Below are 72,089 nucleotides of genomic sequence, written 5' to 3' on the forward strand. Positions count from 1 at the left end.
ATCAGCTCCCTCCTTGCCGTCTTTCCGGCGACAAGTAAAGACTGTTTTATTTCAACGGGCATTTGGGATAGAGAACGACCAGGATTAAGCGTCATAGGTCTGGTGACTACATTATATGATTTTATTATTTTAAATTGTCCGCTGTTTTTAACCTATATTTTATGGTTTTAATTTTTCTCATAGTTTAATTCTTTTTTAATAGTATACTTCTGTATGTTTTAATTGGTGTTGTTTTTAGTTGTAAGCCGCTCTGAGTCCTATTGGAAAAAGGGCGGGGTAGAAATAAATTTTATTATTATTATTATTACATTAATCCAGCCTGGAGGTTATCAGTGTATGGACAGGTACCCAGCTGTCAGGCTACAACAGTCCAGCCAACGCTGGTAAAAGGCACTCCTAGCCACTGCAGTCACCTGGGCCTCTAGCAACAAAGATGGATCCAGGAGCACCCTCAGATTACGAACCTGCTCTTTCAGAGGAAGTACGACCCCATCCAATCCAGGCACTTGACAAATTAGCTGATCTCAGGAACCACAAATGCACAGCACCTCCGTCTTGCTAGGGTTCAAACTCAGGGCTCATCTACATTGGAGCATTTCTTTGTAGGAAATACACTTCTTTTAACTTCACTTTTCATTTGTATCATTTGCAGTTCCTGCTGAAATGTTAGCTGCCAATCGTTTTTCCCCATTCACACAAGCAGGCATTCCACTGGGGAGGATTAGTCTTGCTTTTTCCTTGTGGCCTCACTCTCTGATTATACGTTTCCACTTCCTCTGCTAATGTGACCAAGCATGCTCAGTCTGTTCTATCAGCTACAGTAGGTTCCTTTAAAAAAAAAACAGAAGTGCAAAAATCTGTGTTTTCCTTGGTAGTATACAGCTGAAATACAAATCTTTGTTTGAGCAGTGTTATATTTTTGCACACAAGTTAGGGGGAAAAGAAAATAAAGGCACTGTTTGCAGCAAGTTAAAAAAAAGGCCAGCAGAATGGAGGAGAGCAACCAGAAGTTGCTTGTCAGCCTACAGGAAATAAAATGAACGAAGGGTGAGGAGGGTGTGAACAGGAGAACCATTAACACACCCACCTAAAAGCATTGGAGCAAAGTGCCTGCAAGCACTAAAGAAAGGGTGTGAAGACATTTTTTTCTTCCCTTTTCATATTATCAGTGGATTGGATTAGTACAGATTTACAGGGGGGGGATTGCATGATAGCTTCTATTTGCCAGTAACATCATGTGAACCATGCAAATTTAAAGGAGATGTGAGTAGCACCAAACACACAGAAAACCACCATGTAGATGAGCCTTCTGTTTATTGGCCCTCCTCCAGCCCACTGGTCCAGGGCTTGCACAGCCTCTCCCAGTTGTTACAGAGAAATAGGAGAGGGCATCATCTGTGTACTGCTGACACCTTGCCCCACATCTCTGGATGACCACTCCCAAGAGCGATCAAGATGGTACCCAATGCTATTCTCTGAAAACAACCCTGGAGGTAGGATCAGAACCACTGTAAAACAGTGCCTCCAATATCCATCTCACCAAATCAGCTCAAAAGGATACCGTGGGCAATGGTATCAAAAGCCACTGAGAGATCAAGTAAGAATAACAGGGTCACACTCCCCCAACCTTCTCCCGATAAAGGTCATCCATCAGGGTGACCAAGGCTGATTCAGTCCCATAATCAGGCCTGAACCCAGATTGGAATGGGTCAAGATAATCTGTTTCATCCCCAACCCTCTCGATCACCTTCCCTAAAAAGGGGGTATTTGTGACTGGGCGGTACAAACCAATGGGTCCAGTATGGGCTTTTTTAGGAGCAGTCGGATCACTGCCTGTTTCAGGGAAGTTGGAACCACTCCTTTTTGCAAAGACTCATTGACCGCACCCTAGATCCACTTGGTCATACCCCGTTGGCAAGCTTTAATAAGCCAAGAAGGGTAAGGGTCAAAAGGACATGTTGCTGCCCACATTGTCACAAGCATCTTGCCCTTTATAGACATAGTTAGGATTGCAGCCTTAATCATTTTAAAACCAGCTTATGCTTACAGTGTGGCAGTTGTCTGAAAGTATGTATATAGTGTATAAAAGAATCTCCTTAATTAATGCAAAATCAATCACCTTGTAGATAGTGGTAAAATATCATGCTTTTAAAAAGATTCTCCTTTCATTGCTCTTCTTGCTTCAGTGACACCCAGTCAAGAGACTTATGCAATGCCTAACCTCATGTCGAAATAACAAGATTGGTGTGTTTTTTTAAAATTGGGGTGAGAGCATAAAATCAAAAAACAAAGGAAGCAACCTTGGTCCATAAGAAAAAATCCAGAATCAACCGTTGAGCAATACCTTTTATAGGTAAGAATAATTAAAATGTCATAAAATAGTAAGCAAGCGTTTGAGTTATCCAGAACTCTTTCACAATCTAGATGTTATGTAAAGCAGGGGGTGGAGGGAGAGAGGGGAACAAAACAAAACACACAGAAAAAAGGGTTTAATATTATAGTAGGGTTGGATCACATTGACAAGGGTCATTTTTCAGCCATTTCACTAATCAAAACTGCTATTTTGTTTACATTTTTTCAGGCAGAAAAGAATTGAATCTGCTGCCATTTTGTTTTCCCTAGGAAACCCTGTTCTGAGATTATTTTTGAATGTTTGGAAATTAAAAATGGCTGCCACCATTAAAAAACAGATGCCTCCTTTGCAGGTCACTAGGGGTGGCATTATAGTGGACAGCAGTTGTATATCTATGGGGGTGAAACACTTTTCCAGAATGGGTGGATCATTTTTGTAGCCACCCATTTTATTTGAGCCGCAGTGTTAAATGCAATAAACTTTCCACAAAGGGGAGTCAGCCATTGTTTCTTTATCCCAGAATCCTAGGTACAACCTGAGACGTGCGGCATCTATCAGAAATGAATACAGTCCAGTCAGCAATCTCCATCTTGAGACCGAGTCTAAATGTAGCCCTGGAGGGGTGGGGTTCTTTTTGGCTTCATGGGTCATATCCTTGTCAGGACTGGGCCAAATTTGACAGGTGGGTGGGGTTGTCCACCTGTCAGTCACATGGCATCATTATGGCATCACATTATTGACAGGTAGGTTGTCCCACCTGTATGTCAAAATCCCTTGAGTGAGGTTGCACCTCAGCAGCGGAGATGGTGGGGGAACAAAGGGAAGAAGGAAGCATTTTAGACTTTATGGCTACAACACTGAGCCTTTTTTCCTTGTTGTTTTTGTTCTCCTACCGTCAAGCACCACAATCAGCTTAATGAAGAGTTCTGGAGAACTTACAGGTTTGCTTGGTGTTTTGTGACATCTTGGTTGGCCAACTGGATTTGGGCTAAAATAAATGTTAATGGTAGAGCCTTGAAAAAGATTGGGAAATAAATAATAATAATTAATTTGGCTGGTGGTGACAGATTGTTGCAGAAGTTGCTGAACGCACTGAATTAAACAAAGGAAAGGCCTGGGGATACTGTCTGTAAAGAATATCACATTTCAGATACAGGCTATGGATTGCTCTTTGGGAATGAGTGAGTATGCCTCTGGTGCCATCTCTCTGCCCAAAGTGCTTAGCAGCTGTCCAAGAGAACCACTCTGGGCTCTTTGAGAACAGGCAGTACTTTCCCCCCTTTCTAGCCATATTTTCCATCAAGGTTAGATAACACTTTCAACAGCACAAGCCAAAGGCAGGATTGAGTTACAAAGCATGGTTTATAACAGTGGTTTAAAACTCTGTTTTCGGAAAACTTGGGCTTCCTCAGTGAGCAGATGACAACAGAAGACTAGTGCCCCTTAATGACAGCTGCCTACCAAAATCAATCTTCCACTCCAATGAAACAAGGGAGTGTTGGGTGTGTTCTAGGGTGTACTCTCATTCACAAGGTGAAATCAAGCATGCCATGTTAATTAAACTTATGCCACCCAAATGCCCCAGAATCCTTTGGGATACACAGGGGTTATGTGACATGTGTGGGAGTTCCTCTGCAGATGAGTAATGTGGAACAGGGTCCCTCAAGGAAGAAAGACTGAAGATAACTGATGTTGTTGTTACAATGCACACTCCCATCTCCGAGCAGTGAGAGGTTTCAGGGGCCTGATGTGTTTGGTTTCCCTGGAACAAAGTTCACTGGAAACTGATGGCATTTCTGTGGGTCTATTTACACACATACATAGCCTTTGCATGAGACAGAAGGTTCAGAGCATTAACACTCTGACAGATCCTGATTGGGATATCAGCTTTTTTTGGGGGGGGGGAGCACTAAAGTTATAGCTCTGGGTTCTTCCAGACAGCAAGAAAGGCCTCTCTGTGTCACTTTCAGACCCAGATTCAGGACTGAGGGACACACGTACCTTGTGACATCACCACTAGCTGGAGTCGGGGAAGAAAGACTCACCCTCTTCCAGAAGGACCTCCACCTATTTAGACTATGCAGCAACACATCATCTGTATTTGGCCACCTCTTTAGTTATCCAAAGGCCCATTCTCCCAGGGCTAAGCATGTCCACCCAGTTTGACATCTTTAGCAGTCTCTTTTTGTCTCCAGAGTCACGAGGGTGCAAAGACCTCTAAAAACCCTTTAGGGTTTTTTCCATTATAAAATAATAGTAGCCAGGAATATCTGCACTTTCACTTACCTTTCATAATCATCCTTATTTGTTGACCAAGGTATTTTTATGCCACCCTTCAGTCATGTTCCTAGGGCGGTTTACTTTAAGAACAAATCAAAACAGTAGAACAATTAAACTAGAAATACATCACTAGAATGGGACAGGGGGAAAAGGCAAATTGGGGTGAGGGGAAAACATGGTTGAGGTATATTATATAATTCAGAGTGGAGAAAATGGATAGAGAGAACGTTTCTCTTTCATACTACTAGAATATGGGATTTATCCAATGAAGATGAACAGTGGGAGAATCAAGACGGACAAAAACAAGTACTTTTTCACACAGCATGTGGCGGACATATGGAATTCGCCGCCATAAGATGTGGGGATGGCCATCAACCGAGATGACTACAAAGAGATTAAACAAATTCGCAGAGCTTGGAAAAGTTACTTTTTTGAACTACAACTCCCATCAGCTCAATCCAGTGGCCATGCTGGCTGAGGCTGATGGGAGTTGTAGTTCAAAAAAGTAACTTTTCCAAGCTCTGCATTCGTGGCGGATAAGTCTATCAGAGGCTATTTTAATCATAATGGCTTTATATGTGTATGCCTCTGGAAAAAGGGGGAGAGGGCTCTTGAGCTCATGTCCTGCTTGTGGCCTTCCCATAGGCACCTGGTTGGCCACGGTGAGAAACTGACTGCTCGACTATTGCTCTTCTTATGTTGTTAGTGTAGCTGTGGGTGGGGGAGGATAAAATCAAGACAAACCAATTAGCACTGCATCTGCTTCCATCATAATGCTGCAGTGGTTGGAGAAGATGCAACTGCTGAAACTTCCCCCTCTTCTGACCTGCCCAAAGCATTGGAGTGAATCCTGTACTGAACTGGGTTAATCTATACTCTTCCTGGACTGGATAATAGTGCCACAATGCACTAGGTGTGGTGTGTGTGTGTCTAATATGTCTCTGAATCAGGACTGGTTATTCTGAAATTACAACTGCAAGCATTTAGGTGACCTACCACCATTCTTTTGATAGGAGCCATGCAACCCAGGTGCCAGAGCCTCTCCCATGTAGTGTTTATTTTCTAACCTACCAGTTACCTCAAATGTCATCCCCCAAAGACTTCTCTGGTCTCTGCTAAATAAGATGGCTACCCCATAAGAGATGCTCAAATAATTCTCCAGTCCAGAGACTAAACTCTTCTGCTTAGTAATCTACATGAGGCTGTGTACATACCATACCTCTAAAACACATTTAAAGCACATCCCCCCCGCAAAAAAAATCTGATAACTGTACTTTGTTAACGGTGCTGAGAATTGTATCTCTGTGAGCGGCAAGCTGCCATTCCCGGATTCTTTGGGAGGTTAGGGAAATGTACTTTAAATGTTCTTTAAAGGCACGGTGTATACTCAGCCTGTGTTTCAAAATCAACACATTGGTAATCTTTTTCTCTCTCTGTCATGCCCTGGAATGTGCATATGCTCTGCAAAAAGTAGCTTGATGGACATTTCTAGTCATGTATGGGCATGGAAAGACTTTTTGTCCTATTTGCATTGTGTCCTTAAATTCTTAAAGTCAACAAACACTAACTCTTATGGTCATAAACACGCAGACTAAGGAGGCAGTCGCAAACAAGGAAAGGCTGAAGATACCCTGACCAGAGTCATCTTCCAGCTCCCTCTCTATGCCCAAGCTTTTTGTTTTGTTTTGCTTTGCTTTAAGAGTTTTACCGGGCTGTTTTTAATTCTTTAAAACCTAAGTAATCATAATTTCAACAGAACAAGAAGGCTACACAAGACTGCATTTGGTCCCATTCATCACTTGATACCCTCTGCTTTGCTCCTCCCTCTTCTTCCTCTGTTCTCACCCCACTGAGCCAAGCTTTAGAGTGTAAGCTCCCTGGAGGAAGTGGCCTCCCCCCCTTTTTTTTCCCTTTTTTTGTGCTTACACTGCAAAATGTACATGAATTGCTTTGTTTAAATAACAAACAAAAGATCTGAATGCAGGGAGTTTGGCTCTGTTGGGCAAAGAACATTTTTTAATAGGTAAAGAGTTACAGTTAAGGGGAAAAAACCACATCCGGCATATGCTATCACTTTTGCAGCATGTGATATGTACTGCCAGTGGCATTATCAGCTCCCCCCAAAATTGATGGGCTTTAGCTATTTAGCATCACTGTGTTACATAACACCTATGACTATCTGTGATGGAGTGTGGCTAGCTGGGAGGAGGTGAGTGAGTGGGAGATGGCTGAGGGCCAAACTAGATGATAACAGTTTAATATGGATTGCATTTAACATGTCTAGTTCTTTAGTTTTAAAGGACATCCATGGGGGCAGGGAGGCAGCTGATCAGGATCAGGATTGCTACACAGGGAGTGGGGTTTAACCCCTTGCCCCCTGATCATGACAAATTCACCCTCCCCACCCTCCTCCAAAGCTGTTCCTCACCTCAGAAGGGAATCTGCCATCAGTGCCAATACTGTAAAGCCAAACTCCTGACAGGAGAACATGGGCTCAGCAGCAACAGAACGGGAACTCATGGAGCTCAGCATTGCAAAGAATCTGGTGCAGCTCAGGTGAAAGATCAAGGTTTGAACATGTTGATTGACTAGCTTGACCTGACAAGGCCTCAGAATGTAAGCCACTTCTCTCACTGACATTTGATGGGTTGAGCCTTTTGTCAATTTTGTGGTCTCTAGGAAGGAAACCTACATCACAAATCCTGTCAATTAAACTGCAATGAGCCACATAGCAAAAGAATGTTGAGCAGATTCTGAGCAGACCAGTTATTGAGTAATGCCAAAGCATGCTAATTTGATATGAGTTAAGTGAACTTTCAGGTATATCCAGACACAGGGGCACTTCCAGACAGCCAGGCAATCATACCCAGGGACATTCAGGCATGTTGACATAGCCCAGGTATGCAGGAGGAAAGGTCCATTTAGTCAGACAGAAATAGGCAAAAATTATGAAAAATCAAATTGTGTGAGTTTGCTACTGTTGGTGAGACTATCAATACTTTTGAGAGATTTATTAATGATAATAATAATAATTTATTAATATCAACAACAACAATAATAATAATGAATTGCCTTTAACATGTGACTCAAGGAATTACTTGGAAAATAGTTACATTCCTTTCCCCCCCAAAAAACTGTCCAATAAAAAACATCAACACATTCTACTTTGTCTTGTCCTCACATGTATCCTAGTCTAGACTAGCTGTAGAAAGATCAGATTGACAAGGACGATTTGCAAAATGTTCTTCCCATTGTGGGCGGGACAGTTCGTGAGAAAGTATGGATACCATACTGTTGTGTCTACCCCAGTCTACGAGTGGTGAGAGACTTCCAGGGGTTCCAGTGCTTACTCAGGGTTCGGTTTCCTTGTAATGAAGGTCAGGGGAGGCTATGGTATCTTTAGGATATATGGTTTTATTTAAACATATATAACAGCTGGTATAGCATAGCTGGCAGGAGAGCCTGGCTGGGAGTCCAAAGTCTGCGAGTTCAAATCCCCGCTCGTGTCTCCTGGGTGTAAAGGGCCAGCTAAAGATCACCCCCACAGTGAGTGGCTCAGGGGTTACGTGCCCTGCCACCTGTGCAGCCGTGGGCAAGCTGCATAGTCCCAAGGAGCCCAGTTGTCCCCAGCTGGCAGTTGCGGACAATGAAGCGGCTGGCTTGTGCAGCTGTGGCAAGCTGAGCAGGCCTTAGCCAGCTGGGGAGGACTAGCCTCAGAGGGAGGCAATGGTAAACCCCCTCTGAATACCGCTTACCATGAAAACCCTATTCATACGGTAGCCATAAGTCGTGATCGACTTGAAGGCAGTACATTTCCATTTTATACATATATACAACCTGAGCATAAGATGGGAAGGCTCACAGCATTAACTCCGCAACAGATCTTGCTTCCCCATTAGGCCTCTGGGGAGGCCTCTCAAAGCCACAGCTTTGGATTCAGAGAGTGAGGCATGCCTGTCTCTCTTTCCAGCTCCCACTTCAAATCAGTCCAGCTTCACATGAGATTAAACTAAACACACACAGGCTACCTCATGGCTCCAGGATGAGGGTGGGGGGAGACCTACCCTTCTTAGTAGAGCATCATTTGTCCCTATGGCAACACATCTGCTCTTGACCAAGTCTTTAAATATGTAGATCAGGTACTTGACAGACCCACATAACGAAGAAACTGGTTAACTTTAACCAGTACAGGAGATTTCTCTACTACAATTCTGTCTCTACAGATTCAAAATCACAGTCTGGAAGAGGACCCAAAGAAAACATCCAGACCAACCACCCCCATCCTATAAAACTATCCACTCCCCTGAAAAAGGTCTGTCCCAGACCTACAAACAAACAACAGAATAATAGCTTTCCCTGTGCAGAAGTAACACAAGTTAATAATAACACTGAAATATACATCATCAACAGCCCGTAATTATGGTACAGTAACATTTTCACTCAATACCAGTACAAAGTAACCCATTCCTTAAAAGCCACTTTTCAGTTCATTACAATCCATTCAGGCTAAGCAGCCCTCAAAAGCACATACATTTTCCCTTGCTGTTCTAAACAGGTGCATGTGTGCATGTGCACACACACAAAATCTAATAGGCACACTATAGCATATCTTAAACATAAAAACTTATTGCAGAAAGCTATCAGAATAATTACTAAAAATCATTAAACAGTTTCCATCACCACTAGCATGCAAACAGCATAAACCAAAAGCACTACAAAACCAATACCAAGACTATTGGGATGGATCCCTACAGCAAATCAGAAAACAGTACCAAAAGCACAAACCCCACCCCCAAACCATGCAGTTGCCTGCGTGGATATTTGTGTTGGGGTTTCAGGAAGTTCCCAGTCCAAGTTGATCTCTGCTGCTGCATGAAGGATCCTGGGACACATCTCCAGGGGCACATCTGCCCTTTCAATGGCACCCTGCAGACTTTGTCCATCTTTCTCCCTCTCACTGCCTTGGGACAAGTGCTTAGGCCGGACCAATTCATCCCCTGTTCCAAACCTAAATCAAAGTTCTACCACAACTCTTTATCTGGGGGTGTTTTCTTCAGGACGAGCTGGCCTTTTCCACTCAGGTTGGCAGCCAAACGTTTTCGTCTCTGTCTACTCTCACTATTTCCAGACTAAATCATAGGCCCAAACAAAGGCAAGTAACTCTCCCAGTGCCTCTTGTCCGCAAAACTCACAGGACCCTGGGTGACCCTTTGCTGCTGCAGTTTCCTTAAAGGGGCACCCAAGGGGCAAAGTCACTCAAGGATTTTATCTCACCCATTTCTACAGGCACTGGGGGTTCCTCTCACGCTTGTACACATGGCTCCCCACTGCTCACCCTGCACATTTTCTTCCACAGCTGGCACACATGGAGTGAAGAAATCTATTGGAAGCAGCTCATCTCCAGCCTGTAGTTCACTCTTCTCTGAGGCACTTTCATTCTCCCCTTCTGGCCTGCCCCCTCCACTCCTTGGGGCCTCACTTCAGGCTTTCCAAGGATCTTCTCCATTAGCAGGTTCCTGGGCAGTCAATGCCTCTTCCTCCTCCGCTACCAATAGCAACTCTGTGCAGCCCAAGCCCTTCAACTGCCCTTCTACTTCCTGGATCTCTTTAGCCACCCCAGTCTGGGTGCTCTGCAGCTGAGCTTCTGGGTCAATCTCAGCCCCTTGTAGCAGCAGTTCAGGCAGGGCCCTCATGTCCTCATATGGGGATCTCCTTCTTCAGAGATGCTCTCAAGCTGCTAGAACATCAGCTCCCTTTGCTGCCTGTCCCACTCTGCTGTTGCGCCTCCTGCCTTTGCTGGCACTCCCATTCCCTTTGCTCCGGGAACACCAATTTAATCTCTTCTAGGAGTGACTCAAAGACATAATCCAGACCAAACCCCCCTCATCCTATAACAATACCAACAGGGTTGTCAATCAGTTAAAAGATTTGTAATTGGTTGTTTGATGGGCTATTAATGGGGAAGGCATTGTATGCCAGATAGAGAAAGCGTGGTTCAAATCCCAACTCAGCCATTTATTTTATTTATTTATTTATTTATTTATTTATTTCATTTTTAAACCGCCCATAGCGAATAGCTCTCTGGGCGGTGAACAAAACAAGATTAAAATACAATATTACAATAAAATTACAATAAAATCAGCAACAAGTTAAACGGAAAAAAAAAATAAATGAAACACATTGAACATTAAAATGCCTGGGAGTATAGCCAGGTCTTAACCTGGCGCCTAAAAGAAAGTACCGAAGGCGCCAGGCGTATCTCCACAGGTAGGCTGTTCCACAGTTCGGGGGCCACTACAGAAAAGGCCCTAGATCTAATAACAATCCTCCGGGCATCCTGATGAGTTGGTACCCGGAGGAGGGCCTTGGATATTGAACGAAGTGAACGGGTAGGTTCATAGCGGGAGAGGCGTTCCACAAGGTATTGTGGTCCCACACCGTGTAAGGCTTTATAGGTCAAAACCAGCACCTTGAATGGCTCGGAAACAAATAGGCAGCCAGTGCAGGCGGGCCAGGACAGGTGTTATATGCGCAGACCAGTGGGTCCTCGTTAACAACCTGGCTGCCGCATTTTGCACTAGCTGAAGTTTCCGAACGGTCTTCAAGGGCAGCCCTACGTAGAGCGCATTACAGTAGTCCAGTCTAGAGGTTACCAGAGCGTGAACAACTGAGGCGAGATCGTCACTGTCCAGATAGGGGCGTAGTTGGGCTACTAAGCGAAGATGGTAAAACGCATTCCGTGCCACCGAGGCCACTTGAGCCTCAAGCGACAAGGAAGGGTCAAAAAGGACCCCCAAGCTATGAACCTGTTCCTTCAAGGGGAGTGTAACCCCATCTAGAACAGGATGAACATCCACCATCTGGGCAGGTAAAGAGCTCACCAACAGTGTCTCAGTCTTTAAGTTTCAGTTTATTAGCTCTCATCCAGTCCATTATCGCGGTTAGGCAACGGTTCAGCACATCAACAGCCTCACCTGAAGAAGGTGAAAAGGAGAAGTAGAGTTGCGTGTCATCAGCGTACTGATGGCAACGCACTCCAAAACTCCTGATGACCGCACCCAGAGGCTGCATGTAGATGTTAAAGAGCATGGGGGACAAGACCGACCCCTGAGGGACTCCACAATGGAGAGTCCAGGGTGTCGAGCAATGTTCCCCAAGCACTACCTTCTGGCGACGATCCGCTAAGTAGGAGCAGAGCCACTGCCAAGCAGTGCCCCCAACTCCCAACTCCGCGAGCCTCCCCAGAAGGATACCATGGTCGATGGTATCAAACGCCGCTGAGAGATCAAGGAGAATCAACAAAGTCACACTCCCTCTGTCCCTCTCCCGACAAAGGTCATCATACAGGGCGACCAAGGCTGTTTCAGTGCCAAAACCAGGCCTAAAACCGTATTGAAACGGATCCAGATAATCGGTTTCATCCAAGAGCGCCTGGAGCTGGCCGGCGACCACCCGCTCCAGGACCTTGCCCAAAAAAGGGATATTCGCCACCGGTCTATAGTTGTTCAAAATATCTGGGTCCAAAGAAGGTTTCTTTAGAACAGGTCTCACTACTGCCTCCTTGAGACTACCAGGGACTACTCCCTCTCTCAAGGAGGCGTTTATCACCTCTTTGGCCCAGCCGGTGGTTACAGCCCTGCTGGCCTTCACCAGCCAAGATGGGCAAGGATCAAGGGCAGACGTGGTCGCCCGCACCATTCCAAGCACCTTGTCCACTTCCTCGAGCTGCACCAACTGAAACTCATCCAACAATGAAGGACAAGACCGCGCTCTGGACACTTCAATGGAGTCATCTGTCATAACATCAGAGTCTAAGTCCCGACGGATGCAAGCAATCTTATCCTGGAAGTGCTCTGCAAATTCGCAAAGCCGCAAAGCCATGAAGTTTACCAGATGACCTTGAGCTAGTCACTATCTCTGTGCCTAATCTACATCACAAGGTTGCTTTTGTGAGGATAGCATTGAAAACTTGCATGGAAGTGCTTGGAACAAGGACAAGATTCAGGTGTGACCGATCAACCAACTGACTGATTAGTTATTACATTTAAGTATATTTATGTATTGCAAAGCCTTAATTGAAGATGCCTCTCTTTAGGATCCTGAAGGATGGGTAGTTCTTCCTTATGTAAGATTGTTAAATATTTAGATTTAAAATACATTTTGATATTGATATGAAAATCACTCTCACATCACCATGCTAGTAACTCTTAGTCTTAGAAGAAAATAATCCAGATGTGTCCATTTCTTTTTGTAAAGCAAATTATGTCCTTTCATAAAGACTGTAAGTTGGAGAGGGGGAGTTTTGTTCCCTATACACATTTTCTGGAAGGAAGAGAGGCTTGGTGGATTTGTGTAACTTGCGCAGGATCTCATATTCCAGAATCAGCCCCACCAATTAATCAAAGGGAATGTAAATTATTATTAAAACTTGAGTTGATGTATCACACCAAAAACGCAAGTTGCAGACTTAGATATGAGGTGAGTCAAAAAGTCATTCCAACCTATGAGTCAGGGCTTTGAAAATTCAAAACCGCCAGACAAATAGGTGTCCACGGACCCAGATTCCTGTGTTTCCATTTTATATAAAGAATCGTGTGATGTTTTGGGGAAAAACAAGCCTTTTAAGTGAAGATCTTTATCCCAGTCTGTATCTGTGATGGAACTGTTTTTTATATATGGAATATATATATTCCCTATAGGCGACCCTATGAATAGGGTTTTCATGGTAAGCGGTATTCAGAGGGGGTTTACCATTGCCTTCCTCTGAGGCTGAGAGGCAGTGACTGGCCCAAGGCCACCCAGTGAGTTTCATGGCTGTGTGGGGATTCGAATCCTGGTCTCCCAGGTTGTAGTCCAACACTCTAACCACTACACCACACTGGCTCTCATATATATATATATATATATATATATATATATATATATATATATATATATATATGAACGTAATTGTGATTAACCAAACAGAGGTTTTTATTATATTAACAAAACGTTTCAGCTTCTGCCTTCATCAGCTGCCAACATACAAATGCTGTTATAGGGATCCAGAGCAAGCTTGAGTGAAGTTCTGTTTGTTGCTTTCAAAACTGTCATATATATATATAAGCAATATTTTCAATACAATATAATTCTACCCAGTCGCTAAAGTATTAGTTATAAATACATTTTTGATATATAATAAAGAATTACATCATCAATCCATAAATATAATTTAATATATAACAATAATATCATCTATCATTGAACTGTTCAAGGATTGTCAATACCTTGGCACAGTCATTAACCAAAATGGAGACAATAGTCAAGAAATTAGTAGAAGGCTAGGACTGGGGAGGACAACTATAAGAGAACTAGAAAAGGTCCTCAAATGCAAAGATGTATCACTGTACACTAAAGTCAAGATCATTCAGACCATGGTATTCCCGATCTCTATGTATGGATGTGAAAGTTGGACTGTGAAAAAAGCAGATAAGAGGTTATCATACTTTGGACACATCATGAGAAGACGTGATTCACTAGAAAAGATAATAATGCTGGGAAAAACAGAAGGGAGTAGAAAAAGGGGAAGGCCAAACAAGAGATGGATTGATTTCATAAAGGAAGCCACAGACCTGAACTTACAAGATCTGACCAGGATGGTTTCTAACAGATACTATCAGAGGTCGCTGATTCATAGGGTTGCAAATAAGTCGTAACTGATTTGAAGGCATGTAACAACAAAACCTCGTTGAGGATTGGATTTTTATGTAGCAATTTTCTGCTGCTATTTTCAAAAACAATTAAAAAAACCTACTAAACTATCAATATTAAGAATGATAATTTTATCAATATTTCCTTTCATTTATCAATATTTCCTTTCATTTATCAATATTTCCTTTAAAATTATCTATATTTCCTTTAAAAATAACAGATGCTATTGGAGGTCACTGGTTCATAGGGTCACCATAAGTCATAATTGACTTGAAGGCATATAACAACAACAATCATCTATCATATCACCAATCAGGTCACCAATTAAGCATTAGCTGGAGTTCAATAACATCACATTTCCAAGAGAAAATAACTCAACAATAATCCCTTTCCCAGCTCTTTTATTCATATATTCTCTCTATCCTTAGCTCATAAATTTCTCCCAATAAAAATATGGATTTACTGAATCTTGCACCTTGTTATTCCAGTGTGAAATAGACAGACTCAATTTCTCTATAAAAGTAGTTTCTCGTTGTCTACCCTCTCTTACTCGACTAAATTTGTTAATTTAGCCATGCTTGCAGTGTCCCAGGTTTTAGCTAACCAAGAGTCTGTAGAAATAATGGTTTTTAATTAATATATGGAATTGTTTTTACATGTAGAATTGTTTTTAATTGCTGTTATTGTTGATGTTACTTTTTACTGTGTAAAATCACTTCTCTATGTTTCATAGAAAGCAATTCATAAATGGGATCAAATACATAAATAAATAAAAATACTGTGATCGTCAAAGGCTGCATGGATAGACTGCATGTAAAAAGTGCACATTGCTGCCCTATGCATGTTTGCAAGAAATTTCCCTAATATACGGCATTTTGTATGTCATTTTCATGAATATACACATTTTTATGTGCCATTTCTGTTGATACATGCAGTTTTGTAATGTTTGGCTAGAAAATTGTATCACAAAATCTGAAAAAGTGCAAATTTTGAAGGATAGCTATCTCTGGGTTCATGTATTGGCTTGGAAAGTGCAGAGTAATAGGTTTGCATTCAAATGCAAACAGAACAAATGAACTCCCCCCCCCATCTCTGAAATGGAAGTGGACTGCCTTCAAGTCGTTCCGACTTATGGCGACCCTATGAATAGGGTTTTCATGGTAAGCGGTATTCAGAGGGGGTTTACCATTGCCTTCCTCCGAGGCTGAGAGGCAGTGACTGGCCCAAGGTCACCCAGTGAGCTTCATGGCTATGTGGGGATTTGAACTCGGGTCTCCCAGGTCGTAGTCCAACATTCTGACCACTACACCACACTGGCTCTCAGTCCCGCCCCCCATCTCTACCTGTGCTAATTTGCTTCCATGTGGTGGTGTGGTGAATGTTCTCATTGTCAGCATTGAAATAAATTCAGCTGCCAGTCTGGTTGGCTTCTGGCACATGGAATGGTGGCTGCCAACTTATCCACCTCAGGCAGCAAAATGTCTTGAGTCATCCCTGCACTTAAAAAAAAAGGATCACATAGCGCAGAGGTGGAGAACTTTTGGGTCTCCAGATGTTGCTGAACTACAACTCCCATCGTCCCTGGCCATTGGCCATGCTTGCTGGGGCTGATGGGACTTGTAGTTCAGTAATATCTGGAGGGCCAAGGGTTCCCCATTCCTGTCATAGCAGGTGATGTGAAAGACCTCTGCTCTGCTTGAAACCTTGGAGGGCCATTGCCAGCCAGAGGGTGCACAATACTGGCCTAGAACCCTTACTAACCTGGAATAGGGCACCCTCCTCTCCCTGTCTCCGCTTGTCTATTTAACCACAGGCAATTGAGAACAATTTGCTCATGGTAGACATCATGTGATTTTATGCCCCAGCTGGACTTTGGAGCCAGGGCCTCAGCTCCAAGCTCAGTGCTCTCTTCACTGTTACACTAGATTTGGCTCAACCATCATACAAAATGCAAGATCCTTTGTATTGTAAAGCTGATGTTCTTCAGTAGCTCCTCAGGCAGAGAAAATGTCTGCTCAGTTATATAGCTTAGAGACAGTAGATTAAAATCCTCTTGACTAACCAGAGAGTTCATGGGAGAAATGTGGCATTTATAATACAAAACACAAAGACTTCATCATTGATCTGGTCTATAGCCCTGCCATGTTGTTTTTTAAATTCTTTATCTGTTGTTTATGTGCTTCCACCCCTTATTTTATTTCAGTTTCCAGACTTTATTTGTCTAGTTTTTTCTGCACTAGTAAATCCTGCCATGTTTGAGAAAGTGTGTCCTGCACTGCCTTCTTCCCCCTCAAGCACTGTAGGAATTGGCTGCCTTGTTTCTTCTGGACAGTGTCAGATAAGTGTTGACACCCACTACAATGAAAATATCACTAACTCCCTTGGACAATTTCCTTTTCCCCCTTAGGGAAAGATAACATTACAAAATTCAGCCCGGTGCATTTTGTTGCATGGAATTCATCAAAATGCAGTTAAACACCATCAACAAAGAGATTGATTGAGTCGTTTATACCTGAATTGGAGATTGTTGCCAAAAGATGACTAAAGGCAATGTCATAGGAATTTTGTCTCTAATTTCTATGAGTCACCCACACACTGTCTATAATATACATGATTAAGGCTCACATATTCTGGTTCTATTTTCTATCACACACACCATCTTTTGTTGCATAAACACACACACCCCAAGCCTTTACCTTTTTTAATTACACCTATAACTATTTGCAGTCTATATTTATTTGCAATCTATCTTATATGTCCATGCATTCATGCATGCATATACATATGAAAACTCTTCATGCGATTTCTAGATCATGCACAAGCAGTCAAGATTTTAAATAACAAGAAGTAAATGATGGAGCTGATGTGAACATCTCCAGAGGAGGTCCTTTTCAGCAAGTACTAAGGGCTAGGCAAATATCGATAAGATGTTTTAGAAGAAAAGGGAACCTTGGGTAGCTTGGGGAAACTGCTAATCTTGAGAGGGCTTTGGTACTTTTTCAGAGCAGGAGCAATCACATCATCTGTCACTGCACCAGGATAATTTATGGATTTTCCTTGCTCTGGCAAGTGAAAGAGGTGCTAATAAGGCTTTCAAGCATGCTTATAGCAGGGAGTATGCTTATAGTAGGGGCAGTGCTGCTGCACTCAGGTCCTGTTTGTGAGCATCTGGTTGGCCGCTGTGAGAACAATGCTAGACTGGATGAACCTTTTGCCTGATCCAACAGGGTTCTTCTTATGTTCTTACACTGTGGCAGATTAGCGTAGCTAAAGTGAGAGAAATAGGAAAATAATCAAGCAGAGGCTGGATACTCTTTTTCCTTTTCTTTGATGGGGTTCTTACTTCATGCTAATGATAACACTTTGCAAAATTGTTTGCAAAAATCAGCAGTACATAGCACAATATTGACAGGACCAGCCCCATCATTAGGTTGAGTGAGTCAACTGCTTCAAATGGCAGATACTGGAGGGCAGCAATGGTGGCACTCTCAGCTATGGGGGCTGTCATGATGACCCCCTGCACTTCAAAATTAATTACTACCCCACTGGTTGATAAGCTAGCATTATCATATGCCAAATGAGCTTATGTCAACTGTATTTAATACCTGGTCTGCATCATTGTTTTCTTTTCAAAAGCTGCTCACTTCTACTGTACTTCTATAAATAACAACAACAATAATAATAAAGTTTAAAAATATAGAGCACAATCAGGAAACAGACGTGCTCCATTGAAATGAATGAGAGTTTTCCCATCAATTAACTTTCTGCAAAAAGTCTGATGGGGCAGGAGGACCAGGTTTGTTGCGTAAGAGCTGCAAATTCACTTTAATTGAGCAGCCTGAATTTTAAATCCAACCCTAGAAATATGACTCTCCAGTGGAATGGGACCGCCATCAGAACAGCCCTTCATGCACACCACATGTCTTTTTGTGAGGCAGACTTGGGCCAGTCTCGGATCAGCACACTCAGGTGGAAGCAGTCAGGTAAAAAGGAAGCAGTCAGGTAAAAAGGTAAGCACCTTAGACAGCTTCTTGAAAGTGTGGATAAAAATCGGATCTGATTCCACTGCCCCACTGACATGGAACCGCTAGCCATCACTGTGTTTGGACAAAGGATGGATGGACCAGCCTAACTTAATTTAGTGTCAGTTTCACTGGTGCTCAACCATGCATTCAGCGTGTCCCATTTTATTGTGGACTTTCCAAAAGAATGCACACAAAATCTGCAGGTAAAATATACACATTTTTGATACGTTTTGTATGCAGTCTTCCCACAAAATACAAATTTCTTAATATTTCTCAATGCATTTCCCCTAAAATACATATTTGTATGTTTTTTAATATATATATATAATTTGGGGGATTGGAACTGCATCACAAAATCTGGAGAAGTGCATAATCTGACTGATCATTGTGTTCTGTTTTGCAAGCAAACTCAGAATTGTCAAACTAGATTGGTCCACTGGGAAAAGCAAACTGAATTCCTCCTCCACCCCTGGTTTGGACAGCCTTTCTAGAACTCCCATAGACCCCACTTGAGGTATAGTGGAAACACAGCAAACGTGTCATTTGGACACAGCCTTAAACAGAGGAACTGGACAGAATTGAAGCATTTTGCCACTTTGGGACTGAAAGAGGCTTTTGACTTGAGGGGGAAATCTGGGTTGTGGATACATTTGTGCGAGAGTGTGCGATTGTGCCAGCACAGGAATGACAAGAGATAAGGAGAACCTGAAAGAAGAAATACGAATGTCTGGATCAACATTTCAGATTGTGGTACACCACAGAGCTGATGTGTTTCTCTGTAATACTCTGAAATAAGGAGCCCCTTCCATGCGAATGCTCCATTCACATCAGGCGTCCTTGAGCAGTCAGAACAGGAAGGAGATGATGGCAAAGGACAGGGTTAAGGTTCAGAGCTTTGCATGTAGAAGGGGCCAGGTTTGATCCTTGATGTCTCCAGGTAGCCTGGGAATGCCTCCTGCCTGAAACTCTAGAGAGCTGCTGCCAGTCAGTGTAGGCAACACTGAGCTAGAGGGACCAGATGGTCTGACTTGGTCCAAGGCAGCTTCCTATGCTCGGAGAACAAATGTTCTGTTGCCCTTTCTTCCAACGTTTGGACCCCCAACAGTCCCAGTGACTGGCTGAGTTTCCTCTCCCAATCCAGCCACTCAGTAGCGACCATTTTGGAGAAGGAAGCGCATGTTCTGTCGCAGGCAGCGCTCTCCTTTGTGCCCGTGGGCCACGAGCAGGCGCCGTACATGTAGCGCTCTCCCATTAAAGCCGAGCGCTGTCACAAGACATCCCCACCTTCCTTCTGTCTCCCGCTCCTCAGAAAAGGCCTCCTGCGCCTTTAAGAGCTGGCGTGGCTTGCTGTAAACAGCGAAAAAGGTGGGATGCGGGGTTGAGGGGTTTTTTTTGCCTGCTGTCTTGTGCACTCCTCTCGCTCGCTCGCTCTGCTCACGTTACCTAACAGATTCCCTGCTCCTTCCTGTGTGCCTTTAGTCCCCCGCCCCACATAATCGCTCCCTTCTTCTTCTTCTTCTTCTTCTTCAGGTTAGTCAGTCAGGGATCCCTGCCTGGCCGTCCCCCTCCCCTCCCTGCTGCTTCCAAGCGAGAAGCTCCTTCCGGGTTAGCAATAATTGCCCCCACCATCATCATCATCACCGTCCCCATCCCCATCATAGCCCAACGCGGGAGCCAGCCAGCCACACACCCTGCAAGAGGAGGAGAGAGAGAGAGAGAGAGAGGCGCGGCGGCAGCTCCCTCCCGGCGGCTGGAGGATGGGAGCGAGAAGCCGAGCCCAGCCAGGAGGCGGCACCAGCCCGAGCAAGCCAGGAGGCTGTGCCGCCGCCTGAGTCTCTCCGTCAGCAGGCAGGCAGGCAGGCGGCGGCGGCGGCTTCTCCTCCTTCTCTTCCTCCTCGCCCGCCGGACCCGAGAGCCGGCGCCAGGAGGAAGGAAGCGGCGGCAGCGGCGGGCATGGAAAGGCAGAGCCCCGCGGCAGCGGGGACGCCCAACCCGGGCAGCCGGGGAGCCGGGGACGGGCACTGCGCCCTGAGCGCCAGCGGGTCGCCGGCAGGCGCCCTGCACCGAGAGGGCAGCCAGGCGGCGGAGCCGGACGAGCTCATCCGCCGAGCGCTGGACTTCAAGAGCCAAGGGGCGCAGTGCTACAAGGAGAAGAAATTCCGGGAAGCCATCGGCAAGTACCACCGGGCGCTGCTGGAGCTGAAGGGGCTGCTGCTGGCCCAGGAGGACCACGGCGACGCCGGCCCCGCGGCCCCCGCCGCCGCCGCCGCCTTGGGCAACCTCACCGGCGAGCAGAGCCGGCTACTGGAGAGCATCGAGATTGACTGTTACAACAGCTTGGCAGGTCAGCGAGCCTCTTTCCCTTTGGAGACCTGTGGAGGGAGACGCGCGCGCGCCACTGCTCTCGGCCAGGCCACGCAGACGGCGCGGTCCATTAACTTTGCGTGGAGAGCAGACCGCGGGGACGGGGGGGGGCGCCGACGGTGGCTGTGGAGATGGGGAGGGGAATGCCGGATCTAGCCGCCGTTTGCAGGTTTGTTAAGGAGATCTAGTGGACCAATGGCAGATGCCGTTCTCCCACCTACCCCGTCCCTGGCAGAATCTTGACTTTGGTGAACGTGGAGGTCACCGCCTCTTTCCATAGGATCAGGAGAGGTACGGAGGTAGCCAGCCTCTCCAAGGGGTCTTAGAGGGCGTCCGCCAGGCAGGCAACGGCAAACGATACGCACTGTCGGCTCAGGGGCTGACAGGTAGTTCTCTCAGGTCTCCTTTCTGTGTGGCCTCTGCCTCTAACCTTGCTTGTTACGAACAGCCAGAAAGCACAGGAGCTGCTATGAGAACCTGCTAGTAACTCGATCAAGCAGCTGATGTAGGCGGAACTTCCACAAAGGAAAATAAGCCGCCAGATAGGTCCCTGCCCTGAGGACCCTCCATTTAAATGCTAGCAGCAGGGGAAATTTCAGCGGGAGGGAAGACAGAGGCAAGGACAAGAGGAGAAAACTCTCTTGTCTTGTGGCACCATAAAGACTCACGGATTTCTCCTGGCAGAGGCTTTCGTGGAGGACAGCCTGCTTTGTCAGATGCCTGAAGTGTTGTCCTCAGGATAGCTAGATAGCTAGATATCTGTTGACTGTGACTAATACTTCACGCATCTGCCAAAGTGGGCTGGCTTCCAGGAAATCTTAAACCATAATAAATCTGTTAGGGCCCCTCCAGACTGGTGGTTTTTTTGTTGTTTTGCAGGTGTGTTCTGCAAGATGTCGTTGAGGCAACAATAGGACATTAGTGGTGGGTTGACTGGGCTGTCCACACATCATTCCACATTATTAGTTCTGTGGTGCTTCCCAAATGTTATTGACATCCAGAGGGAAGCTCTTTGAAATAGAGCAACAAACGCAGGACAAAAACAATGTCGGATCATTCATTATATGAAATGTTACAGGGTTTCATCAGGAAGCTACAGGACATGCACTGATTGGAAATGAAGCAGTATGTCCACCCCAGAACTTTTGCAGGCACAAACACAGTATTGAAAACAGGATTGCGTGTAAGCGCCCCAATACCACCATGAACACAAATCATCATATAGGCACGATACCAAGGATATCTGGAGGGCCCTTAGTCCTTAAGGCACTTGCGTTTATTTGTGGTTGGTGCTGTTTTAGCAGCTGACACAGCTACCCCTGTAGTACGAATGCAGTCCAGTGGCAGCATCTGTCTATCTATCTGTCTGTCTAAAAACACAAAAATGGGGAGAGAGGAGAGCTCAGCAGGGGTGGCGTGCATTTTAGAAGAGTGTGAGCTACTTATCTTATAGCAATGGAGGAGTGGGGAGGGCATGCTGCTTGTCCAAGGGGAAGTTTTCCCTTCCTGCCCCGCTTTGTCGTTTCCTATGTTGCAGCTGTGGTGTAATTTGTGTTAGAAGACTAAGAGGTTAAGCCAGAGGATTCAGTAAAGAAGAGAAATGGGAAGGAATTTTCACAAGGGGGGGGGAGAGGAATATTTTCATAACTGTGTTGGGAGGGGAGGGGAGAGGAGGAGAGGGTGCAGCATTCTGCAGATCTCTCTTTAAAAGCAGCAAACTCAACAACAGCTATGACTAGCAGTGTTCTAACTCTTAATGTTCTGTAGGATTAATAAGAGCTGTGACAACAAACCATAATGCAGCGGGTTAGCATTTGTGTTCCTTATGTCTTTCCAGAGCTATGTAAAAATCTACACGCAGTTCTGTGGGGCATCTAATTTGATGACAGGACCCTTAATGTGCTTTCAGTCCTTGGACCTTGTATATTTCCTCTGTCTGCTTCCTGCAATTGTTTTACCATAGCTTCAGTTCAGTAGTTTGGCAGGAGGAATACAGAGAGAGAGAGAGAGAGAGAGAGTTGTCCTAGGATCAGTGATTATCACATTTGTTTTTGTTTTTAAAAACTGTACATGTAAAAGGTTGGTTAAATTTTAATTTGTACTGGTTGTGAGGCACCTATAGGAACTGGCGGCCAATCCTGGATGTGTAGAAAAGAATAAATTGAATTGCAATATTGGTCAGAGTAAATGTTGGTGTGCAATTATGGTGAAGAGCCTTGTGCAATTTGAAAGCTTTGAGGAATCTCCACATATTTAAAAAGCCTCCATTTTCATTTCCTATTCACCCTGTCACCCACAATATGCCGCTAGTGACTAGAACAGTATAGCAGTTAAGAGCATGAGCTGTGAACAAGGAGAGTCTGGGTTCAAATATCACCATAGTTATGAAAGGGGCATTTGGTAAGCCCCTCATTCTCTTGGCACAGTCTCTTTCTGTTGGCAGTATGGAGAAATAGTGGCCTACCTTACAGGGCTATTGTTCTTCAAATACTTGAAGTGCTTTCAATGTTCAAAATGCTGTGTGGATGCTATCATATCTTTTCAACATCACTGCATTACATTTGATATTGCCAGCTGCTTGAGTACAGTACTTGTGAAGGTGGTGAGGAGAGAAATGGTTGAGAGAGAGCATATATTGAACGAATTTTCGCATTCTGTTCCTGCAGTAGTTACTCAAAATTGTAGACTTAAAGTGAGAGCTTTGCCCAAAAAGAGTGGTTGCTTGGTACCAAAACTGACCTTAACTCTGTGTGTGCATGTGAGTTAATGCATATGCACTCTCATACAATGGAGAGATAATTATTTAAGCAATTTCATATGCAAGTTTCTCTTTCTTGTCTTGACCTCTTTTGTAAGCTTTTAATTACTTGTTTAATTAAATATCTGCTCTGAATGTTTAAGAAGCATCAAACACTTTTGTGTGCAGAAGAGTGCTACAGCCTTATAAAAAGGATGTCAGTTGCTCTCCATTTACAGATTTGCTTTTGTACTGTATGTAAGGCATGTGATTCTTAACAACCAAAAATGACCATCATGATGAAGAGCTATGGGATAGCTAAGACTGGTTAGAAGCAGCACATAGCACTTAGAGTAGTGGAAATACAAATGGAAAACCCTGTCAAGAGAGGGTCCGCTGAATGAGAGAGTTATGTCCTGCTCCTATGAGCTACAATAGCTGAGAGTGGCACAGATCCAAAGGTCTGGCAATAGGTTTCCTACCGTGAGATGAAAAGGCAGGTCACTGCCATGTTGTGCTCGCCAGTGTAATCCAGGCCTGCCCTGTGCAGTAGCATCCTTCACACTCTTATGAGCAGTTCTTCCTGTCCAATTCTTAAGTGGCCCCCTCTGAGTTTTTTCCTCCTGCCTACAGGAACTCTGGAGAAAGGCACAATTTCTCCTAGTAAGGGATCTTCCCTCCGCTTCAGGTATAGAATTACACTTTGCATTTACAGGATGGAGATGTGAGAAAGCCAAGAATTATGAGACGCTCTTTTGCTTCTTGCACAGCTGCTTTTTGCCTCGGTATGCTTTTAAATCGGGTATGATTGATCTCCATACATCTAATGACTGCTTCGCATATGCATGTACTCACTGCTGAACAAGTGAAGAGCCACTATTGAGAAGGATTGTGTCTGAATGTTGGCAGATGACATGCAAGCTCTATCTGTGGTGTTTGATCTGCAGCAGCTTTTTCATGCATCCAAGCCCTCCTGTGACGTTGCAGTTCAACATGTATGTGCGAACTCCCCCTTGAGCTATAATGTCGAAACTGGTTTGCTTGCAATGAAAGCCGCAATTAGCCTCTTTTAAAACACATCTTACGATTCTGTGAGATATGGCTTCTTTTCATCCAACATACATTTTTGGCTATAGCGGAACATTTCTATAATGAATTTCAAATGACATTGAGTTCCCCTCCCCTCCCCATTCTTTATATTTACGTATGCTCCAACAATGGTATCCTCATCCAAGACTAATTCTGCCTTTTTTGTGAAAAAAAGGGGGAAAGCAACTGTACATACATTGATTTGTTTCCATCTCACATTGTACTTCATACTTATAGATTGTCAGGACTATGGCGTTAATAATTCAGCAAATGCTGAAGTGCTCCCTAGTTTTGAAAAATAGATAAAAAATATCTGCATGATCATCAATATAGAGATGTCAATCAAACAGATCTGGAATGGCAAAGACTGGGTGATGTTTTGGCAACACTGGTAGTCTTTCTGCTGAGCTTGCAAGTTCCCTTGCTGAAAATGTCTGCCTGGATGCTTGGAACTGTTTTGCATCACAATAGCAGCATATGATACAATGTGCTATTTCTGATTGTTGTATGCCTTTGATATTGCCCTTTCCAGATTTTACTACAACAAAGGAAGAATGCATTTCTTCCACTTTCCTAGATGTTCCTACAGAGCTTGATGACTTGGAGTTGCTGCAATTATGCACAATGTGCATTCATTCACAGATGTTTATGAGCACATCATTTTGTGTGCAAGACAAGTGGGACAACTATGTGTGTCTTCCTTTTGATACCAATCACACGGTAGTACATATTCTTGTATATCAGGTGCAGGGGAGGATGGTGGTGTCTGATCATAATGGTAAGAATGCTTTCAAAACTGTGTAAAGATACCCTTTGTCCTGACCTGCACTATCCTATCCAGGTCTGTTCCATTGATTCTGACATCTTAGTACCTCTGACAGTCATAGCTCTTCTGAATGCACCAAACTGCCTTCCTGCATAGCTTGACATTCCAAGTCACTTTGCAATGTCAGTGCAACACTATCAGCTTGTTAGAGGACACCATAATTAACCTTAGCAGCAAGGGCAGTCTCATCCACAAATCACAGGAACATAGATATACATTGACGCTAATGAGACTAAATTAGCTGACATCCAAATAGCCTGGCATAATTTATTTGTGGGTCAGGCCAACAGTGTTTCACTTGTGACTGCTCCATACCTTATAAAATTTGTCTGGAACAGATGAACCCCTGCCGCTGAACTGCACTGACTTCAAAACAGTGTTTAAAGGGAGCTTTTATGGTGCCTTTGATATACATGGCATATCAAAATTGTCAAACACACACAAAATGTCAGGGTATTGTCTAATTTCTGGTTCTAGAAGCCCCCCTTTTCCGGGGGGACAGAGTTTACGTACCAATGGTGTCCAGTAGGAGGGAAAAAGAGTGAGGAGATGGCTGCTTGGAGAGTGCCCTACAGCTAAATACACTTCTAAGGATGTAAAATAGGGAACACTTCTCATCTGCCTCTCCTAGAAGCAGGTGATGTTGCTCACACTCACACTTAATTCATTAAAGAAGATGAGATGAGCAGAGTGACCATGGAACTCTTTGGGCTGGGGAAAGCAGGTACCACGAAGCTCATCCTCACCTCTGTTTTCCTTCCCCTGCTGTCCCACTGTAGTGCCTGTACTCTCATCATTGCACATTTGTTTATTGCCATATGGAAGGAAGTCCTGTGGGTATTTCCATATGCCCTTAAAGAATCTCAACAATGTTCAGCTGAAGAAGTTGCCCGTTTGGTTTTCTGTGTAATATATATGGACTTGGGAGAGACCTGGATTCAAACCTCAAGTCAGGTTTGTGATCGGTATCGCCACATACCAAAGCAGTGGCTTGCTGAAACTGTGAGGGCAGACCCTGTGAAACTTTCATGTGCAGCCTAGTCCTATGCATGTTCACTCAGAAGAAACCTTACTTCCATAGACTAAATGGACTTACTTCCATGTATTTATGTACAGGTTTGCAGCCTTAGGCACTTAACCCTGTAATTAAGTACCATGACTTCAATGGGCCTTATGAGCAACTACCCACGTGAGATAATTTTTTAGAGTCTTCTAGTTCCTGAGCCTTCCAACACTCTGGACTCAAACACAAGATAATTTAACACAGATTACCTGCCCCCTAATGCCTTTAAGTCATAAGACACTGTACCTATTTCAACCTTTCCATGCGCGTGTATGAGTGAAGGAAGGATTCTAATATATGTTAATGACGTTGGCCCAGTTCGCGTGTAACACCAAGTCAAACGATGGCTAAGCATGAATGAGCAAGCATGCGGGTAATCAGAGGGGAAACTGTGGCCATTTTGCTCCTCCTCCAGTCCTGCTGCTGCCATGTTACCCAGAGCTAAGCCATGGTTTGGTTTAGCATGCCATCCAAACCTGAGCTCATAGTTGTCTCCTCCAGACAAACCACCAGCGGTCAGCCATGAACCAACATTGGCTACAGATTGCAGTTTGTTTGGACTGAGACAAACCATGAGCCTGAGTCTGAATATACTGCTAAGTCAGACCATGGCTTTGTTCCAAGGAATGTGGCTGAAGAGGGACCAGGAAAGGAGTACCTGCCCGCTTGCTCATTCACACCTAGACATGGTTTGACTTAGCATTATGTGCGAATCAGGCCTATAAGTGTGGAATCAGGGACTTAGATTCTTTTGGATTCAGTATCATAATGTATAAAGAGAAATGCTGCTGAATGTGCTTTCTTAGACAGACATGTTTCTCTTTTATAGCAGCTGTAGTTCATATCCAAGCTGCTATCTCCCCAGTGATTTGCAACAGTTTAACTGTTGAAGTTGGTTTTGTGTACACGTTCTCTAGGGAAGTCAGAGTAACACAGCAATACCAGCCATCCTGGAGCCGTGGAACAGAGGTGGCGGATAAGCATCCTCATGTGTAAACAACCATTCCTACCTGCTGTGATGTTAAAGCATTTCAGTCTGCTTGATGTGAGGGCAACTATTTTGTTCCTAGGACTATTCATTTCCAATGTAACAGACAGATACTCTGGACACCTCAAGCCAGAAGTCACTACGCCATCACTTTCTTGACACCAATGTATCATAGCCATGAGCCTGTGCTCTCTCAGCAGCTAAATCAAAAGCACAAGAATATATTTGAAACCAAAGCTAATGTACCCACACCATCAACCACTCCTACTGTAGCCCTGGCTATTCTCCTGCCACTCACCAATCCTGATGCTGCTTGTTGCTGAGGCCCTGAAGGTGCACATGGAAGGCGCCAGTGGCATGCCGTGATGATGTCACAGAACTCAGTCCACATCTCCTCTCACACATAACGCAAAAGGAAAGACCCCACAGCACCTCCCCTACTACCGGTACCTATGGCCCAGGGTCTGGGAGGCCTGCAGGTACTACTCAGGAACAGGCTCTGAATCCTGCTGCAGTACCAAGGATACCAAGTAGACAATATGCAGGATGCTGTATACAACATGTTTGTGTTAGCGTATGTGGGAGGAGATCACACTTTTTGCAAGGGAAAGTCAGAGATGGAGGCTGCAGCAAGGTCAAAGGAGGCAATGCTGTGATCTGGCCGGTAGCGATACAGTGTGGAAACAGGGGATGTGGAAGTGAGTCCAGTAGCCAGTATAGCACATGATAACCTGGTTCAGTTGATTGCCTAACTCCCTCATGTCCCAGGTTGCCTTCCATTTTGCCCAGCCCCCTCCAATCCATACAGGAAGGAGGACACTGAGCATTTGGGACCTCTCCCTTTACTCTTGCTGTTGTTCCAGTGGTAAGATAATGGGTAGGATGCAGACACTTTGCCATTTGAGGATTCTGTGGACTTACCATGGTGTGCCATATCTTGAAGACATCTGAGATGAGTAACAAGGGGTGGGTGGGTTGCCTCAACAGCTTGGGACAAAGCTACTTGAAGGCCCATCTCCTCTTGTGTGAATCTGCCTGTCCTGTAAGATGAGCTATTGTGCCCCTCTTGCGTGTGCCATTGCCTTATACAAAAAGATTGGTGGCAACACATGAGAGGGCTGTCTCTGTGGCGGCACCCTGTATGTGGAACTCCCTGCCCCAAGAGGTTAGGTTGTCTTCCTTTTTATTTGTGCTCCATTCCTTTTAAAACGAGCTTTTGTTTCCGTCGCTGCTTAATTTATTGATTGCGAGTGCTTCTCTTTATGCCTTTACTTTTTGCTGCTGTTTTGATTTTGAGAATTTGCATTCTAGTGCTTGGATAACTCTTTTGTTTACGTTTGCACTTCTGCTGTAAGCCAGTTTGAGTAACTTATTTGTGGAAAGGGTAAGCGGGGTATACATTTTTTAAATAAAGAAAGCCAAATAAATATTTGCCAACCCATCCTAAGAATGAAGAGTCACAGGTTTTATTGTACCAGTTGTGGAGTAACAGTGCAATCCTAACCATGTCTACTCAGAAGTATGTCCTATTGAACTCAGTGGGGCTTTATCCCAGGTCAGTGGGGTGAGGACTGCAGCCTAAGTTCTGATTGCCTGAAAGAGGAATGGGGATTGCCACTGTTTTGTGTTTTAGGGCCTCTGTTTTGAAAACTACATGGCTTAGGTCCAGGCTATTTGTCAGACCGTATCTCCCTATATGAACCTGCCCGGGCCCTGAGATCTTCAGGAGAGACCCTTCTCATGATCCCAACACCATCACAAGTGCGACTGGTGGGGACACGAGATAGGGCCTTTTCGGTGGCTGCCCCTAGGCTCTGGAACTCCCTCCCTAGGGAGGCAAGAATGGCCTCCTCTGTGCAGTCTTTCCGCCGACAGCTAAAGACTTTTTTCTTCCGGCAGACCTTTGGAACGGAAGGCTTTAAGGGTAGTGACTGAAGAGGATGCTGTATGTTATTGTTTTACTTGTATGCTCCTAAACTGGGTTGCAGTATTTTAAGAGTAATTGGTTTTAACATCTTAATAGTTTAATCCTGTTTTAATGCTGATTTTATATGTTTATGTTTTATATTTTTATAGGTTCTTAATGATATGTACTTATTTTTATCTGGAAGCCGCCTTGAGTTCCAGTTTGGAAAAAGGGCGGGGTATAAATAAAGATAATAATAATAATAATAATGGCAGAAAGCAGTGTAACAGCTGCAGCTTTCTCCATCACTGCGTGCCCACCCTGTCATGCTGGGAAAAACCACACCTATTACATTTCTGTCAAGCAGCTTTCAAAGGCAGAGGAATCCTGCTAGAATGCAAGCAGGGCAACTTTGCAGAAGAACAACTGGATTCTTGCTGGCTGCTGCTGCTGCTGCTGCTGCTGTAGGCCTCACTTCTGGTCCTCAAGGCATGGCCTGGGGAAGATCCTTGCCTCTGCCTGTGTTGGAGGGCTGTCTGGCTACCTGTGGAGAGATGAGAACAAAAAGATGGGGGACGGACGCACAACGGGGAGCAGCTAAGCGTCCATTGACAGTGACTGGGTGCTTGTTGACTGGCAAATGGAGAAAGGCTGCCATCAGTTAAGTGCTTTTCCATTCCATGTGCTCAGCCAAGCTCCCCACTTTCTCAGTGAGTTATGCACTCAACTAATAGCCCCTGCCCCAATCTCTGCCTTAAGGCAGTCTTCCCCAACCAGTGTGCCTCCAGATGTTGTTGGACCACAACTCCCATCAGCCTCAACCAGCATTGCCAATGGTCAGGAAAGATGGGAGTTGTGGTCCAACAACATCTGGAGGCACACTGGTTGGGAAAGGCTGCCTTAAGGGCTCACTTGTTAGGAGAAATAATGCTATTATTAAGACCATACGCTAGCATTTTGTTTCTAGTTACTATTTGTTTTGCTGCTATGTAGAGAGGAAGCAGATCCTCTGTGGTGCAGAGTGGTAAGTGGCAGTAACACAGCCAAAAGCTCTGCTCACGGCCGGAGTTCAATTCCAACGGAAGGAGGAAGTTGAATCTCCGGTAAAAGGGGTCGAGGTCCACTCAGCCTTCCATCCATCCGTGGTCGGTAAAATGAGTACCCGGCATATGCTGGGGGGAAAAGAAAGGCCGGGGAAGGAACTGGCAATCCCACCCCATATATACGTTCTGCCTAGTAAACGTCGCAAGACGTCACCCTAAGAGTCGGAAACGACTCGCACTATAAGTGCGGGGACACCTTTACCTTTAGAGAGGAAGCTGTCCATCCAGTATTGTTGACGCTGACTGGCAACAACTCTCTAGGGCTTCAGGCAGGCTGACTCCCCCAGCCCTACCTGGAGATACTGGGGATTGAACCTGGGACCTTCTGCATGCAGAGCATGCATTCTAACCCTGAGCTATGGCTTTTCCCCTTGAGCTCCAACCTTTCTTCCCTGGTTCTGGCCTGCAAGGTAAACTACATCATGTAGAGTTTGGGCAGTAATAATAACAAGTAGAGTGCAGTGCTGCTTGGTGTTCATCAACCAAGTTGGCTCTCTTCTCCGTTGCCTTACTCAGTGCATGTTGGAAGCTCACTTGGATTTGCCCAGTAAGTCCCCTCTTTCTTCAAGCTACGTATTTACATTGTCTCCTGTTCTGCTGTCAGAACAGTCTCCCCATATTCCAGGAGGGAATGTTTGCTGTGCGCACATTGGGGTGCTTACGAGAGGAGGAGGAGGTTCAGAGTGCGGGCTCCTCCTCCTCCCTTGCACCCCTTCTGTGGGGTGCCTTGTCTTTGCAGGACAATTGCAGCAATGATGTATGGAGTCCTGAAGCAGACTTTATCTAAGGCAGCAGTAGCCAATGTGGCGCTCTCCAGAAGTTTTGGACTACAGCTCCAATCAGCCCCAACCAGCATTGTCAACAGCCAGGGATGATGATGATGATAGGACTCGTAGCCCACAACATCTGGAGGGCACCACATTGGCTACTCCTGTTGTAAGGACACATTATTCACCTGACTTTCCTACTTTGTTGTTAGCCTTGACTGTTTGTTTGCTGCTGCAGAAACCAACCTTTGTCCTACATCCTGCTCAATCAATCAAAAGGCATCTATAGTTCAAAATGATGCAATCCCATGCCACACTGCTCAATATATGTTCCCCTTTTTAAGTTTATGTAATCCAAGTCCTATGCTATGATTAGCTTCTGGGTTAGCAGGAATCCTATCCTCTAGTTTGTGCTCTGGAAAGTGCATAGCAGGGGAGGAGGTGAGAGACAATTCTTGGGGGTTCTCCACTGACTCCCATGGAAATGTTTTTTTTTACTTACACAGCTGATTTCTTTGGCATTGCAATATGCAGACATGGGAGGCAGGAGTGAGCCCTGGGTGAGCACATTATTCCAGATAGGATCCATTGTTTCTTGCCACACACTTAACAATGCCTGCACTAGCAGTCTCCCTCTGGCATAGGGGTTACACCATTGGTAATGTGGCACCAGTGCAATAGAATCATAGAGTTGGATGGGGCCTATAAGGTCATCGATTGAGTCCAACCTCCTGCTTCATGCAGGAATCCAACCGAAAGCATACCCAACAGCTGACTGTGCAGCTGCCTCTTGAAGGCCCAGTGTTGGAGAGCCCATCTCCTCCCTAGGTCATTGGTTCCATTGTCGTACTGCTCTAGTAGTTAGGATGTAACTATATGTAAATTCTGTTTTACTTGAAGAAGATTTGAAAAATACTGCGGGCACAACTTGTTGGAAGTTAATCAATTCCCACTGAAATGGAGCTGTGCCAGAGACTGCGGCCTTACCTTTGTTGGACAAAGAGAGGCTCCAGATTCAAACAACCTGTTTTATCAGTATTCAGTCATCTATACAGTCACCACCTCCTAGAAGGAGGACCAAGCTGTCACACTTCCCACAAAAAAGATCTTCACAGCTTGTCCAAAATATTGTGGCCATGGAGTTCATGTTGGACCCTCCATTCTATCACATGATGGGAAGGAGGAGGGACAGGCCATCTGACTCAACCTTGAGTATGGGAAATGCAGTTAATCTCAGCTTCAGTGCAGACTCATGAACTCGTACAGGTTTTCAGTGGCCAAATTAAAGCAAGCAAAGCTAACTGCTCAGCAGCTAGATTTGATAAGCCACTGATAGGGTTTTCTCCCCAATGCTGGAAAGTCTTGAGCAACATTTCCAGAAGAAGAGAAAAGAACCCTGGAGCAGTGCCTCGGTGAAAATCTGAGGCGCTTGCAATGCTGTTCCCAAGATACAGTCAGTGCTAGGTCCCCAGAGTGTACCAACCAAAGAACAGATCGGGCTATTCCTGCCAAACATCTACTTGGCAGCATCTAAGACATACAGTTTAAAAACTACTCTCCTACAGTATACTCATATTTCCAGCAATGGTGCTTAATTTCCAGGAAACCCTATACAACCTGTATATATAGCTACCCAAAGAAGCTTAGAAATCCCTTGCATCAGTGAGGAAGTCATTTTAACCGACTTGACTTTCTCTCATTGATTATTGGGGGCTACTACGAAAGGCTTAGGATTTTGAGGTCCTCTCCCACCATTTATGGCATAGCCTGGCAATAGCAACACTGAGAGCTCCGTGACCAGAGGATTGTTCTAGAGTTAAGAGTAGACCATGGCCCTGCTCACACATCTGTAACCAGCCCTTGGCCTGAGCTGGTGTACTGTTGGACTGCTTATATCATATTGATGTTGGTTAATCCAGTTTAAATGGCTTCAACTGTATCATTTTTTAATAAGTACTAGAACAAAAAGTGTTATGGCTGCCTCTCCACTGATCAGACATCTTAGCTCCCTGCAGAGGTTGCAGCATAAAGTACACACACGTGTAGGCTCCATTTATATCTTTGGATGAACAAACAGAGGCACAATCCTGCTTCCCCACCCAGTCTATATATGCATTTGCATCCCCACATATGTCACATGGACAGGGCATTTGAAACCTGTCTTTGCAGCCTTGGAATCACTGGAGTCACTTAAAAACAAACAAACTGATCTTCTCCAGGGCCTAGGACAGGTTTCAGTCCTTGCATAGTATGGACTCTTAATCATAGAAGAATACACATACCTGCCTGCGAGTTGCTACACAAGCACATCTCAGAGGATGAAGCATCATCAGCACAAGAACCAAAGAGTCCTTTCTCTGGCCCTGGAACCTCATACCAGGACTTAAGAACATAAGAACATAAGAAGAGCCTGCTGGATCAGGCCAGTGGCCCATCTAGTCCAGCATCCTGTTCTCACAGTGGCCAACCAGGTGCCTGGGGGAAGCCCGCAAGCAGGACACGAGTGCAAGAACACTCTCCCCTCCTGAGACTTCCGGCAACTGGTTTTCAGAAGCATGCTGCCTCTGACTAGGGTGGCACAGCACAGCCATCACGGCTAGTAGCCATTGATAGCCCTGTCCTCCATGAATTTGTCTAATCTTCTTTTAAAGCCGTCCAAGCTGGTGGCCATTACTGCATCTTGTGGGAGCAAATTCCATAGTTTAACTATGCGCTGAGTAAAGAAGTACTTCCTTTTGTCTGTCCTGAATCTTCCAACATTCAGCTTCTTTGAATGTCCACGAGTTCTAGTATTATGAGAGAGGGAGAAGAACTTTTCTCTATCCCCTTTCTCAATGCCATGCATAATTTTATACACTTCTATCATATCTCCTCTGACCCGCCTTTTCTCTAAACTAAAAAGCCCCAAATGCTGCAACCTTTCCTCGTAAGGGAGTCGCTCCATCCCCTTGATCATTCTGGTTGCCCTCTTCTGAACCTTTTCCAACTCTATAATATCCTTTTTGAGATGAGGCGACCAGAACTGTACACAGTATTCCAAATGCGGCCACACCATAGATTTATACAACGGCATTATGATATCGGCTGTTTTATTTTCAATACCTTTCCTAATTATTGCTAATTATCCTAATTATCTCCCATCTTGGTTTGGAGGCTCCTAGCATTAGCGTACAGGCACTTGTAAGCAGTGTCTCTCTTCAAGTGTCTTTGGCACTTGTGGTTTGGCCTGTGGTAATTTTGCTCTTCTGAATTTATATCCTGTGCCCCTGCTCTCACAATGCCTACTTCTAGGCCTACCCCTTTTAAAATTTCATCATTTCTTTGGTTTTTATCCCAGGGGGGAGGTTTATTCCGAACCGGACCTTTCTCAGCTCCTGTCGGGTTTCCCCCCTCAGTCAGTTTAAAAGCTGCTCTGCTACCTTTTTAATTTTAAGTGCCAGCAGTCTGGTTCCATTCTGGTTCAAGTGGAGCCCGTCCCTTTTGTACAGGCCCGGCTTGTCCCAAAATGTTCCCCAGTGCCTAACAAATCTAAACCCTTCCACCCGACACCATCGTCTCATCCACGCATTGAGACTGCAAAACTGGGCCTGTCTGGCTGGTCCTGTGCGTGGAACCGGTAGCATTTCAGAGAAAGCCACCTTGGAGGTCCTGGCTTTCAGCATCCTACCTAGCAACCTAAATTTTGCTTCCAGGACCTCACGGCTGCATTTCCCCATGTCGTTGGTGCCAACGTGCACCACGACCACTGACTCCTCCCCAGCACTGTCTACCAAACTATCTAAACGACGGGCGATATCCGCAAACTTCGCACCAGGCAGGCAAATCACCTTGCGGTCTACACGCCCATCACACACCCCACTGTCTATGTTCCTAATGATCGAATCACCCACTACAAGGATCCCTCCACCCCCTGGAGATATATCCTTACCACTGTCTGGTCTAAAAGCAATCAAGTATGCTCTTAAATTGGCACCTTCCTTCCTGATCTTGCCAGAACATAGTATTTATGGTTGATAGAAACTGAAGGAGAAGACTTGTGTTAAGTGTCATGAGCAAGAGCAAGGTTCCTTGCAAATGGGGTAGAGACAAAAGTCCTGTTTTCTAGGAAAGGATTGCACTTAAGCAGCAGTGGAGCAAGTAATTACGTTATGCTGTCCCTGAAGTCATTCCATACAACTGGGCTAGCAAACAAATGTATCAGAGGAACGATACTAGTTTGCGTTGTTTGAATGTCACAATTCCAACCAGTTCAGATGATAGCAACATAAAGACACTGGAAGCTTCTCTATACCAAGTCAGACCTCAGCATTGCCTACACTGACGAGCAGTAGCTCTCTGGTCTTTCAGACAGGAGTCCCTCCCAGCTCTACTTGGAGATGCCAGGATTGAACGTGGGACTTTCTGCATGCAAAGCAGATGTTCTGCCACTGAGCTGTGGCCCTTCCCATACTTTAAGTATCTGATGCTGCTGTATGTGTGGTGCCATGCCCTGGCCCCACCCCCACTGTCCACATAGGAAAGACCAATGTGAATAGACTTATGTTCTTTCAAAGAGACCTTTCAGATGGATCATACAAAATATCCGGGGAACCCATGGCTGGACCTCTTCAGTGAACTTCTGTGAGCCTCTACGGCACCTTGAGTTCTGTCTTGTGTTTTCTTATTAGTATTGTTGTGATGCAGGTAATGTAGCTGCCAGGTTCTCCATAGGATTCAGTCACCAAGTCATCTAAAGAAATGCACAAGAGACGGTTACCCTTAGAGATAACACGTTTATCTGTTGCAGTAAAAACAACAAAAAACAACAAAGTCTTCTGGCACTTTGAAGATGGTTACATTATTGTAGTATAAGATTTCATGGACAGGACTAGAGCCTGCTGTGTAAGATGTGTGAAATGGACAATGAAGATAGTGTGTGTGTATATATATGTGTGTGTGTGTGTGTGTGTACGCCAATGGGAGGGGAAGAATGCTCTGAGATGAAATTTAAAAATGAATGAACATACATCCTTAAATCAAAGCTATGAACTAATCGCATTCTTGGCTCTGAGAGGAAGGAAGGAAGGAATGATGCAACAAGTCTGTATTGGGAAAGAGCAACAGAAAAGAAAAAGAAAGGGTTCTGCTGGGAGAAGCTTGCCCTCTTAGGATGCTTCCAGATGGGAGATTAATTTGCAAACGAGTCACTGAGATATTGCAAATGGGCAGTTGGGAACAGTCTAACTTAATACAGGGGTTCTTAAACTGTCGTCTATGGACCGCTAGGGGCTTCAGGGGATCCATGAATTGGTCACAAAAAAAAATCAATTTCCAATAAAATAAAATTAATTGTATTTATTTATTTATGAGGGTCCATATGTTTCATTAGACTCTCAAAGGGGTCTGTGACACAAAAAAGATTGAGAACCACTGGCTTGATGGATTTTTCCCAGAGAGGGAATATCTGGTTTAAATGGGTTGGGGGTGTGTGTGGAGATACAGGCTGGCATTTTGATGCCAACAAAGTTGTGTGGGTGCTAAAAAACTTGCATGCATAAGGAGCCCCAATCCCACAATCAAAACCCATCTGAAAAGATACTTAGTGATAGGCTTGCAAAGGGGAAAAGGTAAAGCAGGGAATGGAAAGAAGAACTTCTGCAGCCTCTGCAAGATGAATATTGATTTTGAAAGATAAGTTAGAGCAGAGATTGGGGTAATTTAAAAAAAGCAGACAAACAGAGGAAGAAACTCTCCAGGGCATTTAACCTGCTTGATCAACAACAAAAACACTGAATCAAAACAGTAGAAACTAACTCTGGTCACAAGGCAGGTTGGATAGGAGTGGAGGATATTCATCAAAGCAGCATTAGCTGGTTAATTCATAGAACTGGATCTAGCCACCACTGAATTGCTATTATTTATATTATTTTAGCTTTTTAAAAAAAAAACAACCAGAAACACTGGAGAAAGAGCTGCGTGCAAGTGCTGAAAGTAAAGATGAAAACCTCCTTTATTCTGGGATAGCCTTTGAAATTGCCTTCAGGCCCTTACTTCTTATATGCCTTTAAACCACTTGCCCACCCCCCACCCCGCAATTCTGTAACCCTGGGTTGGGTTGACTTGACTAACTTTTCAGATGGATCCTACCTGAAATCAACTGTTTGCTTCAACTGACAAATGTATTACATTAGACTTATTATATTCAACTTTTTCATCATACTGGAGCCTCTTGTGGAACAAAGTAGGCCACATGGTACAAAACAGAAATCCAGTGCATGATCTGTGTCAGTTCAGTTGCACCCAGAGACAGCCCCATAGTTGTCATGGTGGCCTTGAAATCCTGATCTATCCAGATTCAGGGACCTCAAGACCAAGTCTGAAACTCCTTTTCTAGCTTAGATTTTTCCTGTTAGGCTGTGAGATGGTTGATACAGTAACTAAATCCCTGTTCTCTCAGGCCCAGCTCTGGGCACAAGAAGTCAATTATGGAAATGTTCCCCCATGCAATAGCTGGTGATGGATATTTTCTCCTTGTGGAATGCTACAACACTACCACAACCTCCTGCACCCTTTTCCATGGCTGCTGCAGACATGAGAACTGAACTGAAGACAGGAGAGATAAAGTAGGTTTCCCCTACCGCACCCAGCCATGTCTTAGTAAATCATGCCAGGTCGGTGCCTTCATCCAGTATTGAGGCCTAAATGATTGCTGTTTTATTAGGAACTGACCTGGCTTTGCTCAGCAGCAGCTGTAATTTTAGAGGCCAAACAGTTCCCCTTCCAGAAATCCCAGAGCTACAGGAAAAATCAGAATTAGGGAGAACTGCTGTCTTAGGAGATCCAGTACTATTTCCCTCACCTGGCCTATACTTTTATGCATTTCAGGATTTCTATACCCTTTACCAGATAGTAACAGGGTGATTTATACATTAAAAACTCCAGAAATGCAGAATATCTTTTTACATCAATTAAAACAGCAAACTAAAATAGTATCACAATATCAGTAAACCCGCAGCAGTTTCAACACTTAGATAATTCTGCAATGCCAGTATTCCATATTAGCCTCTTCAAGGCCTAGTGGACGAGGCATGTCTTTACTTGTCTCCTAAATGAAAGGAATGATGGAGCAAGACTAGGGTTGCCATATTGCCCGGTTAGCCGGGTTTTACCCGGATTCTATGCATGCCACCCGGCGCCCGGCTAGCCCCTTAGGTGGCCCGGATTCTCAGCTTTAATTTTTTTAAAAAATTAAGTTTCTAGGTGGTCCGGTTCTCGAGATATGCATAAAAACGTCAGCCCCCCCGACTGTTAAATCTTTCTTTAAACAGTACTGTATACTATAGCACTTCCTAGCTTTAACCCCGCCCATTCAGGATTGCAGCCAATCAGGCATTGTGTTTCAGTTTCATTGACCTGAGGCAGTGTCTAGAAAACAAAATGGTGGTTTCACCCCCTGTTTATCTGAAAATCTCATAAATTGGGCAAGTACATACATTTCAGTTTTTTTTCCTCTTGTGTGCAGGAGTCAGATCTTGGGCAGTGTTTTGAAAACCTTCCCAATGCTTGCTTTTTGTAAAAGCAATGCTAATCCCATATGCCCAGAGTAAATCCCATTGAATTCAATAGGACTTACTTTTGAGTAGACATGGTTATGAATGTGCTCAAAATCAATGGGACTTTGAAGTGAATGTAAAAAAGAATTGTGTTTGTGTTCTAACTCTTTCTGCCCCCTTCTCCAGCCCTATTTTAAAGCAAGTAGGCAGGGTTTACTTAGGTATTACAGTTTTTATTCTGTTGGAAAGTAATACTGATTCTTTTTAAACTAATACTGATTTTTCTGCAATGACCAACTGGTTTGACAATAAACTATTATATGGGCTGTATGTATTTATACATCTGCTGTGTGTGTGTGTATATGGAGTCTTTCCAACACCCCTGTGAGGTAGGGTTGTTGGAAACCAAGGCAGCTCACAAGAAATAAAGCCATTTAAAATCCAATAACCATAAAAACAAGTATAAACAGTTGCAAAACAGCATAAAGTGGCATGATTTGGAATTTTGGGTTGTGTGAATGAAGTTGCTTATCACTTGAGGTTGCATTTCTGTCCCTGTTTGAGTAAGCCCCACTGAATACACTGGGACTTGCTTCTGAATAAATAAACCTAGGATTGCACTATAAATATCTTTACAGTTTGTGTAAATAATAAATATATTTGATAGTCATGCTTATATAAATATTTCTTCATTTATCATATTTTTGGTTTTTGGTTAGGAATCCTGACTGGTTGTGAGATGCTTAGTTTTTTGCCTTATAGGAATCTTGTTGTGGTTGGTATGGTATTACATTTAGGAAAGTGTTACTGCCTTCTGTTTTTTTTTTCCTATTTGCATTTCACTTATCTTTAACCTCACTCCGTTACAGCCATAGAAGCAACAGCAGCATATGCAAGATAATTAACTCCCATTAGTGATAAGAACAAGAATTTATAATTATTATTTCAATTAAAAGAAGAGGCTTATCAATACTTTGAAGAGGACCAGATATTTATTTTCTTTCTGAGCCCAGGACTGGGTCTTTCATGATGCCTGGGGGGGGGGGGGTGAGCAGGAGAGTAGTCGATAAGACAGACATCCTGGCATTGGTAATCTAATTAGCAAGGTATGTGTGGGGTTGTTGCACACTTCCAGGCCCAGTTTCATTTTGAGTAGGGAGGTGGAACCTGTGTAGATGTGGTTGATCAAAGGGAGAAGAAATTTTGAGTTAAGCAAAGCTCTGCTTTTATAAAACCTAAGAAACATACAGATACTTTGAATGTCTGAGTGCCTGCACCAGTGGAATACTGGAGGAACCTGTAAAACTTGCTGCAACAGTATTTAGAACACAGTATGTGGTGTGAAAGACTCCTTTTCCTAATGTTTTGTCTTCTTGTTTTTCTCCACCCATCACATCTTTGAAATATATCGTATATGGTTAACCGTACTGCTGCCCTGACTTACTTTATGTTTGTTGCTATTTTGTGTTTTTATTATTTTTATATTGATTGTGTATTTTTATTGTTTTTATTATATTTGTAAGCTGTGCTGAGCTCTGTTTTTAACAGCAAAAGGGCAGGATATAAATTCTCTTAATCAATCAATAAATAGTCCATAGTGTTGGAAACTAGAGTCTAGGCATTTAAAGCTGAAAATGTTGCTTTAAAAAAAAGATTTCTCACATCTTTCCCCAGCTTTTGGTGGTAATTCCTAGGCACAAAACAAAACAACTGGACAATCCAAATATTAATATGCAAATATTTGCATAATATGCAAATAATATGCAAATAATTTGCATGATATGCAAATACTTTACATAATATGCAAATTAACCTGCCCGGATTTGTGGAACTGGAATATGGCAACCCTAAGCAAGACGCACCTCCATCGGGAGGTTATTCCAGAGTTTCCTAATGCCATAGTTTCCTCTCCCCTATACACCCCTACACTAGGGCACGAGTTCCTTCACCATTCAAAGCCTGTTCTACCTAACATGAGAGGCATAGCATAGCATGAGCATCAGAAAAGAAACTGTTAAGACCAGGTCAATATTTCATACTGCTGTTGTTATGTCCCCACATTGCTATGTCTACCTCCATGCCCCAGAATCTCGGAGGATCCATGCTGAGTGTAGCATAAATTGATTCTTGCTCTTAAGCTTAGATTTCCAGGTTCATACACATTCTGCTACATTTCATCCCTCATTGTATTAAAACTGAAGGGCATATCTAATGTAATTTTAATAAACTACTAGGAAACATAAATAATCAGCTTCTAATTGGAAAGTGGCATTAAAAAGTTTTCCCTTTTATCACAGTAAATCTACCAAGCAGTAGTATAACCAACAGATTTAATTAATGCCAAACATGATCAAGGAGGCTGTAAGTAGTGTGTCATTTGTGAGACAGTAAAAAAATCCGCTTTGTTTGTATGCAGGTGGAGATGGGAAATCTCTTAAAGAGAGATGCTTTGGAACCCTTAGTAATTTGGATGTGCACTGCCAATGCAAAGGCTATTTCTGGTGAATGCTGACAACACTGGTTAAATATAGGGAAAGGATGGCTATAGACTTAAGTCATGTGGCCCTCCCTTATCAATGTGGCCCTTGGGAATTTCCCTAAGCCATGCACCCTTCTCAGGCCATACCTTTCACCGGCCTTCTTCCACACCCTCCTCAAGTGCTTTTGCCTGGCTCGAATGTGCCAACTGTGATAATGCCTTTTCATTACCTGGATGGAGGATGGTAAGGGAGGGGGTGTGTGTGTATGTGTGTGTGTGTGACCTTCTGTGGCTGTTGGCCATGCTCCAGATTCTCAGCAGCATTTCCTAAAGGTGTCCTCCCTCCCTGGACCTCTCACACTCAAAATCAGAACAACAACCTTCAATCAACAACTTGTCAACTTTCTAATGCAGAGGCCCAATTGGCCCTTTGCACACTGGGCATCTGGGGAGTTGGCAAGTCCTCCCAGGTGAAGATCTGTCAGAGTTGCAGGGACGGAAAGAGTTGGGCAAAATAATACACTGTTTTGTAAGGCAGAGATGGGAAAGTTGTGCCACCCCTGCAATTCCTATCATCCCCGACCATTGGTCATGCTGGCTGGGGTTGATGGGATTTGTAGTCCAGCAACATCTGGAGGGCTGGAGGTTCCCCATCTTTGCTATAAGGGAAAGGGTGTTGCACAGTGGTAGAGCACATGACTTGCCTGCAAAAAGTTGCTGGTTCAATCCCAGCCACCTCCAGGGAGGGGTGGGGAAAGCTCCTGTCTGAAGCCCTGGAGAGTTGCTGCTTGTCTGTGTTGGCCAGGGGTGAAGAAGCTGGTAGCCCTCCAGGTGTTGTTGGACTCCAGCTCCCATCAGCCCCAGCCAGCATGGCTGATGGTCGAGGATGATTATTGGAGTTGCTGTACCACAACATCTGGAGGGTCATCAGTTTCCCCATCCCTTGTTTAAACAATACGGAACTAGTTGGACCAATGATCTGACTGTGAATTAATTAATGTGAAATGTGATCATGCCAGTAGCACTGTCTTTTTTCCCCCTTCCCTCACACTTCTTTCTCTGTTACCCTTATGGGCCATTTTGAAACCTTTCTGTGCAAAAGGATTGCTCTCCAACACTATTGGGAAGGCCTCTTGGACACTTCAAGGGCAGCAGCTGCCAACGCTGTACCTGTTATTCGACACATAAATATAGAACAGCAGTCTCTGAGCTGTCAAGGGCTGTAGCATGAAATTCACACCAAAAAAAGTGTGGAGGGAGGGAGGAAGCCTAGGCATGTTCATTGCAAGCTCCATTAGAACTGGGGACAGGAAATCAACATTTGACAACCTGGAGGGAATAATACTGAATTTTAAAAATTGCTTTTACAGATCATTTTTGAGACTGCATCATAGCAAGTTTGCTTTTGAAATCTGCTGTGTATGCTCTCCTCTAATGACAGCCACTATTTTTATAGGTTTACTTCCCTACACCCATCATGGGATAACGTCATTTCTCTGAAAAGCTCATTTCTCTGAGATTTAACTGGTTCAGAGAGCTGCTTCCTGCCCTGCTGGCTTCATGATTGGCTACACTAATCTGGAAGTGAAGGATGCAATATGAACAGGAGAAGAGGGTAAAAACTGTGCAGGGAATTTGCAGAACAATCCCATGGCAATCCTTGCTGGGAATCACAGGGGATGGGGGGAGTGTGCTGTTGCACTCACGCCCTGTGTGCTGACTTCCTGAGGGCATCTGCTTGGCCACTGTAAGAACAGGATGCTGGAGTAGATGGGCCTTTGGCTGGATCCAGATGGGCTCTTATGTTTTTCATTTGGACTGTGGCAACACTGTTGTATCTCTGCCCTGCCCAGTCTTCTGCTGTTGGGATAAGTGGAGATCAATTCATTCAGTTCCTTCATTTGCACTATGGGGAAAATAACAATATGGAGACCTGAAAACTTGCATGGTAGTTCTAAAGGCTGCTAATATAATGTAAGAATCATAGAAGAGTAGAGTTGGAAGGGGCTTATAAGGCCATTGAGTCCAACCCCCTGCTTAGTGCAGGAATCCAGGTGTCTCTCCAGCTGCCTCTTTAATGCCTCCAGTGTTGGAGAGCCCACCACCTCTCTAGATAATTGGTTCCATTGTTGTACCACTCTAACAGTTAGAAAGTTTTTCCTGATGTTCACATGAAATTTGGCTTCCTGCAACTTGAGCCCATGATTCTGGGACCTGTACTCTGGGATGAGCGAGAAGAGACCCTGGCCCTCCTCTTGTATGACAACCTTTCAAGTACTTGAAGAATGCTGTCATATTTCCCTTCAGTCTTCTCTTGTCAAGGCTAAACATGCCCAGTTCTTTCAGTCCCTCTTCATAGGGCTTTGTTTCCAGTCCCCGGAACAAAGAGAAATGCTTTGAACAATCTAACGTGCTAGGTATTGTTATTAAAGGAATATATACAGTTGGGTGCACAGGTGCAAGCACCAGAAACTGACACTCCATAAGTATGACATGCAGTAAGCAACATGGATTGGATTCCCTTCCTGCATGCCTCTTTATTTTAGAAAATTCATTTGTGTTGTAACTGAAGGAAGGAATATTGCTAATGCACAACTTTGAACAAGGAAGCAACATGCTTGTTGTTTCTTTTGACTCTAGAGAGTTAAAAGGACACCATCAAAAGAGAAACTACAATAGTAAGTAAGGATAGGCATAATGCATGAGTTTACATTCAGTAAAATCTTATTACTTAGAGGTGTTTTTTTAAAGTCCTCCCTTTATTTTGATGTTCTTTGAAACTGCTGGTCACAATTCAGTGTTCTGTTCATGTTCACTTTCTTTTGTTAACTCAAAGCCATTTACCTGTTTGTGTGACTTTTGTTTCCTAGCACACAGAGAATCCCTGCCTTGTTTACAAGAAAAACAGCACCTACCACTGTATGTTTACTGAAATATCTAATAATAGACCATTTCTCTTGAGATCAGGGACTGACAAACAGGATTTGATGCTCAGGCTTCAAATGATGGTGCCGTTTCCTGAGTCATCATCACCTCACACTTGCGCTTTCTGCACCAGTAGTGAAGAAGCGGAAAGAGCAGCTCTCTGAACAGTCTTGCATTGTTGTTCTTTTCCTTTTCTCTTGTAGCCTGCCTACTTCAAGCTGAACTGGTGAATTATGAGCGAGTCAAGGAATATTGTCTGAAAGTACTGAAGAAAGAAGGAGAGAACTTCAAGGCACTCTATCGTTCAGGTGTAGCCTTCTACCACCTTGGAGACTACAACAAGGCACTTTACTACTTGAAAGAAGCAAGGTCCCGACAGCCAACAGGTATTGGTAGTAAGGAGGAATCATTGTCAGGTTGTATCTAAATTAATGCTCCCTTTTTAGAAATAATTGTTTCCAAGAGGGACAAACACCTCTCTTCTCATCCTGGTAGATCACACTTACCTACAGAGAATAGAGGCAAAGATTAGAATGAGATATTAAACTCGGGATATGGTTGCCACTCAATACTGCAATCCTGATTCTCTCTCCCCCCACTTATCTATACCCATAACATCATTACATAGTGCATTTCACTCCACAACATCAGTAACCTGTGATTGTGCAGGCAGAGAAACACGTAATATATTGGTGTCTCATCACAGGTAAGTTGTTATAAAGTGGGGCTACAATTTCCAGGACCCACACGGCAGTTCAAGAGTATGCTCTGTGCAGCTTCAGCAGATGGGCAGGAGCACTCACAACTCACAAACAGAATCACTAGTAAGAACAGCCAAAGCCTGCCCCTTGAAACACTTTCTCAAAAGCTGATCCTCAGAAACAAAACCCAAAATGTAGCCCATTCAGCTCTCTAAATTCTCAGGTAGAGGTTCTTTTACAGCCCTGTTACCTGAAAACTTTTAAAGTGAATCTGGCAGAGACAGAACCTGGGACTTTACCCATGCGTATTATGACTGCTAAGCTGGGACACTTCTTTTAACAATCATTGGATTTATATGAGAATAAATTTATTTCTGCATTTCTCAATTATCATTGGCTATAGAGGCCAGATTTGATGGTCCTCATGACATGGCAGTGATAAGGTGACCAGATACCAATTTTTCTCCAGTCTGATGAAAGCAACTCTTATTGCTATTATGGGAGGCTGCAGCAGAACTAGGAAGAAGGTGGAAGTGAATTTATTGCAACACTGAGACCTTGAGTTTCCCAAAGATGCATGCCAGGAAACACAGTATTTAACAAAATAACAAAATTTCATATATAAAGAATACAAAAATATATAAATCGTATATATATACACACACAAGAGATTATGTGTGTACACATACACATAAAAACCAACCAACCACTAAATTCCCGCCAAAAGGAAAGTTTCTACATCACTTCTTTTAGAATACACTGCAGGTGACTTCCTGGAGGAAGGGGAGCAGCTGTCGAGAGAGCTTCAGTGTGTGCTCTTACTGTGCATGCATTGAGGTCACTCTCCAAAGGCTGAACGCTGAAATCCCAATGTGATGTTAAGCAGGATGTGGTCTTCAACATTCAAAAATAGAATCTTTCCAGTTTCTGATTTGCAAAAGAAAAGAAAGTTGTGGAAGTATTAAAACATGATATGACCTCAATGTGTTGGAGCCAACTCAGAAAAGACCCACTAAAATTAATGGACCCATGTTAGTCATGTCCATTAATTGCAGTGGGTCCGCTTTGAGTATGACTAAGACAGAATATAACCCAATGCTTCTCATAAAGTTAACAAATAAAAAGGAGGAAAAGGATGCTGTGTTAGGTCAACCCCACCCCTTCCCCAGCATCTGGTACCAAGGATAGTGCATGCATTAGCCCTTGCTGCATTACAGCTGCATCATGTAAAAGACTGTTGGTTGTGTCCAAGTTGACAGCATCAATCATCTCTTGGACAGAGAAAATGAATCCAAGATCACCTTCACAATGCCACCCATGCAAGCTATCAGTGCTATCACAACTGGCATTAGCAAGCATCTAACTGGTAAATGAGTGGGACGGGGGGGGAGTCTACTCATAAGGATCCATAGATTGGGACTGCTATCCAGTTGGGTTGAGGTCAAGTTCTGTGCTTCAGCAAAAGAGACACAAGAAGTGTGTTGCTTTGTTTTCCACAGGACATGCAAAGAATTTAGGCTTGCTGTGCCCTCTTAGTATCCCACACGAGGTATTATGCTTACATCTGTCATGTTTGAGCAGCATTTTGCCTGAAGCAGTTTCCATTTGGCTTGAACAGCTGCACGCCCTATACTTGCTCAGCCAATGTGCTCATATACCCTTTCAGTCAGCCTAGATTAGAGGCTACCATCCCTCCTCATGCAGAGGTTAATGGAAATGCCTTGTGAAGATGACAACCAATTAGAGGGGCGAACAAAATTATCCTCAATTTTTCTTCTTGAGGTCCAAATAAGGTTCAAGAACTGGATTATGATTCCATTCTTTGCACATTTCATCGGAATGATAACCTCTACACATTTCTGTCCTTTTCTTTTATGGCGTACAACCTGCTTTTCTTCATTTATAAAAGAGATGGGAATATCTTCTTTTAAAAAAAATGTTGCCTCAAAACCACAATTTTCAGTCACAGTGTCTAAGGATTGGAGTGAGTTCCTCTTTATGCACAGAAAAAAGAGAATTGATTTGAAACTGCCAACTAACTGGGGAGGAGGAGAGTCCACCTGTTTTGTTTTGTTTTTTGTTTTGGTGCAAAAGCTGGAGACTGAATCAAGTTGGCAGAATTTGAGTAAAACTCAGCAGCATTGAAATCGCAGTGATGAAATCCATAGCCCTCCCATATCTGCTCAGGCACCTGATCATTGACTTCGTCTTGGGCACCACGTCACCTGTTGCTGTGTCTGGAGCCTTCATACCTGCCCTCCACAGGCTCTGTTGGGGTGAAAGTAGCACAGCAGAAGAAAAAGCAGGCAGCTGTGGCAGAGCAACAGGGCACGTGACAGCAATACAGTCGTGAGCACTCTCACAGCTGCTTCTCTGTGCAGACAGCCCCCCCACACCCTGCACTAGTACCCAACTGTAGGATCAGACCAGTGCAGCTGCTGGCACTGGAATGCATTTGCTTTCAATTGTGCCCCGTGTCCCATTTTGTACCCCAGACGCCAAATGCCTCAGACCGATTCTGTTGCCAAAGGGACCTCTCCAGAGTTGGGTCAGTGGGGTTTTGCCTCAGAGACCCCACAAGCCCAAAGTTGGCTGGAGGCATTTTGAAGGCCATCCAGAGGAAGATGATTTGACATGACTGCTCTTCCTCTGGGTTCTTCAAAGCAGATAGGACAGAGACCCTTCAAATGAGGCTCCACAACTCCCTCGTTTCTCTGGTTGCAAGAGTCCCTCATTCCCAGGGAAGGTCCCAGCACAGAAGACAGAGGACAAAGCTGGAGGCAGCCCAATGATGCCAGAGACCCAGGCCCTAAGTTAGGATACTGCCCATTTAAATTCTTGCTTGCTTGCCGCTTTGGCACTTGGTTAGGTCTGTTTCACAATTCAACTTCAACCCTCCGCCAAAAAGACCCTTGTTGTTGAACTACAACTCACATCATTCCTGACCTTTGACCAGAGCTGATGAAGTCCAACAAGATCTGGAGGGCCACCTCTAATTCAGGCGCTTACCTGAACTCAGGCTTGCATTTGAAAATGTAAATGTACTGCCTTCAAGTCGATCCCGACTTATGGCGACCCTATGAATAGGGTGTTCATGGTAAGTGGTATTCAGAGGCGGTTTACCATTGCCTCCCTCTGAGGCTAGTCCTCCCCAGCTGGCTAGGGCCTGCTCAGCTTGCCACAGCTGCACAAGCCAGCCCCTTCCTTGTCCGCAACTGCCAGCTGGGGGGCAACTGTGCTCCTTGGGACTATGTAGCTTGCCCAAGGCTGCACAGGTGGCAGGGTGCATAACCCCTAAGCCACTCACTGTGGGGGTTGATCTTTAGCTGGCCCTTGACACCCAGGAGACACGAGTGGGGATTTGAACTCGCAGACTCTGGACTCCCAGCCAGGCTCTCCCCACTGTGCTATACCAGCTGCTAGACTTGCATTTAACTTCCATTATTGCCTGAAGTTTGCACTGGGAGCTGTCCCACGTCCTGCCCTGCTTGGTCTGACTTTTGCTACTTGGATCTTGGGTATTGGACTGCAGGGCTCAATGCACAGGGCTGCCTCCAGCCCATCTTCAGCTGCACCTCATAGCTTTGCCAGAGCAAGACATCTGCCAGTGTCTGCTGGGATCCACCCTTCGCCTGGCTGCACCCAGCTACCAGCATTGTTGAAAGCAAACGTCGACAATGTTGTTTGCAACTTAAACCTGTTATTGTGATGTAGGCCATCACTTCTGAAGGTTGAATCTATGCGTTTTGAAGACAGAGTGGTAGAACAAAGAAAAACTATTATAGCTTTTTTAAAAAAGAAAGAATGAAGTGGTGAGATAAAGTATTTGAAGCGCTCTCACAACAGCAATGTGTTATATAAATGTTTATTATTACTATTACTACAGTCCTAGCCTTCCTTGCCCCCAGTTTATCTGTCTGCAAAATGGTGGCATTTATTCTTCTTTGCTTTTTGTGAGCCCTCACGCTTGAGATATGCTGAGTGTGTATTGTCTCAGTATATCTATTTAATAAGGATGCATTAGGACAAGCCGGAGGAAGATTACTTCTCTGAACAAAAGAATTTCTTAAATGGCCAGCAGGAATTTACACCACAGAAGGCTCCTCTGTTCTGAAAGCCTGCTAGTGGTGAAGCAAATATCTTACAGCTATTTATTTTCCTGCCAAAGGCTTACAGAGCTGAAAACTAACCTGCCCAAATTGCTTTCCCTCCCCCCCCCCGCACCCTCTAACCTCAACCACAAAATATGCTGAGAGGGATCTGAGGTAATTGTGCATTTCTCCCATTAAACAAGGTGATTGGAAGAAGGACAGGAGACCATTAAAAAGTTATGACAGATTTTTATAAACCATGCTGGCCAGATATGAACTAGATTATTGGTACGGTTGTAGTAGCGGAAACTTTCCACTCTGCTGTTTTGCGAGAATCTCCCTGTAGAGAAGGCCTCAGTCTCACCACCACAACACTTCTCTCTGTCAATTCCCCACCCCCAGGAAAGATAGACAGGGACTGACCCTACTACCAGTCACACATTTACAGCAAGGACGAGGAACCTAGAGTCCTCTAGATGTTGCTCCCATCATCCCTGACCATTACCCATGCTATCTGGGGCTGATGGGATTTGGAATCCAAGAACTTTGGGGGGAGGGGAGAATATCATTACTACAAGACCAGCAATTATAATGACTATGATGATGATTTCGCCATCAGTGTACAAGGCAGTTTCCAGAATGCAAGAGGAGAGGGTCCCTGCCCCAAGCAACTTACAATACAAAAGTTGACCTTGGGGGAAACAGAAGAAGGAATGGAAAAGAGGGATAAACAGGGGAGAATATTCAGTTGTTGCAGTTGCATGAGTTTAGACATACAGGCTGGATTGCAGTAGGTCATGAAAACTCTGAGGTTGTGCCAAACGTTTCATGGAAATGTGGTTTTAAGGAGAAACTGAAGGACGCAGGAGACACGTTATCATGCAGGTATTCAAGAAGCCAGATTCAAGCATGTGGGGACTGCATGACCACAGCAAAAGAGCAGAATCTTTTGATAGTTGAACAATGTACTGTCTACTTGCATTCTTTAGTTCCCAAACTAAACGTTAGAATATAAGCACTTAAGAAGAGCCCTGCTGAATCTGACCAAAGTCATGTCTAGTCTGGCATCCTGTTCTCACAGTGGCCAACCAGATGTCCTAGGGAAGCCCACAAGTAGAACATGAGCCCAGTAGCACTCTTCCCACTTGCGTTCCCAAGCAACTGGTATTCAGAGACATACTGCCTCCAATACTGAAGGTAGCACACAACCATTATGAGCCTTATCGTCAATGAATCTGTCCACCCCACTTTCAGAGCTGTCCAAGTTGGTGGCTATTACTACCTCTTGTGGGAGCATATTCCATAGTTTAACCATGCGCTGTGTGAAAGTACTTTCTTTTGTTTGTCCTGAATCTTCCAACATTCAGATTCATTGGATGACCCTGAGCTCTAATATTATGAAAGAAATGTCTTTCTATTCACGTTCTCCCACATCATGCATAATTTTATACACCTCTATCATGTCCCTCTTAATTGCCTTTTTTTGTAAACTCAGAAGCCCTAGATGTTATCACCTTTCCTCATGAGGAGATGCTTCAGCCCCTTCAACATATTAATTGCCATTTTCTGCACTGTTTCCAGCTCAACAATATCCCTTTTGAGATGTGGAGACCAGAACTGTATACAATATTCCAAGCATGATCGCACCATAGATTTATAAAACAGCATTATGATATTGGCAGTTTTATTTTCAGTCCCTTTCCTAATTATGTCTAACATGGAATTCATGTTTCTACAGCTGCTGCACACTGGATCTAGTTATCCATTAAGACTTCAAGATCTCTTTCTTGGTCAGTCACCACCAGTTCAGGCCCCATTAGTGTATATGTGATGTTAGACTTTTTGCCCCTATGTGCACCACTTCATTTGCTTATGTCTAGGTTAAAAGCACCAGTTCCAGTATAATCCTTGAGAGACCCAACTTCTTACATCTCTCTATTGTGAGAAATGTCCATTTATTCCTACTCAGCTTCCTGCTCTTTAACCAGTTACTGATCCATAAGAGGACCTGTCATCTTTCCTATACCTTCTAAGCTTACCCTGGAGCTTTTGGTGAGGTACTGTATCAAAGGGTTTTGAACATCCAAGTACACAATTTCTTATGCATCATTCCTATCCACATGCTTGACACTCTCAAAGAACTCTAGAAGGTTAGTTAGACAGGATTTGCCTTTGCAGACGCCATTCTGGTTCTTCTTTAGCAAGACTTGTTCTTCTGTATACTTAGTAATTTTATACTTAACAATGCTTTTCACTAGGAATATGCATCAACACTGTGTGTACCTTGAATTACAAGATGAATTGGGAAGATCTTGGGAATGCTCTCACATTTCTGAGCTGGAACATGCCATTAACAAGGCATCTCAAGTTAGACCAGGAAATCCCGTAGCTTCCAAGTTGCTCTGTGTCCTTGGCTGTCTAAAACATGCAAAAATCATCTTCAGTGGATGCCATCTGGGTCCAGTGATTTGTTCATTTTTAACTTGTCAGTAAGTCCTAAACCTTTATCTCTTGTCACCACTATGTGCCTCATTTCCTCAGCCTAAAAGTGCAAATCCCTCATCCTAATACCACCAACTCATCTACATGTTTAGACTTCTGCTCTGCTCTGCTCTGCCTGTCGATGTGGAACAAGTAGCATTTTGTAGAAAGCTATCTTGAATGTCTTGGACTTCAGCCTCCTATTTAGTAGCAACCTGAATGCTGCTTCCAGGAATACTTTACTACATTTCCCTACATCATTCTGGGAGGAAGAGCAGGATATAAAATTAATTAATTAATTAATTAATAATCAGTCATGCAAACATGCACCACAACCACCGAATGCACTACAGCATTATCTAGTAGGATATCTGGATGACATGTGACATCCTTAACCTTTGCCCCAGACATGCAAGTCACCATGCATGCTGCACATTTACCACAAACCCAATTATGTGGGCTAATGACTGAATGACCCCCTGCTAGGACAGAGGAGAGTGGGGGCATTTTTTACATAGCCAAAATACTCCTGGAAAAAAAACACCCTGTTGGCTTGACCCTAGTAACTTTTTGGATCCTGACTAGGTCTAAATAGTTAATAAGCAGGCCCAACTAAATATAGGTCACATCCACACTGTGCATTTAAAGCACTCTTATATCACTTTAACAGTCATGGCTTCCCCAAAGAATCCTGAGAACTGTAGTTTGGGGTGCTGGGAATTGTAGTTCTGTGAGGGGTAAACTACAGTCCCCAGCATTCTTTGGGGGAAGCCATGTGCTTCATATGTGTGTTAAATGTGCTTTGAATGTATGATGTGGATGTGCCAAGATTTCTATCCTGCTACCACTGGAATGTGCAGAAGTTGCCAGCAAGGATGGCCCAGCCCAGTATGCCATAGAGGAGGCTGCATGGGATGTCAGAATTCAAGGAGCACCAGCCTATTCTGGAGAACCGTCAACAGCAGGGAACCCAATCTCTCTCCAGTGTGTCCTACCTACGGTACCCATGGTCTTCTCAAATGCACCTCCATTTCCCAGATTTATGCTCACTTCATTCACTTATGGATCAAGGGATAAAGGATTGCAACTGGAGAAACCCTTAAGGGGGAGTACAATCCACCCCACCTCCCACACATGATAGGATGCTGAAGGAGGAGACCAGCAAAATTAATTTTTGCAAAGGGCAGCAGCACAGTTTGAACTGACCATAGAATCATAGAGTTGGAAGGGGTCTATAAGGCCATCTAGTCCAACTCCCTGCTCAATGCAGGAATCCAAATTCCTGTTGTTACCATCAGGGTGACATGGCTGTGGCCACTTTGCCATGTTATGAATCATGTGATATACTTGATGTTTTCCCAATACACATCCTTGGACCAAGAAACACTCTTATACTGCCACAAACACAAATTACTTTTTCCATCAGAAAACTGGTGTAACATTTCAGGATAGCTTATCAAAAGAGGAAAGAGGTAACGGTTGTTAAGTTGTAGCACTATCCATTCTAACTGAATGCAAAGCCATTCATGTTCATCTCCTAAGAGGAGAAAAATAGAAAGGGGATACGTTACCAGTGGAAATGTGGAAAAGTTTTCAAGAAGAGCTTGAATCAAAAACTCAATGAAGAGTTTCCCGTCATGGGATGAGGTATGTGGAGAGGTAAGTCTGAGAGTCTGCGTTAAGAGAGAGTTCTGTCTAGCAAGCACTGGGAGTGTCTGGTGGCATCAACTTAGCTCGATCCTGTTCTTGAAAACAGGATTCCCAGCTCTTGAAAACAGAATGCACTTGATTAATTATCCACATGAATGAACTTGTGCTATGGTGGGTCACTGGCTACATTTCTCATGGCGCTGATGGGAAGCATGATCTCCAACTGGCACATTACATGCTGGACTTTCATCTTTGCCTTCCCTTTCTCCCTCCCCTTTTAGTTATCTGATCACTACAAGCTTCAGCATGTGTGATTTTATTATTATTATTTATTAGATTTATTAGTCGCCCATCTGGCTGGTTATCCAGCCACTCTGGGCAGCGTACAGCATAAAAACATACAAATGCATTAAAACATTAAAATCTCAAACAGTAGTAATAAAACCTACCTTTTCTACATTAATTAGCCTGGTTCCATTTTGGAGTTAAGGTCCATTACGAGTTTTGCAAGTGATGGCTATGATGGGCCATATAAAACATTGTTTTTGTTGTTATGTGCCTTCAAGTCAATTTTGATTTATGGTGATCCTATGAATCAGCAACCTCCAATAGCATCTGTTATAAACCACCCTGTTCAGATGTTGTAAGTTCAGGTCTGTGGCTTCCTTTATGGAATCAATCCATCTGAGCTCCTGCTGGGAGGATGGGCGGGATATAAATCAAATAATAAATGAATGAATAAATGAATTGATTTCTTCCTGCAATTCTGCATAAAATCTCTCAAATTCCTCTTCTTCTGTGTTTGCCATTGGAACACAGACTTGGATGATGGTTATGTTAATAGGTTTCCCATTAAATCTCATTGATATCATTCACTCAGACCTTGCATTATAGCTCTTAATTGCTTTTGCTACATCACTTCTCACTCCTCCTGCTGGGAGGAAGGGCAGGATATAAATAAATAAATATTAAAGCAACCCCATTTCTTCCTCATTCCTGTCCATTTTAATTCACTCACGCCAAGTATTGTAATGTTGATGCGTTCCATTTCTTGCTTGACAATTTCTAACTTTCCTTGGTTCATGGTTCTCACGTTCCATGTTCCTATTTTGTTTGTCGTACAACTCCAGACTCTCCTTTCGCATCTGTGTGCATCAGCCTCTGGGCTTCCATTCAGCTTTGACCCAGTGGCATCATTAGTCACAGCGCTGCTCGTACTTGTCCGTTGCTCTTCCCCAGTAGCTCGCTGAGTGCCTTCTGACCTAGGAGTCTCATCTTCCAGCACTATCTCATGTTGCATTTTGGATACTCTGTTCATAGGGTTTTCGTGGTAAGAGGTATTCAGAGGTGGTTTACCATTGCCTTCCTCTGAGTCTGGATGCACCTTAGTCTGGTGCCTCAGCTTTGACCATTCTGCCTTGGGTGCCCCTAGCCTCTTGGTCTAGACTCCTGAAGGCATTGCTGTCAGATTCTTCAACACTCTCAGACCCCCTCACCATTTTAAGGTGTGCATCTTAGAGGAGGATATAAAACAGCTCTGTATTTTTGAAGTCTTCAGCAAAAGTTCAAATCCAGCTTTGTTTCCTTAAAATGAGCAGAGCAAATGTACTGAAGGGACCACACTAGTCACAGAGTTAGTAAAACATGTGCATGTTTTCCTATTTGCCCACAATTTATTTATTCAGTTCATTTTGATCCTGCTGTTCAGTCCAAGGACTCACAAAGTGGCCTACAGGTAATTAAAACAATAATATTTCTAATCAGCAATACAAAAATATGAAACAGTTGAAGAACAATACCTACGTTAAAACAAAAATAAAAGAACTGGGAGGCTTAAAAGAGGAGATAGTCATACTCAGTATGTGCAAAAACCTTTCCTTCCTAGAGACATTTTCTTTTTGACTACAGCAGTTTTCACCAACCTTCTGCCCTCTGCATATATTGGGCTACAGTTCCATCAGCCCCAGCTGTAATACTAAGCTGGCAAAGGCTGCACTATAGGCACTGCAAAATGACACTGTTCTTACCTGTAGGGGGCATTGTATGAACTCAGGAAATAGTTTTTGCACGGAGAAAAGCACACCTGATATCCCAGAAGTAGTTAGCTAACTAAAGCATTATTGTATCCATCACAAGCTAATGAGGGCGGGTGGGATACAGGGGGGTACCCATGTTAGATGATGATTGTGATGATTGTGATTGTGATGATGATGATGATGATTACCATCATCATCATCATTACATATCCCGCTTAACTGCCAAACAACAAAGCCAACAAAGTCACAATTTCTGAAACAATAGGAAAACCAAAACACAGCCCTCCTTCAAAGTTTGAACATATCCAAATTTTGTGATGCAGGTCTCCAACCAACCAGTGTTTACACAAATGCAGTATTTAGTCAAAGTGTGCATAAAAATGAATATATACATGAAAATAACATACAAAAATGCATTGTTAGAAGAAACTGCTTGCAAAAATCATCATCATCATCATCACTGTTTATTTGTATGCTGCCTTTCCATAACAATTTATGCACAAGGTGGCTCACAACATGAACAGAAAAAAAAGTTACACAACTCACTTTAAGAAATAAATCCAAATGGTCAATAAGTTAACAAAAACATCATAAAAACATACAATAAATTGATACATCCTTATAATTCTTAATAAAATCCAACAATAAAATACAGAAGCATAATCCCAATAATAGCAAAACAAAAAAATGACCATCAGAAATCAAACTTTTACCCAAACAGAAGCCCCTAAACAATACCCCACAGTCAAGGTGGTCTCTGGCATCTTCAGGTAGTGATACCTTCTGCAGCTGCAATGTATATGTTACTCAAAATGCCATACAAAAAGGTCTTTATTAAAAGAAATTTGCACTAAAACGCTGAAGAATTTTGATGAGGATTTTTAAAAAATTGACAAATTGTTGCAGCAAAATGGAGAACTGAATTTAATATTGGACAAATGAGAGACTGAGGGAACTGAGTTAACAGATCCTTCCATCCTTAGCTAAGAGACATAGTCTAACCATGGTCAATAGCCATTGATATACTACATTTTGATAAAACAGCTGCTGGTAAATTGATACACTTTTATAGAATAGCTGGTAGTATATTTGAAGTGCAGGAGTTCATCATTACAGCCCCCCCATAAGTGTGCCCTGAGGAGACTCTAAAAATGCAGACAGTTGCATTAATCCATTATTTCACACACACACACCAAAAAGCAGCAGTAAATAGCATAATGCCCAGTTTATTAGGATCAGTATGACTGCAGTATGCCTCTTGGAGGCCATCTGCCCCTGAATGCCAGTTGCAAGTGGGGAGAGCGCTCCCGTCCTGCCCGTGGGCTTCCGGTTGGCCACTGAGAGAACAGAATACTGGACTAGATGGGTCTTTGGTTGGATCCAGCAGGTCTCATGTTCTAATGTGCAAAGATGGCTGGGAGTAAGATCCACTGAACTCAGTGGTGCTTACCTCTGACTGCATATGTTCATCTTGTTATACACAGTGAGCATCAGTAAAAGGCCTCCAGCTGAAATGCAACCTTGAGCTTTTAATTAGAAATGCAATCTATTTTGCAAAGATGTGTTGCCATTTAAGCTGCTAGCATGAGGTAGGACAGGAAAGAAGCATTCAGCTGCTTCCTGATTATTTCCCTTATTCTCTGACTCTCTCTACACTAACCTCTCACAAGCAAACGTTTTCACTTTGTTAATAGGGCAAGGAGGATCTATCAATTATCCGAGCTTTCTGGCAGATGACATCATTGGTCCTGCTCTGAAAAAAATCCCAGAGCTGCGTTCCCTTGTGCCCCTCCCCCACCCCACTGCTCCACTGTCTAGCTTCCATGACGGATACGTCTCAGGCTGTGCTTTTTTCTGGTGTGGGCATTTGGAGTTGCTTTGCTTCCTCTACACGCATATAAAAGCAAAGTCCTGATTGTGCCACACACCAGCATGTCCAATAAACAGAACCCAGCCACTGGGAACTGCGGCCATTCCAATCAGCATACCTCTACCTCTTCATCAGCGTAACTACAGGTGGGGTTATGCAGATAAAGGGGTACGGCTATGCTGACGGGAATGGACTCACTTCTCAGTGACTGAAATGTCCCTAATGCTGTTCCTAGTGGCCCCTACGATATATGGACCAGCCTTCACCAACCTGTCTGGCTGGGGCTGATGGGAGTTGTAGTCCACAACATCTGGAGGGCACCAGATTGGTGAAGGCTGATGTAGACCCTCTGTTCCCTAGCTGAACAATCAGCAGCTTTGGAATGATGATCTCTGATCTAACATGAATGGTGGTTGCTTCTCAGTTTCAAGCAAGGCATTGTGCTAAGCAGGTACCTTTTGGTCCTCTCCCTCCCACAGATACCAACGTTGTGCGGTACATCCAGCTGACAGAGATGAAGCTTAGCAGATGTTCCCAGAAGGAAAAAGAAGCTTTGTGAGAAGTCGGCACTCTGTTCTGCGGGACTGCCTGAGAGGACGTTTCCTTTCCTGAATGCCCATTGGGTGGATTTTCCTCCTCACTGGCTCTACCTTAGCTGACAGTCTTTTCTGCCAACTCCCTGCTTTACTTTTGATCTTAGCTGGAGTGGGGAGGGGTTGTTGATCAGTTGTTGTTTTTTTAAAAGAAGAGACTCAGCCTTTGGATCTGGCATTGGCTGTTTACCAGCACAAATAATAAAAACTGAGCCCTCAAAGCACAATCGCTTTAATCAGCTGTGTTCTGGGACTTTGGCTGAAGGTTTGAAGGCAGCGATGGAAGGGGATCTACTCTCGCCTTGTGCTTTTACTATTTGCTGCTGTTATCTTCACCAGCATACAGGAGGCTGGCCTGCTTTCGGCCACGCCATGAGAGCCAGACCTCAGTTTGGCAGCTTTTCTACATTGGTAGATTATTAAGTTCCAGCAAGAAGCTGCTTCCTCAAAGTCCCATCCCACTAAGGTTCATTTGCAACACATTCTGTTTAAAGCACCGGCAGGGTGGGTGGGCAGAATGTACTTTAAACTAGTACTTTGGAGTCTGAAAATAGGAAGGGCTTTGGTGACATGGCAGAACCTGAAATGGAATGTGAAAGGACACTGTACTGTTTGAGGAATAAAACTGTGGAATGGTTAATATCAAATACACATTGTTGAACAGGCAGAAAATTATTATTACATTTACTACTATTATTACTATTATTATTATTATTATTTTAGAAGGCACCCCTGGTCTCTCTTACTTAAAGAGGCAGCATGACCATGTAACTAGTCTCAGCTCAGACCGTGGAAACTGGTCACTTACCCTTTCTTTGCCTCAGTTTCTCCATCCGTACAGTGGGGACAATAATGCCTCCCTACCTCACAGGGGGTGTTGTGAGGATTTGTTAGTTGATGTTTGTATAGTGCTAAATATTATTATTGGTACACTGGACTGAGTTTGCAATCTTTCCGCTTCGTTGGCGTGCCTCTCTGAATCTTCTCTCTTTCATTCATACTGGGCATGCTGTTGCCAGACAAAGCTATGCAGGAAAGAGGCCATCATCCTAAGAGCTAAACTGTTGATGAATGAATTCGCACAGTAGGGATAGAGCAGGCAGGAATGGTTCAAACCTCCCTCCAAATTCTTATACAGGCCTGTGGCAAATTTTAGGACATAAGCCAGTCAACTGCAAGTGCTTTTTAGGTCCATTGATCTCAATGGGGAGAACTAACCATGTTGCCAGCTCTCTCTCTCTCTCTCTCTCTCTCTCTCTCTCTCTCTCTCTCTCTCTCTCTCTCTCACTCACTCACTCACTCACACACACTCACACACACTCACTCACACACACACACACTGAAATCAAAGTGTGTCATTTTGGCTAAATTGTCATTTCCAAGGCCTACAGTGTCCAGCTTTTTTGATAGCAGAAATATATTAAGCTGTCATATACTGAGTGAGTCAGGCTCTTGGTACATCTCACCCTGTCCATGCAGTCTGCTCTGAGTGGCAGTGGCTGCCCAAGGCCTGAAATAGAGATGTCCTAGCCTGCTGCCTGCAGTCTTTTAATTAGAGGTGCTGGGGGCTGGATCTGGGCTGCATGGAGGAGGAAAAGAAAGGAAAATCCCATTGCAAAAAGTGGGAAAGTCCCCCTGCATGAGTGGAACCTAGAAAAAAATGTAGTTCTTCATTCAGATGTGCAGTCATTATTATTCCTGAGTGGAACGTGGTTGTGTGTTGCAATAAGCACCCAGCTATCAGACATTTCTGTGAAGTGGGTGATAGAAACACACCTCTCCTTGTAGCACTTTGTAATTGTTTAAAGTGCTTTTTTTAGGGCACAACCAGCTCCCTGTGGAGCTGCACAGAAAAACCTGTTATGGTTAGCACTAATATTGGTGAGGGTACTTAACCGTCACATCTTATCATGCAAGTACCTTTTCACATATACACCAGGCTTTACATCCGACGGTATGAAAATGGCTTAAATCATATTCTAGGCTAGAAACCAGGCAAAAATCCTCATATTGTCTATGAATCCTGATGATGACATGAAACAGTATTTTGTAAGTCAGGTTTTTTTCCCGTCTTCTGCAAGCTTTGGGCTATTTATTTTCCTGGAAGTTTGTGTAGTGCCCCTTGTTCTGCAGTAGTTGTATGTACTTGGAAGCTCGCTCTTACTGAGCAAGGGCAGAATTTTGCTCTTTTCTAGCTAGAGGTTTTGCAGAAATGATGTTAGCTTCATGCAGCAATGAGCCACGAGGAACTTGGTTGCATTCCCTTTATGTATCAGAGAGAAGCCAGGGAAGTGAGAAGCAGTGGCAGGTCACATCCACACCATACACTTAAAGCACTCTTATACTATTTTAACAGGCATAGCTTCCCCCAGAGCACCTTGGGCACTGTAGCTTGTTATGGGTGTTGACTTCACAAACCTACAATTACAGTTCCCAGGATTCTTCATTACTTTTAAAGTAGTATAAGAATGCTTTAAATGTATGACTGCAGGCTGGATGAAGCAATTTCAGATGCTCCTGAGGGGCAACTACCACCAAGGTTATAGAGGATAAATGACCCCTCACAGTCACTTCTTTAGGTCCACACAACTTAAGGCCTCTCCTGGTCCAGAGCTGGCCCCAAATCTTCCAATTCCTGCTATAGAAAAAAGAGTGACCGCTCAGCCCTAATAGTCTTTTACCATTTCCATATTTACATGAAATCAGCTTGATTTTTACCATATGTGACTGAGGCCATGGCTGTCACATTAATTTATGATGCATTAAGACCATTAGGAAGTTGTTTTTTTCCATGCCTACTTGAATCCCCATATGATGCATAATATGCCTTCAAGTGGTTTTTTAAAATCATGCCAAATCCATTCCAGTTTTCAGGGTTTCTCCATAACATGGTGAATAAACAGCAGCTCTTACTACCTGAGAGTTCCTTCAAGTAGAACATTCACTACACTACACTACACTGACACAGTAGATCTAGTTTGCTTTTAACATGCCAGTGAATACCAGGAGAATAACATCTCCTCCCAACCAAACAAAAAGTCAAAGACAGAGAGGGAGAGAACGAGATGGGAAATTGCCACAGCTAGAGCAGAAGAAAACATGAGTGGAACTGGCCCTGAGAAATATTGTAACCCGAGTGAGGGCAACGTGCATGTACATACAGAATGGCTCTGCTTGCCTTTCCCTTCAGAACAACAACTCTTAAAAAAAATGTCTCAAGCTGCACAGACTCGTCTAATGGTTATCAGACCCAATTATGTTTTAAAAGTTTCTAATGGCTCCCTTCCTAAAGGTCTTAGTTTGACTCCATTCACTTGTTCAGCAGTCTGTCAGGATGAACAAAGACTCAAGCTCCAACAAGCTTTCCAAAGAACAGAAGAGAACCACAGGAAATTCCCTCATTTTGAAACAGAAGATGACTGTGTGGTTTGGGGCTTTTTCTATTAATATTTGCTGTAGGTGGAAATAAAAGGACACCTGCAGTCTTAATGATATCACTCACTTCAACTTTGCTGTTCGGCAGGCATACATTTCTGACAAGGTTGTGGGTGGTTGCTTACATTGTGTGTGTGTGTGTATGTGTCTACACACACATATATTTACACATACACACACACAAAATGGATTTTTAAAAGGCCATAACTTTGTCTACATCAAAGAGACTGCATGAAAGGAATAGGAATGTACTGGGCTTTCAATCTTGAAAGGCATGGCCCGTGCAATAATGAATACTCATCCCTCCCATGTATTATTCAGCCACAAGAGTGGCTGTATACTGTAGTCTACATGGATTTTTTGCATTTCGCAATGTTAAGTTGAAAATACCCCCATGCCATTCTGATGCTTCCCATATGCTCATTTCAAAACAAAACCTTACAAAACTTATAGTCCTGAATTCATAAAGGCTTGCTTAACAACCTTCTCGATTTTCATGGCAATACACAAAACAGAGAGAATCGAGAATTTAAAGTGTAAAAAGAGAGAAAAATCAGATCTCTTTTGGACATTTTTCTGTCAACAGTTCTCATAATTTGTTGAAATTAATTAAAAAATCAGCCATGTTCACAGAGTACCTGGAATCCTATTATTGATGTTGCCCCATACTCCGACCTTCATCTTCTGCAGTTTAAAAGTTAAAAAAATGCCTGGCTGATTTTTAATTAATTTAAGAAACCTAGCATTGGAGTCATTATAACATCGGGCATGCTCAGTAAGAACCAACTGTCAGTGTTCTAAAAGCCAGACTCCTAGCTGCTTGGCTTGGCTAATCAGGGGGCCACACCCACACCAGACCTTTATTTCCCTTGAGACAGTTATGGCTTCCCCCAAAGAATCTTGGGAAGTGTAGTTTGTGAAGGGTGCTGAGATGAGACTCCTATTCCCCTGACAGAACTCCAGTGGCCCCCAGTGGACTGGTTCAACAGTCAGCCACTCTGACTGAAGCTCTGTGAGGGGAACAGGGTGTCTCCTAGCAACTCTCAGCACCCTTAACTAACTATAGTTCCCAGGATTGTTTGGGAAAACCAATGACTGTGTAAAGTGAAATAAAGGTTTGATGTGGATGTGGCCAGGGACATCTTGGGTTTAAATCCCCTCCTTCCTCCTCCTCCTCCGCCCTCCCCTCTGCACTCTCCTTCCCCATGGTCAGTTTTACCTATCCTAAGCATGATTGCACGGGAATAAATCCCATGAACGCCTGCCCTCCCCTCCTTCTCCCTCCCATCAGCTCCCTTTTGCCCCTTCCCTCCCCTTCCTTTGCCCCCTCTCCTTCTCCCTCCTCTCCTTCTCCCCTCCTTCCTCTCCCCTCTCTCCTCCCTTCCTCCTTTCCTCTCCTCTCCCCTCCCCCTCCTCCTCCCCCATGTTCACTTTTACCTATCCTAGCCATGATTGCACAGGAGTAAATCCCGCTGAACTCAATAATCATGCAAATGATTACATCTGCCCTCCTTCTACCCCTCCTGACTGCTCCCCTCCCCCTCTCCTCCCCTCCCCTCCCCATTCTCTGTGGTCAGTTTCATCTATCCTAAGCATGATTGCAGGGGAGTAAATCCCACTGAACTCAATAAGCATGCAAATGATCAATCCATTCTCAACAAACTTGCACAGGATCCCATTTCTTACCTCCCGGATTAAAAAGCAGAGAAATTCACTAATAGGCAAAACCCCTTGCAATTTAAGAACGTACCTATAGCCAGAGCTTGGAAAAGTTACTTTTTTTGAACTACAACTCCCATCAGCCCAATCCAGTGGTCATGCTGGCTGGGGCTGATGGGAGTTGTAGTTCAAAAAAGTAACTTTTCCAAGCTCTGCTATAGCCAACAGATATTTCCATCAAACTTTAAAAAGCAGGGACGTTGGGCAGCTATAGTGAATGCACCAGGGGAGCAGGAGACCTGACCTCCTCTCTGAGATATTGTACTGTGAAAGACCAACCCAAATTGTGTTTGCATTTTTACAAATTTTTAAGGCAGTAGAATACATCAGAAAGGAGGTCAGGTCTCCTGTTCCCCTGGTGCATTCACTATAGCTGCCCAATTTCCCTGCTTTTAAAGTTTGATAGAAATATCTGTTGGCTATAGGTACGTTCTTAAACCGCAAGGGTTTTTTGCCTATTAGTGAATATGAACGCACATAATAATAAAATGAGTAGGACAACAGAAAATAAAATATAGTTTACCTCATCAGGAAACTTTTAAAAACAAAAGAAGGTATGAAGCCATAGCATGTTTGATGTTCCTTGAAAAAGTTCCAGAGTTGTGGTTTCTATGGAAAAGGCCCTACTCTTGATTCCCATAGGCTTAACTGCAAAATGATGGAAGCTCATTGGCTGATCTTAGTGGAAAGGAGGTTGTACATCTCAGCAGACTGTGTGCAAATCTTTCCACATATCCAGTTTTGAGGGACCCTAATGAATGTTTCCCAAGTCTACATAGGCTGCCTTCAGACATCATCCTGAACTATGGTTTAGCAAGACATGAATGAGCATAGCCTTCTTTCTCCGTTTTGGTTAACTGCAATTTGTTTTATCATTCAAAACTGACAAACTGTTGGTAACATCATCTATGTTTCATTTCAAACAATCCCACTTTAAAACACGGCTTCTGAAGCTGGCCTCTTTAAATTAAGTGTGGTTAATGTTAACCACAGTTCTGGGTTCAGACACAGCAGCAAGCCACAAATTTACAAACTCCTCCTCCCAGTTGTGTGGAAGGATGGGGGGGAGGGAGGAATGCAAGTCCAGGAGGAGGTTAGACTCATTTGTGTCTCAGTATATCGTAGTTCGGTGGGACATCAGAATATTTATTTGATGGCGGCTGAGGCTTCCCTAAGGGGCTGATGCCTCTGCCACCATCTTGGTTGATGGCACGCATGCGTGCTATGCGTGCACATCCCTGCCATCAGCCAAGATGGCGGAAGGGGAATCAGCCCCTTAGGGAAACCTTGGCTGCCATCTTAGTTTATGGCAGGCTGTGCCCACAGCACAACCAGCATTTACGGCAAGGGAGAGGTGGATGGGGCATGCAGGTGGGTGTCACGGGCCTATGCGGCAGTAGGGGGGTGTCTGGGAGCTCCCTCTCCACGATCTGTGGCAGGGTCGGGAGCCGAAGCTGCCACAGATTGAAGAAGGGAGTGCTGCCCACCCACCCTACGGAGGGGCCCTTAGCCAACGCCTGACCTGGCTGCCCTCTGGCGCCAGTCCTGTGTGACATGACAGACAGTGACAACCTCCATTTAAGAAATGATAGATTGTTTTAAGAACAAGAGCAATTTAAGAGTAGGACCCTCTGAAAAATTCAGTGAATAAGGCAGGGCAAATGCATTACAAAAATCTCATCTGGAAGAGCCTCCCAAAGTCTGCTCACTCAAGATTTTCCCTGACTGAGGCTGGGGTTTTCATGATCACAATCACCCTATAGTTACCTAAGTGATCCTGAAAAAAACCTAGCCTGTATAGTAACATGACCCTTGAAGAGTTAAATATTAGAACTTTATATTATGGGGTGGAGTTAGACTCCACCTCTTGGACTTTCCTTTGCTCGGCTTTACGGTTTCAGTTTCAGTTGTGTTCTCTACCCAGCCAGCAATAAAGAAACATGTTTCTTTGCCTGCAGTAAGAAGCAAGAGTTTGTTTATTCTGCAGTTATTATAATAAGTAGAGCAGGATTGCGTGTTTATTGCTAAAGGATGAAATAAAGAGATAACTTAAAGTGAGCTCAAAAAATGGCTACCCTAAGTTACTCTACTCTTTTCATGCACTCACTATAAGTAAAATCATAGTGGCTGTTTTCTCTTTTTTCTTGAGTACTTGATGGCAAAAGATGAAAACATCCCTAGAGGAATGGAAATTTTGTAGTTAGCTGTCTGGCTGGCTGCTTTGGCTGTAAATCAGGCCTAATTTCAGATATTCCCCAAAAGTGCAGCTCAGCATGTTGACTAGAAGAAGGCACTCTCAAGGAGGAGTTAACAATCATACCCTAAAGTATTTATTTTCTCTGCCTTTCCCTAAACTTGTAGTATGGAACAAGTTTATTTTGGGGGTGAAATGTAAAACTAAGATACCTAATGCAGCATCAAAGCCAAGCTCAGGACTCACTGTCATTACAAAAGTAGTTCCGTTCATGAAGAATCAGACCACAGGAACAGACCACAGGTGAAAGGGGACTGTAGCTATAGGCAGTCAAGCTTGTGAGTCTGGTATTCTGGGGGGATAGCTCAAAAAGGGTGAGACTGTTCAACAGATCAAACTGCTTTCATGTAAGTTAACACATTCTCTGGATGGAGGAAGAGTGAGGGGAAAGATCGCTGCCTTTCCCTTCCCCTGGCCTGGCCCTCATGTCCTGTCCACCAGTGAGGGGAGGGGGGATTTGGCTGGTGCTACAGCCAGTGTGGTGTAGTGGTTAGTGTTGGACTATGACCTGGGAGACCAGGGTTCGAATCCCCACATAGCCATGAAGCGCACTGGGTGACCTTGGGCCAGTCACTGCCTCTCAGCCTCATGAAAATCCTATTCATAGGGTCGCCATAAGTCGGAATTGACTTGAAGGCAGTACATTTACATTTCTATGTGCCTCTCCCCTCCATGCCCCACCTAGAAATATGAATGTTCCACCTAACAAGGAAGGCTGGCTACAGGGCTGGTGTGTGTGTATTGCACTTGGCCCCACTAGGAAGCACATCACAAAGGCAAAGAATAGCCAGGCAGGTGGGGGCATGGGGGCCTCCAGTCTGTGTCCATTTCTGAGAGGGGCAGAGAGAGAGGGTGGGGTGGGGTCGGGTGGGGTGGGGGAGGCCCTCCTTTGTCTCAGGATCTTGCAGACTAACTGAAAATTGATCACATCTTTGCAAGATGCATAATCATTGCCAGGATGTGGGTCATCCTCCCCTCATCCCACTGCAATCCTATGCTGCTCTTGCTCATTGGCATGGACAAAGCAATTGCTGTTTTTATTTTTAATACATCTGTTTTCCACTAGAACAGTTCTGTGGAAAAGAGCTATTTTAAAAACTAAAAAAAAAAAAAAGATCCCCAAATGCTGCATCCTGTCCTTGGGCTGATGGAAAGAAAATGGGCATAGGGAGTGTGCAATAGATAGCACCCAGCGAAACATCACCACGCATGTAAAAAACACCTGGCCACACAATGCACATCAGTGCCTCCATAGCCAGGTAACATGCAATTTTATATTGAATTTATTCCCCTTACTGGATTATCCCCGGATGTGGAAAATCCAAATTTAATGGGACAAAGTGCAAGCTGCCAGCTGGATCAGGACGTCATGTGGATGATGGCAAAAATAAACAAACTGAGGCGCAAGCAGATTGAAATCCACATTAAATTCCTATGTGGATGAGCCCCAAATGTGCAGTGCTGGCTTACAGAAAGGGAGATTCAGGACAGGATTAGAAGGAGGCCAACATAGCCAAGAACAAGGAATTTGGAAGACACATCATTATCATTCAGGTCTTGGAAAAATGAAGATTGTTATGCACTGCAATGTGAGACTGTTTCCAGTTTTTAAAACAATAGCTTGAAAGCATATTATATTTCATATTTGATCCACTGCCTGGCTGAAAGCAAGAGACCATTTCTTGTGTTGCTCTCCCAAAAGAGCAACATAGACACAAGGGGGTTGTGGAGCTGCCCACTTAGACACCCCCTTGAGGCTGTCTGGTTCTTCCCAGCCCCTCACATGTTGAGAAGTAACTTCTGCAGACAAAGAAGTGCTCTCTATCCATTTAAAAAAATATTTTTATAGCTGTATAAGCTACCTTTGACCAAAAAAAACCTTTCCCCCCACAGTGCAGAAAAGTGGTAATAAAAAATGATGAAAACTCTAATCAACATTAAAATTCTGAAATAGGCTACAAGAACAAAAACAAATTAAATTGCCATAACATCATTTAAATTGAGCCAGCCAATTTAGCATAAAATCTGAACAGAGCCATGAGACAATAAAAACTAATTTCAGTGGTGGGTGGTGCCCTTTGGGACTGTTAGGACAGAAGGCAGGGAGATCAACAGTAGGTGGAGCTAGAGCTAATGACAGGTGGAGCCAACCAATCCTACTTTTGTCCCCATCCTCCTCCCTGCTGAACCCTGCAAGGGCACCACTGAGACTTGAGGAAGAGGAAGCTAACAGGCAGTGCTATGCCCTGGACTGGATGTAAGAAGGAAGGCAGGTGGATGGGGGTTGGCTGAGGGCAGACTGAGACTGATGGGCCAGTGCCCCATTCACCCTCATAATCCAGCCTCTATCGCCTAACCTACCATCTTAATTTAAAGCAGAGTGAAACAGAAATATTTTCAAAGCCCATGTGGCTCCTGCGGGAGAGAATTCCACAACCTTGGGGCCACTGCCACTAATGCCCGATCTCTTGTGCCTGCCAGCCTAACCCATCCCTCCACAGATGATCTCAGTACTTATTAGAGAAGGTTCATTTGGCTGTGTAGATGACGGTTCTTTGAGTAACTTGGCCCCAAACTGTTGAAGGTTTCCAAGGTTAAAAAACCAGGGCCTGGAGGCAATTTTTCTGCCAGCGCAGTTGCAGAATTGGTGTAATGTGGACTGAAAGTCTGGATTTCCCCTGCAATTTAGAAGTCTGGACAGTCAGGGTTCTAAAATATATAGGGAGCCTATATGGATAAAAAGCCCCCCCAGTCCAGAGGGTACCCCTCAATATGTGAGTGGCTAGGAGGAAACATGCAACCTCAGGTTGTGGAGTGAAATGCATGGGTCCTCAGACCATTTGTGCACGTAACACATGAAGAAGGCTAGGGAGGAACTCAGACTGCAGATTTGGCTTGAATCTTCTGAATGGAGATAGCTAGGTATGGTGAATATTCTTTAATTTGCTTCAAAAGTACATGCTGCTTCAAACAGCCAAAGAGGTTGCCAACAAACACCCTCACTCACCACACCTGTGCCTAGTTTCACTGATGTTTAGCACCACTTTGCTCAGGCTGCTGCTTTTTCTTACCTCCGGTTCTTATATTTTGCCAGTAGAATCAGTCCTTGACCTCCTTCACTGACATTGCCATTCACCTCTGTTGGCTTGGGCAACTCACATATATTTCTTTTCAAGTGTCTGCAACGTCCCTGTGTCAGATGTAAAGTTGTATATCTGCCATGGTGATGTCATAAACATCACAGGGGGTGGGGAATACATGGGCGACTGAGGTGATTAGGGTTAAGCAGCAGGGTGGGCAAAGAAGGCTGAGGACTGTGAGGTCAAAGAAGAAGAAAGGAAAATGGCACAGAAGAGAACAGCATCAAGAGTTCAAATGTGCTATGGCAATTAGCACTGAAAATGGGACAGCTTTTTCAACACTCACAAAACCCAACACAAAATGAGGCATCAAGACTCTATGGAGAAGAATATAACACCCATAGTTAGAGTGATCATAAATAAGCATTATGGCGGGAGAGGGTGCTCAAGCAGAAAGGAAAAAGTTTTTTAATATACTTTTTCCTAATTCCTTAGAAGAAAGCATCCATTATTTGTTCTATCTGATAGCCTTTGTACTCTGATTCCTTTCATTTTGAGTATTCACACACACCACTGTGCACAGGCTAGGATTTAGGACTGTTTTGTCTGCTTAAATGTTTGGCTTAGCAATGAGCACCCTAGCGAGGGAGCCCCAGCTGACAAAGCGTCAAGGCGAGTTAAGCAGCAGAGCGAGTTCAGCAGCAGGGCGAGGAGGCCAGGGCCCCCCACTCTGCCCGTCCATTGTGTAACCTCAACTAAACCGCAGTCTCCAACCCATTGACGTAATAAACCTTAAACAAAACTATGTAGGTAAGAAGCCAGCAGGGGTGTGGGGGCTTTCCAGTGTTTCGCACCGCCTGCAGCATGTACGACTATCTGCCTGTTGGACAGAAGTCGTGGGTGTGCTCTCGGTGCAATCAGCTCCTGGCTCTCCGGGAACGACTTCATTTCCTTGAGGCCAAGGTGGCGGACCTGGAAAAGCTGAGAGAGGCAGAGAGGTGTGTGGAGGAGGCCTTCAGGGATGTTATAGCTGTGTCCCACTCCAACGATGATAGCTCTCCTGCTATCATGGAGAACGATGGTCTTGGGGAAGGAGAGCACCCAGCTGAGGAAGAGGGAAATGATCCCTTAGAAGGGACCCACTCCTTGGGGGATGAGCAGCTATCCTCTCGTGCCGAGGATATATCTCCAGCGGGTGGAGGGATCCTTGTAGTGGGTGATTCAATCATTAGGAACATAGACAATGGGGTGTGTGATGGGCGTGTAGACCGCAAGGTGATTTGCCTGCCTGGTGCGAAGGTTGCGGATATTGCCCGTCGTTTAGATAGTTTGGTAGACAGTGCTGGGGAGGAGTCAGTGGTCGTGGTGCACGTTGGCACCAACGACATGGGGAAATGCACCCGTGAGGTCCTGGAAGCAAAATTTAGGTTGCTAGGTAGGATGCTGAAAGCCAGGATCTCCAAGGTGGCTTTCTCTGAAATGCTACCGGTTCCACGTGCAGGACCAGCCAGACAGGCCCAGTTTTGCAGTCTCAATGTGTGGATGAGACGATGGTGTCGGGTGGAAGGGTTTGGATTTGTTAGGCACTGGGGAACATTTTGGGACAAGTCGGGCCTGTAGAAAATGGATGGGCTCCACTTGAACCAGAATGGAACCAGACTACTGGCACTTAAAATTAAAAAGGTAGCAGAGCAGCTTTTAAACTGACTGAGGGGGGAAACCCGACAGGAGCTGAGGAAGGTCCGGTTCGGAATAAACCTCCCCCCGGGATAAAAACCAAAGAAATGATGAAATTTTAAAAGGGTAGGCCTAGAAGTAGGCATTGTGAGAGCAGGGGCACAGGATATAAATTCAGAAGAGCAAAATTACCACAGGCCAAACCACAAGTGCCAAAGACACTTGAAGAGAGACACTGCTTACAAGTGCCTGTACGCTAATGCTAGGAGCCTCCGAACCAAGATGGGAGAACTGGAGTGCTTGGTCTTAGAGGAGAGCATTGATATAGTGAGCATAACGGAGACCTGGTGGAATGGAGAAAACCAGTGGGATACGGTTATCCCTGGATATAAACTATATCGGAAGGACAGGGAAGGACGTATTGGTGGCGGAGTCGCTCTATACATGAAAGAAGGCATTGAATCCAGCAAGCTCGAAACCCCAAAAGAGGCGGACTCCTCCACAGAATTGTTGTGGGTGGCGATACCATGCCCCAGGAGGGACTTAATACTGGGAATGATCTATCGTCCCCCTGATCAAAATGCTCAGGGAGACCTGGAGATGAGATATGAAATTGAGGAAGCATCCAAACTAGGAAATGTGGTAGTAATGGGTGACTTCAACTACCCGGACATAGACTGGCCGCATATGTGTTCCAGTCATGACAAAGAAGCAAAGTTTCTAGATATTCTAAATGACTATTCCCTAGACCAGTTGGTCATGGAACCGACCAGAGTGTCGGCAACCCTGGACTTAATCCTCAGTGGGGACCGGGACCTGGTGCGAGATGTAAGTGTTGTTGAACCAGTTGGGAGCAGTGACCACAGTGCTATTAAATTAAACATACATGTAAAGGGCCAATTGCCAAGAAAATCCAACACGGTCACATTTGACTTCAAAAGAGGAAACTTCACAAAAATGAGGGGATTGGTAAAAAGAAAGGTGAAAAACAAAGTCCAGAGGGTCACATCACTTGAAAATGCTTGGAAGATGTTTAAAAACACTATATTAGAAGCTCAACTGGAGTGCATACCGCACATCAGAAAAGGTACCGCCAGGGTCAAGAAGATGCCAGCATGGTTAACGAGCAAAGTCAAGGAAGCTCTTAGAGGCAAAAAGTCTTCTTTCAGAAAATGGAAGTCTTGTCCGAATGAAGAAAATAAAAAAGAACACAAACTCTGGCAAAAGAAATGCAAGAAGACAATAAGGGATGCTAAAAAAGTATTTGAGGAGCACATTGCTAAGAACATAAAAACCAACAACAAAAAATTCTATAAATACATTCAAAGCAGGAGACCATCTAGGGAGACGATTGGACCCTTGGATGATAAGGGAGTCAACGGTGTACTAAAGAACGATAAGGAGATTGCAGAGAAGCTAAATGAATTCTTTGCATCTGTCTTCATAGTGGAAGATATAGGGCAGATCCCTGAACCTGAACTAACATTTGCAGGAAGGGATTCTGAGGAACTGAGACAAATAGTGGTAACGAGAGAGGAAGTTCTAAGCTTAATGGACAATATAAAAACTGACAAATCACCGGGCCCGGATGGCATCCACCCGAGAGTTCTCAAAGAACTCATATGTGAAATTGCTGATCTGCTAACTAAAATATGTAACTTGTCCCTCGGGTCCTCCTCCGTGCCTGAGGACTGGAAAGTGGCAAATGTAACGCCAATCTTCAAAAAGGGATCCAGAGGGGAACCTGGAAATTACAGGCCAGTTAGCTTAACTTCTGTCCCTGGAAAACTGGTAGAAAGTATGATTAAAGCTAGATTAACTAAGCACATAGAAGAACAAGCCTTGCTGAAGCAGAGCCAGCATGGCTTCTGCAAGGGAAAGTCCTGTCTCAGTAACCTATTAGAATTCTTTGAGAGTGTCAACAAGCATATAGATAGAGGTGATCCAGTGGACATAGTGTACTTAGACTTTCAAAAAGCGTTTGACAAGGTACCTCACCAAAGACTTCTGAGGAAGCTTAGCAGTCATGGAATAAGAGGAGAGGTCCTCTTGTGGATAAGGAATTGGTTAAGAAGCAGAAAGCAGAGAGTAGGAATAAATGGACAGTTCTCCCAATGGAGGGCTGTAGAAAGTGGAATCCCTCAAGGATCGGTATTGGGACCTGTACTTTTCAACTTGTTCATTAATGACCTAGAATTAGGAGTGAGCAGTGAAGTGGCCAAGTTTGCTGACGACACTAAATTGTTCAGGGTTGTTAAAACAAAAAGGGATTGTGAAGAGCTCCAAAGAGATCTCTCCAAACTGAGTGAATGGGCGGAAAAATGGCAAATGCAATTCAATATAAACAAGTGTAAAATTATGCATATTGGAGCAAA

At 44.0% G+C, this 72,089-nt stretch overlaps 1 protein-coding gene across 1 annotated transcript; it reads left to right on the forward strand.

The window, feature by feature from the left end:
• Positions 1-19,752: 19,752 nt before the first annotated feature.
• Positions 19,753-58,486, forward strand: TTC9 (tetratricopeptide repeat domain 9). Its single transcript, XM_061611169.1, has 3 exons — positions 19,753-20,692; positions 44,331-44,513; positions 57,436-58,486. Exons 1-3 carry the CDS (start codon positions 20,302-20,304, stop codon positions 57,513-57,515), a joined length of 654 nt encoding a protein of 217 aa, XP_061467153.1. The 5' UTR covers positions 19,753-20,301; the 3' UTR covers positions 57,516-58,486.
• Positions 58,487-72,089: the final 13,603 nt, after the last annotated feature.

The sequence above is a fragment of the Rhineura floridana genome, chromosome 2, assembly GCF_030035675.1.
Source record: "Rhineura floridana isolate rRhiFlo1 chromosome 2, rRhiFlo1.hap2, whole genome shotgun sequence".
Taxonomy (NCBI): Eukaryota; Metazoa; Chordata; class Lepidosauria; order Squamata; family Rhineuridae; genus Rhineura; species Rhineura floridana.

Coding starts and splice junctions, on each gene's coding strand:
- TTC9 (XM_061611169.1), top strand. CDS start 20,302: ATGGAAAGGCAGAGCCCCGCGGCAGCGGGGACGCCCAACCCGGGCAGC. Junction 20,693..44,330: donor CTGTTACAACAGCTTGGCAG/GTCAGCGAGCCT, acceptor TTTCTCTTGTAG/CCTGCCTACTTCAAGCTGAA. Junction 44,514..57,435: donor AAGGTCCCGACAGCCAACAG/GTATTGGTAGTA, acceptor TCCCTCCCACAG/ATACCAACGTTGTGCGGTAC.